General features: G+C 37.7%; 1 protein-coding gene across 2 annotated transcripts; it reads left to right on the top strand.

Moving 5' to 3' along the window:
* Positions 1–15,148: 15,148 nt before the first annotated feature.
* On the top strand, positions 15,149–71,862 carry SPPL2A (signal peptide peptidase like 2A). Of its 2 annotated transcripts, XM_068963517.1 has the most exons (16): positions 32,138–32,180; positions 34,589–34,708; positions 35,016–35,198; positions 36,121–36,210; positions 36,718–36,851; positions 41,057–41,208; positions 45,154–45,250; positions 45,685–45,786; positions 47,677–47,758; positions 48,294–48,368; positions 52,066–52,122; positions 52,316–52,369; positions 52,816–52,918; positions 56,865–56,939; positions 58,368–58,528; positions 68,091–71,862. In XM_068963517.1, exons 1-16 carry the CDS (start codon positions 32,163–32,165, stop codon positions 68,163–68,165), a joined length of 1,578 nt encoding a protein of 525 aa, XP_068819618.1. In that variant the 5' UTR covers positions 32,138–32,162; the 3' UTR covers positions 68,166–71,862. The 2 variants fall into 2 exon arrangements, with proteins under 2 accessions (XP_068819621.1, XP_068819618.1); XM_068963520.1 differs by lacking the exons at positions 32,138–32,180; positions 52,316–52,369 and adding an exon at positions 15,149–15,321.
* Positions 71,863–72,089: the final 227 nt, after the last annotated feature.

The following is a 72,089-nucleotide window of genomic DNA, read 5'->3' as shown; positions in this document are numbered from 1 at the left end:
AGGGAATGAAGATCTCACAAGTCATGCATCAAGGCCCCCAAAATTAATAATTAATTAAAAAACAAAAAATGGGGAGAGGACATTAATAAATGTTTTCCAAAGAAGACTTAGAGATGGCCAACAGACATAGGAAAAATGCTTGATACCACTAATCATTAGGGAAACACAAATCAAAACCACAATGTGATATCACCTCATACCTGTTAGAATGACTATCACCAAAAAGACAAGAAATAACAAGTGTTTGTGAGAATGTAGACAAAAGAGAACCTTCTGTTGGTAGGATTATAAATTGGTACAATTGGAAAACAGTTGGGAGGTTCCTCAAAAATTTTAAATAGAATCGCCATATGATTCAGAAACTTCATTTCTGAGTATTTACCCAGAAACACTAATTCAAAAGAGATACATGCGTTCTAGTGTTCACTGCAATATTATTTACAGTAGCCAGAATACAGAAGCAAACTGTCTATCAACAGATGAATAGACAAAGAAATTGTGGTATGTATGTATGTACATACATACACACACACACAGAAATACTACTCAGTCATAAGAAAGAAGAAATTTTGTTATTTACAACAACATGGATGGATCTAGAGGATAGCAAACAAATAAAATAAAATGAAAACAGATTTATAGATACAGAGAACAAATGGGTGATTTCCAGCAGAAGCAGGTGAGTACTGGTTAAAATAGGTGAGAGATTAAGAAGTGCAAACCTCCAGTTACATAACAAATGTAACATACAACATAAGGGATGTGGCCAATAATATTATAATAACTTTATATGGGGACAGATAGTTACTAGATTACATGGTAATCATTTCCTAATATATACAAATGTCAAATCATTATGTAATACACCTGAAACTAACATAACATTGTATGTCAACTATATTTCTAGTTTTAAAAAATGCACCATCCATGAAAAGGCTAAGAACCAAGACCCAGCCTACAGTTAACCCCACCTTGGTCACTGCCTAGAGCAGCTCCATCCAGCAGAAACTTCGGCAGTGATGGCCATCTTCTACATCTATGTCGTCCTACATGATAACTGTTAGCCATTTGTGCCTGTGGCACACTTGAAATTTGGCCACTGCAACTAAGGAAGTAAATTACTAGTTTATTTTATTTTAAATAATTTAAATTAATTTTATTTAACTTAATAGATTTAATGATTTATGTTTAAATTAATTTAAGTAGCCATCTATAACTAGAAGTGAAGTCGCTTAGTCGTGTCTGATTCTTTGCGACCCCATGGATCAGGCTCCTCCGTCCATGGGATTTTCCAGGCAAGAGTGCTGGAGTGGATTGCCATTTCCTTCTCCAGGGGATCTTCCTGACCCAGGAATCGAACCTGAGTCTCCCACATTGCAGGCAGACGCTTTACCATCTGAGCCATCAAGGAAGCATAACTAGCAGCTACCGAGTAAAGTCTAGTGGTTAAAGCAGCTGAATGAAAGCAATTTGGAAGTCACCTTTGAATTCAGCAGGGAATCTAACAAGTTAACATTTGATAAACCATATTTTAACCCTGTGAGAAACTGCAGTTCCTTCTATTAATTTCTCTCAAGTCTTGACATGGCCTTCTAGACCCTTCATGGTCTAGTCGTCTCCCCTCCCCTGCTTCTTCATCCATTCCTCTAGGATCTCAGCTCCTAGGACTCTACGCCTTCCTTACTTAGCTCCAGCCCTAGTGGCTCCTTGCAGCACTGCTGTTTCAGGGCCTTTCCACTGATACTTCTTTCTGTCTAGACCACTCTTTTCTTAGCTATCTGCGTGGCTTACTCCCTCCCATCCTTCAAATTAGTGCTAAAATATTATGTTCTCAGTGAGCACCTTCTTGATCACTTTATTCACAATTGCAATGCCCACCACCACCTGACTCCTTATCTCTTTCTGCAACTTTGTCTCTTTAGTGTTTATCTCCTAAAATATACTTGTAACATAATTCACTTACTTATTTTGTCTGTCTCCCCAATTAGAATATGAGTTCCATGAGGGCAAGGATTTTCATTTTTTTTTTCAATTCTGTAGTCCATGGTATGCTCATAAATATTTGCAACTGGCTCTTTGCGGGGGGAAAATGCCCTGATTTGTAGCATTTGCCAATTTCTGTACTATAAATACACCTACTATAACCAATTTCAATTTACCAAGAAGAGTTGGTTACCCAACATGAATCTAGGAAGAGATATGGTCAATCAGCCTACAATTCAAGCCAGCCCCAACATATCATTAAATTATACCCCTGTTTTAAAACACTTAGAATTTCTCAAACAGCATTTCCTACACTTTGCTCTTGATCACCTGGGGCTCTTAAAACCAGACTAAAACCTAGGCAATCCCCTCCCCTGGAGATTTTGATTAAGAGGCTCTGGATGGGAATTGGGAATTTAATTTTTTAAAACTGAAGCATAGTTATGTTAGTTTCAGATGTATAGCATAGTGATTCAGTATTTTTGCAGATTACACTCCACTATAGTTTACTATAAGACAATGGGTCTAATTCCCTGTGCTATAACAACATATCTTTGTTGTTTATTTTATATGTAATTGTTTGTCTCTGTTCATCCTATACTCCTAATTTGTCTCTTCCCCCTCTTCCCTCTCCCCTTTGATAATTACATGTTTTTTTCCCCTGTGTCCATGAACCTGTTTCTGGTTTGCATATGCATTCATTTGTTTTTATTTTCAGATTCCACATGTGAATGATATCATATAGTATTTGTCTTTCTCTGACTTATTTCACTAAGCATAATATTCTGTTATAGATAGATAAATAGTGTGTATGTTTTAATCCAGTCATCTGTTGATGAGCACTTGGGTTGCTTCCATATCTTAGCTATCATAAACAGTGTTGCCATGAACATTGGGGTACATGTATCTTTTCAAAATAGTGTTTTCTTTTTTTTCTGAATATATGCCCACGAGTGGATCACATAGGAGCTCTATTTTTAGTTTTTTAAGGAAACTTCATACTGTTCTCCATAGTGATTGCACCAACTTACATTGTGAATTTATATTTTTAACAAATACCCTGAGTGGTTCTTATCATCAAGGAAACCCAATTCACATCCACCTTCCACTTGGGTTATTCCCTCCAAAGTTGAAGACCAGCCCTATGCCAGAGGATTTGGAGAAACCAGCCTATCATCCAAAAAAAAGTACAGAGATTCAATGGGAAAACTGACAACCCTTCAACATACCTCTTTTACCACAGGACAATGGAGGCATGAGAGTACTGCAGACATGTTTTGAATCTAGACTAACAATAGTTCCAGTTCTCTAACCAGCAAGTATAAAATACCACTGTAACAGCAGGGCTTATAGAATTTTGTGTTTCAAGAGTGATATTTGAAAAGAAACATATTTTCCTTTTGAAAATGTGCATATTCAATTTCTGTATTCATTACAACTGAGGAGAAGTCACAAAATAACCAGATTATATCCTGTTTTTATGAAAGTTTACTAGGTCTTAAAATGGTTAGTGGCTATTACAGGATTAAATTACCTATTAGATTATAAAAAATAATATATTCAGTCAAACCTGTGCCCACTCTGCAGTAAGCACCAGAGATAGAATTCACAGAGAATAAGACAGCCTCTGTCTGGCAGTCTCCTGGGGACACATTTGAGTAAACTGGCAATGGAGAAGAATAAACTAAGTAGTTTAGAGGGAGGTGGTTGTTTTCTAGAGGAGGAATCTTCCAAAGTGAGACAGAGGAGTGGGTGTTTTCCAGGTTAAGGCATAGGTGGTTGGAAACAGGTATTCCTGGAAAAGAGAACAGAATGTTCAAAGGCCAAGAGATAAAGAAAAGAAAGTTCAGTATGATCAGGGATATGATAAGACCTAAGGCTAGAGGAGAAGGCAATGGCACCCCACTCCAGTACTCTTGCCTGGAAACTCCCAGGGACGGAGGAGCCTGGTAGGCTACAGTCCATGAGGTCGCGAAGACTCTGACACGGCTGAGTGACTTCACTTTCACTTTTCACTTTCATGCTTTGGAGAAGCAAATGGCAACCCACTCCAGTGTTCTTGCCTGGAGAATCCCAGGGACAGGGGAGCCTGGTGGGCTGCTGTCTATGGGGTTGCACAGAGTCAGATACGACTGAAGCGACTTAGCAGCAGCAGCAGCAAGGCTAGAACATTTCATGTGAAGATGGGCTCAATAAAGGACAGAAATGGTATGGACCTCACAGAAGCAGAAGATATTAAGAAGAGGTGGCAAGAATACACAGAAGAACTGTACTATACTTGAAAAAAAGTTAATTTATAGGTGTAGAGAACTCTTTGTCTTCAGAAGTTGTAAAACGTTTCTCTCACTCTTTCCTATTTCCTATGCTCCACCTTTTCATTACTGAATTTTAAACTTCCGGCCTTAAGTCTGTGTCTCATGACAATGGGTCACCACCCTAAATACACTTTCATTTAAATTGATGTTCTCATCTCAGCTGATCCAAGTGGCTGGAAATGACCGGCTGCAACTGCTGACGGGGTTGCACAGTAATGCCTATACTGGGCTGTGGATATCACACAGCCTTATCATCACAATCTCTGGCACGCACACCTGACACAGAATGCCAGGTATAGGTTAATGAAAAACAAGAAAAGATGGGGGAAAAGCTCAATACTGTCAAGGCTTGTTAATGAGAAAATATAATTATATACCTTGCATTTTAAGTGTATAATTTATGGAGGTCAGCCTACACATTGGGATGAATGTAATGTGTTTCCTGCTAGTTTTCGGCTAACTCAGACAAATGATAAAACATTGATTTAAGATGTTAATTTTTTTGTGTGTGAATTTGTATCATCTTTTATCTGGCAGTGGGGAGGACACTGGTTTATGACCAAAAGTATCCCTTATTCATCTTGCACATAATAGAGGCTCATTACAGTTTTGCTGTTGAATTGCACTATTAGCCAAGAAGTCCTGAGTCTGGTTTCTTTTGAGCAGGTAATAGTTCATAGAATCCCAGCAAAATGGAGCCGGAAAGGTCATGTGGAAAGTACTCTGTTGTATAATGTATGATACTTAGAGGCCTGATAGTATCCTTGTGCATCAAAGAGCATCTGAGGGTGATGGGTTCTTAATCTAGAGGCTCCTGTAAATAAAAATCTTCGGTTTTAAAAGCCCAGAGTAGTCTCAACATGTCAACAGATAATACTGTAGTTTCCAAGCAAGAATACCACATCAATTAATTCATGTGGAGCCAGAGAGGGATTTTAGCAACATGTGAGTCAATCTGCTCTGCCTGGGAAGCTTGGAAATGAGCTGGTCTTTACTTTTCCCAGAAACATCTAAAATCAATCACTACTCCTCTCAGTCACACTGATTTATACAGACAATAGCACCCCTTGTTACGCCTCAACACCAAGAACAATAAAACCCTAGTTTATAAAACAATTCTTTTATATGAATAAATTATATATAATAATAATATATACAATTTTATAATCTTAAAGATATGCTGCTGCTGCTAAGTCACTTCAGTCATGTCCGACTCTGTGCGACCCCATAGACGGCAGCCCACCGGGCTCCCCCATCCCTGGGATTCTCCAGGCAAGAATACTGGAGTGGGTTGCCATTTCCTTCTCCAATGCATGAAAGTGAAAAGTGAAAGTGAAGTCGCTCAGTCATGTCCGACTCTTAGCGACCCCATGGACTGCACCCCACCAGGCTTCTCCGTCCATTGGATTTTCCAGGCAAGAGTACTGGGGTGGGGTGTCATTGCCTTCCCCGTCTTAAAGATATAATATTAAGACAAATCATTTTGCTCATTAAGACTCATTAAATATCAAAAATATCTTTTCAATTGTACAACTTTCTGAACAGTTTAAATTTACAAGTGAGTCCCTGATAATAGCTTGATTTCTTTTTCCTTCCAGAACATATTTCTACACTAAAAAAATGAAAAGATAACCTGATACACATATAACATACCCTTAAAGGTATATATACATTAGATTAGATATATATACATACATTATATATATATACACACATTATATATATAAATTAGATCCAGCTATTTCTTAAAAGACTAGAGTTCTTTAAGATTTAGATGATGCTTAAGAAGTAATCTAGTTGAACCAAAAAATATTCATAAACCACAATACAGGCTGTTAATTATTCTCAAATTTTATATAAAGGTATATATACTTTTAAGGGTATGTTATGTGTGTATCAAGTTATCTTTTCATTTTTAATGTAGAAATATGTTCTGGAAGGAAAAAGAAATCAAGCTATTATCAGGGACTCACTTATAAATTTAAACTGTTCAGAAAGTTGTACAATTGAAAAGATATTTCTGAGATTTAATAAGTATTAATGAGCAAAATGATTTGTCTTAATATTGAATCTGTAATTTAAGTTTCTTCCTCCTTGGTCCCAGCAGTGAGGAGACTTTTAGATTTTCCCAGGCAATTCAGAATCCAAAGAACTGATTTTGTTTGAAAAATTAGATCCAGCTATTTCTTAAAAGACTAGATTTAAGATTTAGAAGATGCTTAAGAAGTAATTTAGTTGAACCAAAAAATATCCATAAACCACAATACAGGCTGTTAATTATTCTCAAATTTTATTAATTTAGGAAACATTTATTGAGAACCTATGATAATATACATGGGAATCCAACTGGCAGATTTCTGGTGCTTCCTATTCTGCCCTCTTTCCAGAATCCTATCTGATTGGGTTTAAATTCTTGCTCCATATCTTGCTGGAAGATCTCATATGCATAATTTGATGTCTAAATTTCCTCATCTGCAAAATGGGAACAATAATTTACCTCATAAAGTTGCTTCATATGAGTTAAATGAGCTAATATATACAAAGTACCTAACATGGAAGTAAATATGAGCTTTAAAAAGATAATTAAAATTAGTTTTTATAAGAGATTATTATTAAACTTTGCATATTACATTCAAGAAGTTCCCTTGCTGGGACTTCCTGAGCAGTGCAGTGGTTAAGACTCTGCACTTCAGTGCAGCGGTGCGGGTTCCATTCCCGGTCAGAGAACTAAGATCCCACATGCTATGCAGTGTAGCAGGGGGAAAAAAAAACAAAAAACAAAGTTCCCTTGCTGACAGCTTACAAAGGTTTCCTAAGAGAAGGTGATCAGAGCCTGACTTTTAGTTTCTCACCTTGTTCACATGCTCCCTCAAAATTGTGAGCTTCATGAATTCTTTCTTAGAATATTTCCATCTGTTAACTATTTCTCTTCTCATGCCCCAAGATTCAAATTAATATGTCAATTTACCTCACAGTAGGAAGTGTCTACCACGTTTCACTTACTGACAAAATTCCAACTGGGAGGCAGCTCTGTCAAGAAGACTAATAAGTACATGTTGAACAGGTAAACAGAAGATCTAGGGATGAAACCATAGCTGACAGCTAGCGTCTCTGCTCCTAGTCACCTCCTGTGACCCAGGAAGCATTCAAATCACATGTTCTGCTCAAGGATAAAGACCTTATAAACAGGTATTAGAAGAGCAAACTGTTTAACCAAAGCCATGTAGTAACTACAGAAAAACAACACCAGGAAACTGAGCAGTTTTAAAATCTATGGATGAGATAATTATTGAGCTGAAGTGGTAACTTGATTACTCCTACCAAAAGACTGATAAGCACAAAGATAAATTCAAAATGAGTTAAAGACAAGAATAAGAGCATACGGGGAAAGCTTCACAAGAGTGGGCCTGGTAATGATTTTATGTATATGACATCAAAAGTATAAGGAACAAAAACAAACAAGTGGGACTATATCAAACTAAAAAACGTCTGCACAGCAAAGGAAACAAACAACAAGGTGAAAAGAAACTTATGGGATGGGAGAAAATATTTGCAAACTATGTATCTGATAAAGCATTAATCTCCAAAATGTATAAAGGACTTTTAAAACTCTATATAGTTAAAATGGGCGAAGAACTTGAACCGACATTTCTCCAAAGAGGACATACAAGTGCCCAACCAGTGTCTGACAAGATGCTCAATATCATTGGCCATCAGGGAGATACAAATCAAAACCACAATGATGTACCATCTTTTATATCTGTTAGGATGGCCATTATCAAAAAACCCCAAAAGCTAACAAGTGTGGAGAAATTGGAAGAGTTGCACACTGTAAGTGGAAGAAGCACAAGCTGGAATCAAGATTGCTGGGAGAAATATCAATAACCTCAGATATGCAGATGACACCACCCTTATGGCAGAAAGTGAAGAGGAACTAAAGAGCCTCTTGATGAAAGTGAAAGAGGAGAGTGAAAAAGTTGGCTTAAAGCCCAACATTCAGAAAACGAAGATCATGGCATCCAGTCCCATCACTTCATGGCAAATAGATAGGGAAACAGTGGAAACAGTGTCAGACTTTCTTTTTCTGAGCTCCAAAATCACTGCGGATGGTGACTGCAGCCATGAAATTAAAAGACGCTTACTCCTTGGAAGGAAAGTTATGACCTACCTAGATAGCATATTGAAAAGTAGAGACATTACTTTGCCAACAAAGGTCCATCTGGTCAAGGCTATGGTTTTTCCTGTGGTCATGTATGGTTGTGAGAGTTGGACTGTGAAGAAAGCTGAGTGCTGAAGAATTGATGCGTTTGAACTGTGGTGTTGGAGAAGACTCTTGAGCGTCCCTTGGACTTCAAGGAGGTCCAACCAGTCCATCCTAAAGGAGATCAGTCCTGGGTGTTTGTTGGAAGGACTGATGGTAAAGCTGAAACTCCAATACTTTGGCCACTTCATGTGAAGAGTTCTCATTGGAAAAGACTCTGATGCTGGGAGGGATTGAGGGCAGGAGGAGAAGGGGACGACGGAGAATGAGATGGCTGGATGGCATCACTGACTCGATAGACATGAGTTTGAGTGAACTCTGAGAGTTGGTGATGGACAGGGAGGCCTGGCGTGCTGCAGTTCATGGGGTCACAAAGAGTCGGACACGACTGAGCAACTGAACTGAACTGAATGCTTTCTTGTGTAAACATCTAGGAATGAAATGGCTGGATTGTACAGTAGGTATATGTTTAACTTTGTAAGAAACTGTCAGTTTTCCAAAGTCACTGTACCATATTACATTCCCATCAGCAGTGTATGAGAGTTCTGTTTTCTCCATATCATTGCCAATACCTCGTGTGGTCAATTTAAAAATTTTTGCCATTCTAGTAGGTATTTACTTTTTAAAATATGTATTTCTCTAATAGCTAATGATGTTGAGCATCTTTTCATGTTCTTATTTGCTTATACAAGCGTATTTTTCTCTCTTTGGCAAACTGTTCAAATATTTTCTTCAGTTTTCAGTTGGGCTTTTTGAGTTCTAATTATTGAGATATGAGAGCTTCTTATATATCTTGGATATGTCCTTTGTTGGATATGTTTTACAAATATTTCCCCATAGTCTGTGGCTAGCCTTAACTTCTCTTAACATTATCTCTCAAAGAGAAGAAAATTTTCATTCTGATAAAGTCTAATTTATCAATTTTTTATCTTTTATAGTTTCTAGGTTTTTGTTTTATTTTAAAAATCTTTGCCTAACAGAAGGTACCAGAGAAAAAGATTTTCTCTTGGAAATTTTTTGGTTTTAGTCTTTTGCATTTAGGTCTATGATGTATTTCAAGTTAAAGAACATGTCATGAGTTAAAAACTAAGCTTCATTTTGGGGGGAGTTTTGTTTTAGGAGGCATGGATACTAAATTTTTCTAATACCAGTTGTTTGTTGAAAAGATTATCCTTACTCCCACAGAAGTGCCTTAGCACCTTTGTAAAAAATCAATTGGCCATATATGTGTAGGTCTAATTATGGACTCTATTCCCTCTCATTGATGTATGTGCTTGTGTTTGGGTATTAGGGTATGCTGGATTCAAAATATGAATTGGGAAGTATTACCCTCTCTTCAAGTTTTTTAAAGTGTTTGCACAGAATTGATATTATTTCTTCCTCAACTGTTTGGTAAAGTTCACTCTTGAAGCCACATGAGCCTGAAGTTTTCTTTGTGGGAGGGCTTTTGATGACAAATTCAAATTTTTAAAAAGATCTATTTCTTTTTGAGTAGTTTGTTTTTCAAAGTTTCCCCATTTCACTTAGGTGGTCAAACTTACTGGTATAAAGTTGTTCATAATATTTACATGTTATCCTTTTAATGTCTTTAGGATCATTAGTAATATTCCTTTTATCATTCCTGATAATTTGGATCTGCCATATTTTAGTTTTCTCAACTCATCAGTTTTCTCAAAGAGCCAGTCTTTTGGCTTCACTAATTATCCCATTTTTTGTTTGTCTGTTTCTTTGTTTATACTATTTTGTTGATTTCTGCTGAGATATTTTAATTTCTTCTCTTCTGCTCACCTTCGATTTAATTTGCTCTTCTTTTCTAGTTTATTAAAATAGAAGTTTAGGTTATTGATTTTAAATGTTTATACCATTCTATTACAAGTGCTACAAATTTCTTTTAAGCGACCCCAACTTTTGGCATGTCATGTTTACATTTTCCTTTAGTTCAAAATATTTTTTTAATTCCTTGTGATTTCTCTTTTGGCTCATGGATAATTTAGAAAAGTGTGGTTACTTTCTGATTATTTGAAAATCTTCATGGTATCTTTCTGTTATTAATTTCTAATCTAATTCTGTGTAGGCAAAGAACACACTTGGATTATTTGGAACTTTATTGAGATTTGTTTTATGACCAAATGGTCCCACGTAGACTTGAAAATCATATGTATTATGCATATGTTGGGTGGAGTGTTCTATAAATGCCAATTAGGTCAACTTGGTTGATATTGTTGACCAAGTCTTCTGTATTTACTGATTTTCTGCCTACTCTTTCTATTATTGAGAGAGAAGAGTTGAAATCTTTAACAATAATCGTGGATGTGTCTATTTATTTCTTTCAGTTTGATTAGTATTGGAGAACAGGGTTTGCTTTTTTATTTTACATCTGATTCTAATTTGCAGGCAGCTGTAAGGGGTGTTGCTCTATAACCAATAGTTCTCAAACTTCAACATACATCAGAATCGCTTAGGGTGCTTATTAAAATCCGGATTGCTAGGCCCTTCTCTGAGTTTCTGATTCTGCAGGTCTGGATGAATTTGCATTTCTCACAGTTCCCAGGTAGTGTTGATACTGTGTTCAAGTTGATACTGCCTCAAGTGTTCAAGAGGCCATGTTTTAAAATCATCGAATAAGCCAAAACTTCTCAACCTTATATTCATATTAGAACCACCTGAGGAGTTTTAAAAATTATGATACACAGGCTACATCCAGATCAATTAAATATAAGATCTGCATGGCGTAAGCGGAGTCGTGGACTCAGACATCAGTATCCTTTAAAGCTCTCCTGTGTGATTCTGATAAAAATAATCAAGATTGAGAATCACTGTGTGTGTGTTACTCGCTCAGTTGTGTCAGACTGTTTGCGGCCCCATGGAAATCTCCAGGCAAGAATACTGGAGTGACTTGCCATTTCCTTCTCCAGGGGATCTTCCTGACCCAGGGATCCAACCCGGGTCTCCTACATTGCAGGGAGATTCTTTACCATCTGAGCCACAGGGAAGCCCTGAGAATCATTGCTCTATACTATAGCAGTGATCTAGATTGCCCAAGAAGTCTTTGGGGCTCATGACCAAAATTTCATCAATGTCCTCTGAGTAAGAAAGTACCAGGAAATTACAGGCTGTATGAATGATCTCTAGTGAACTAGGGTAGGAGACAGAGTTAGCTTCTCCTCCTTTGCTTCACCTAGCACATTTGTAAAATGGGGCCTATGGTTCCTGTCCATTTCCTAGAACACAGAAAGATTCTGACGACCAATAGCATTCTGTCTTTTATCATTGGGAAATAAATTTCATTAATTCAATATATTTAGAAATTAAAACAATCTTTAATTAATGATATTTGTTTCCCATAATGAGTTTTTATACATAGTTAATCTAGAGAAGAAAAATATTGACTAAAAGTTATCCAACATAACTTTAATCCTACCTGACACTTCCAAGGTAGTTAACTGTGTAACAGAGGTATACTCCAAATCCTTTAACAGTCATTCCAATAGTAAAGTTATTAAACTGTTTTTAAATTTCCATTAACCCTTCTATTTTCCTTCACCATGCACAGGGGCTTTGACCAATGAGAAAAAATTCTGGCAGAAGAATTATGACAAACAGTGCTAACACTACAATAGCACAGCCTTCTATTTTTTTCTCCTCCTCTCCCTACTTTTTTGTTTTAAAAAAATGGAGTAATTACACTCAAATTGCAAATCCTATAATTTTTACAATACTCATATGAGACAGTCAGAACAGGTTTTACTGTCCATCTTTCAGCTGAAAAAAAACTAAAGCAGGTAAAGAGAGACTGCACAAACACTAGCCTATACCACAGGTTCTTTGAATGCAGGTACAAAATTTTCCCCAACTGAGAGGAAAGAAAAATGGCATAACTCCAGGACAGGAGTTTCCAGGCAGGAAAACCAGAGATTTTCAGATAGACTCAAGAGCCACCCTGGAGATTCACAGGCAAAGAGCCATTATGGGCAGAAGGGAATATTTAGAGATGAAGTCATCTATTCACAGTCATTTTGCTAAAGGGAAATCTGACTTGCCCTAGGCAGCTAGAAAATGTGAAGAGACTCAGATTGACAGACAGGAGACCTGAGTTCTGGCCTCATTGTGCCCCTACGTCTCAGACTTAGCCATTAACCTACAGATATTTGCAATAGAGTGTCCTACAAACATTTCAAACTCAAGTTTAAAATTATTTCTTCCTCCTCTCCCATCCTCAGTCTCTTCCTTCTCCTGTGATGATCATCTCAATAAAAGACCCAGGGCAGGGTCCTGAGAACCATCCCTCTCCTCATCTCCCATGTCCCCTCAGTTACACCAAATCCTGCCTCAAGTCTTTGGATCCACCACCTCCCTCTCCTTTCCATTTCTTCTGCCACTCTGTCTCAGTTCAGGCCCTCACTACCCCTGCCTGGATTAGGTTACTGGCGGTGGTGGTGGTGTTGGTTTAGTTGCTAAGTCGCGTCCGACTCTTGTGACCCCATGCACTGTAGCCTGCCAGGCTTCTCTGTTGTCTAACAGTTCTCCTGGCTTCTACTATTGCCCTGTTTCAATCCATCTGCCACTCTGTCTACCACCACAGTGAGCTTTTAAACAGAAATTGTCCATCACTGCACTTTTCACTACCAACTAGCTGAAGCCTAAAATTCCAAGCAGGATTCTCCCATCTATTTGTGATTTGGCCTCTGCCTTCTTCTCTCACTTCATCTATCATCACCCATAACTTCAGCCAAGCCTGAGTTTTGCAGTTCCTCCAATGTCACCTTTGGCTTTGACACTAATGGTTCACTCTTCCTGGAAGTCTCCCCCTTCCCCTACCCATTGCCTGGCTAAAATTAACTCAGTCTTCTAGACTCAGCTTAAGTTGAAATTTTTCCTGGCACCCCTTTAAGTGTTCCTTTGATACTCCCATAGCATCTTGTGCAAACAAAAGAGTCATTAGTCACTTTGAACTATTTGCTCACACATCTCTGTCCTTCCCTAAACCCTGAGCTGTGGGATGGCAGGGACAGCATTGTATACAGTATTTGGTATTGAATATTCATCCAACAAACATCTGAGGACCAACTTTATGCCAAATGTTGTGATGGATAGAGGAGTGAACAAATCAAAGATACTCCTTTCTATCAAATGGGAATCAATCATAAATAAATGAAGAGGTAAATAAAGAGAATGCAAGAGTGAAAAGTGCTATGCAGAGAATTTAAATAAATCATGTGATATGACAGTGACTGGGTGGTTGCTTTAGATTATGTCAAGAAGTTCCCTCTGAGAAAATGACATTTAAGCTGCTAAGTGAATGCCAGAGTGCTGCGTATTCATAGAGAAGAGCATTCCAGCTGGGAGAACTACCAGTACAAAAACCAGAAGAAATAAAGGGGGCCCACGCAGCTTAAACCAAGCATGGGAAAAATCATGAAGATGGGGTCACAGAAGAAGGCAGGGATGATGTTACATAAACGTTGCCCAGAGTAGAGTTTTTATTTTGTTCCAAGTGTGGTTAGGAGTGACATGATCTGATTTACATTTTCAAAAAGATCTCTCCAGGACAGCTGGGTGGATAATGGTCTGTGGGGAGTAGAAACTGAAACCAGTTTGGAGGAGAGAAACATCAGTGGCCCAGATCACAGTGATTTGGGAGAAGGTGACCTGATTTGATTGCAGCCATGAAATTAAAAGACACTCCTTGGAAGGAAAGTTATGACCAAGCTAGATAGCATGTTGAAAAGCAGAGATATTACTTTGCCAACAAAGGTCTGTCTAGTCAAGGTTATGCTTTTTCCAGTGGTCATGTATGGAAGTGAGAGTTGGACTGTGAAGAAAGCTGAGCGCTGAAGAATTGATGCTTTTGAACTGTGGTGCTGGAGAAGACTTGTGAGTCCCTTGGACTTCAAGGAGGTCCAACCAATCCATCCTAAAGGAGATCAGTCCTAGGTGTTCATTGGAAGGACTGATGCTAAAGTTGAAACTCCAATACTTTGGCCACCTCATGCAAAGAGTTGACTCATTGGAAAAGACCCTGATGCTGGGAGGGATTGGGAGCAGGAGAAGGGGACGACAGAGGATGAGATGGCTGGATGGCATCACCGACTCGAGGGCCATGAGTTTGAGTGAACTCGGGAGTTGGTGATGGACAGGGAGGCCTGGCGTGCTGTGATTCACAGGGTCGCAAAGAGTCGGACACGACTGAGCGACTGAACTGAACTGAACTGACCCGATTTGGGACATAGCATGAGAGTTCCTAGGACTGCTGAAGAGCAGATGAATTAAGACTCAAAGCATGTAGGATTCTGGCTCGAACACCTGGATAGTTACTGGGGAAGAGAACAGACGCCCCGCGGCTTCAAGGAAGAAGGCCTTGAAAAAGTCCCTTCGCCTCCCCGGTCTTGGGGACAGTTCAGGTCAGGCAGCTGGATAGAGACACGCCCAGCCACGCCGCCTGTGCCCGCCAGCGTCGGGAAGCTCCGAGAGCCCGGCGGGAGGCGCGCGCCGCCCCGGACTCCACATGCCCCGCGGGGGTTTCCGCGTCCTCCGGGCGGGGCCGGAAGAGGAAGTCGGCGCTGCAGCGGCGGCTCCAGCAGCCACGGCGGCCCCACTCAAGGTCCGCGGTCCGACCCTGTCCAGCCCGCCGCGACGGGATCCGGAGCCTGCCCCGCTGAGCCTCGACGCGCCGCCCGGCGCCTACCCGTCAGTTCGATGGGTCGGCAGTCGCCGCTGCCCCCTGCCGCGGCCGCCCTGCTCTGGGGTTTCCTGCTCCCTCTGGTAAGGGGGGCGGGAGGGTTCTCGGGCCTCCCCGGGGCGGGGCCGGGCCCCTTCCCTTCCCCCTCCCCCTCGCCCTCGCCCTCCTCTTCCTCCTCCTCCTCGAAACCTCCCCCTACCCCGTCCTGCTCCGGGTCGGCCTCCCTTCTCCGTCTCCTACGCGGCCTGCCGGGGTTTTTTTCTTTCTTCCCCTGACTTAATGGTATCCCACTCCAGTGTTCTTGCCTGGAGAATCCCAGGGACGGGGGAGCCTGGTGGGCTGCCGTCCATGGGGTCGCACAGAGTTGGACACGACTGACGCGACTTAGCAGCAGCCCCTGACTTAAACTCGCTACTCCCTCTCCTTCTGGCCCCCATTCGCGTCGTTTGAGATCTCCCAGTGCTTATCGCAGAGAAAGCTATCTGCCCAACCCCTAATACTGTTTTGACCTTGATGCTTCTCTGTAGGTTTTCACCGTTCCAGGCTATTTTTAATTGACCTCTGATTTTATTGTCCAGCCTTTCTTAGAGCTGTTTAACCTTCACACACACACACACCCCGCCCCGCCTCAAGCCCTAACTCTGAAAGAAGGAAAAACAGTATACTTGATCCCTGAGTAAGTTTAGTGGTTCAAAAACTGCGCTTTAGTTTGCTGCTGTTGCTGCTAAGTCACTTCAGTCGTGTCCGACTCTGTGCGACCCTATAGATGGCAGCCCACCAGGCTCCCCCGTCCCTGGGATTCTCCAGACAAGAACACTGGAGTGGGTTGCCATTTCCTTCTCCAGTGCATGAAAGTGAAAAGTAAAAGTGAAGTCGCTCAGTCGTGTCTGACTCTTGGCGACCCCATGGACTGCAGCCTACCAGGCTGCTCCGTCCATGGGATTTTCCAGGCAAGAGTACTGGAGTGGGCTGCCATTGCCTTCTCCGGGCTTTAGTTTAGTTGCTCTTAAACAGATTCTCCCGCCCCCGCCTCCAGTGTTTCTGCTTCTTCTTAGGGTTCATTTGATTTCATTCTGGGGTTTTTTGGTAATATAATGATTCAAAATAATTTTTTAAGGAACACACCGGAGTAATTTTTTTAGTGGTTTTCAGTTCTCTGCCTAGTTTAAAGGCAAGGAGAGCCAGTTAAGTAACAATAACAAATATGTGTCCTCAAGTTTGTTTTCATAATTAGAGAAACGTAGTGTCTTAAAATTAAACACCAAGTAGTTGGAGCTCCAATAAGTGGTTGGGCAGGGCACCGGTGTTGTCTGTTTCAGTTTTTGTTTCTAATAGATTTCCCGCAGGGAGTTTCAAGTTGGAAGCTTTTATGAGCTTTTTATAGAATTTCTGTGGTGTATGCCTGTCTAGTTCTTTCCATTAGAATGTGTAACTTTTCTGAAATAGTGTATTTTGCTTACTCTCCAGTTTAAAGAATTACTACTAGTGAATGTATTCAGTGTGAAAGTGTCTTTAACATTTATTGAAAAACCAGATTTAGAGCCCGAAGTGTCCTTGGTGTTTTCATAACTGCTAGACGGTATTAGGAACATGAATGAGGGAATATATCTAAAAATTGTTAGGGATGGCATGTGGGGAGTAGAATATAAAGAGAATAACAAAGTAGTAGTGTTGGTCTGAATCTTTGAGATGTTGTTTACTTTGTAATTAGACGTTTCCAAAAGTTAATTCAAATAGTGTGTATATACACATAAAACCATAACCTAGGTATGAAATTTTTTAGTGGTTTTGCACTCATTTTTATTTGAACTTCTTAAGCTAATTGTAAGAATATATACATGTGTATAAATTTCCACCTATCCTTTCTGAATGCAAATTAATAACTTAATAAGTACATCAGTTGCTCATAAACTCACACTTAAATTCTTTTTTAATTAATTTATTTTAGTAGAATAATTACAATATTGTGATGGTTTTTGCCATACATCAACATGAATCAGCCACAGGTATACAGGTGTTGCCCCCATCCTGAACCCCCCTCCCTAAAATTCTTAGTAAATTCACATTGAAATTCTTATTAAAAGCTCGAATGCCTCTCACAGGAAAAATGTAAACAAACTTCATTTAATTTCAAGTGCTTCACAAGTCTAAAAGTTTGTCCCAGTTCTAAATTGTAGCTAGTTTGTCTCTCCCATATTCTAGATGTTATTCTTTTTATATTACATGTATGTATTTTGTCATATTTCAGTATATTAACCTTTGAGTTCAGTACTCCCTGGTTGCAGGGTTGTTATGGGGACTTCATAACATTCCCCCACTCCACAAATAGTGTACACCTCATATATGCAAGGAGCTGTGCTGGTAACTGTAATAAACTTGACAATATGTTTTTAAGTTGAAAAGATCTGTTTTAGTGCCAACTAGTAGTATTGATTTTCTGTTTCTTATTGATTTCTCAGTGGATTTGTTTACTTCTTCACTCTTTCTTCCTTTAATTTCCTGAAATGATCTTTTGTTCCTTTCCTTTTCTGAGTAACTCAAATAAATCTCACATCCTTTTTCTCAGCAGAGAGCTCTCTCTTCTGTTTGCTGGATACCTAGTTCCTATTCTTCTCTACTTTAACTTTTACTGTTGCTGCTGTTATTTTAACCATTTTCTCCCTGACGCCTTTGTTTACTACTCTTCCCTACTTTTACAGCTCTGGTGGCCTTTCTTGAGTTCATTTGAATGAATGTTGCCAGCTTAATCATTTCATTTCTTCTTTCTGGGCTTTTAAGCTGGCCCAGTGGGACCTCTTTTCTCCTGGTCATGTTAGAACAGGGTCATCATCCTCTTCTAGAAGCAGCACTTAATCTCCAGAAAGTGTCATATCTTTGTAGAAGAGGCAGATGGTTTAGTATTGGAAAGGCCCTTTAACATCTGAATGACCTTACTGTGTGTCTTGCTCAAGCTACAGCATGTCTGGCTATTTTAATGACTTCTAAACCCGTTAAACATTTGAGTCTAGACATGAAAAGAGTGCCTGGCAGGTAGTTGCTTCTCTTGTCTTTGCCATAATTCCATATTTCATTTGTCTTTCCTCAGTCCAACTTCCACCTCTAACCCCGACTGTCTCAAAGTTCTATTTCAAAGAGAATGAGTGAAATGTACCCTGGATCTGTTTTCTAAAATTGTTTCAAAGTTCTCTGAAGAATCCCGAGTCTTTCTCATAGTGTTTTATAAAAGTTCTATTCATGTTTTCATTACTTCAAATAATTTGAAGTGTCGTGTTGATCTTGGGTGGTCTCAGCCTGCAGTGACTTGAGGCAGGCTCTCCATTCCTGACCAGAGATGGAGGTTGGCCAGCAGAGAGTGCTGCTGCTAGGCCAGCACTAGAGAGTCCCACCACAAAGCCACCAGAACCAGTGGCAAGACCCTGGCCTGTCAGCTGTGTACAAATGAATTTCCACATAGAAGTGGAAAGTGGTGAAACAAGTGAAGTGTTTACTAGGAGGAAAAGGGTACGTGGACATACGGGTGGGCTCAGAAAGTCATGCCCTCGTGGTGGGTTTGAGACACTTTTATGGGGCATTTCTTGTGGGTTTCCTTTGGCTAATTATCTTGCTTTTCCTGGTTCTGAGTCTGTATCTGGTATATCTCAGGGTCCTCCCATGTGTCCATGTGCATCTCTTAGCCAAGCTGGATTCTAGCAAAGAGGCCTATGGGTAGTTGACATCACTTAAAATGGGGTAGTGGCCCCTCCCTTTTTGACCTCCAAAGAGCCTTTCTGTACATGTGTAGTCACAGAAGTCTCCTTGACTTTGAGAAAGTGGAATATGGGATCTTTAACACTTATCTAGGTAGGTCCCAGCCTCCTCAGTCATCATAATTTTATGGAGTTTCTGTCCCCAGGGGAGAAACTATTCAGCCGGGGCCCATGTGTCTCCTTCCTGAAGTGATCATCAGGATCTCCAGCAGAAAACTCTCTTGCTGTAATCTTCCTTCCTTTGATATGCTGTACCAACTCAAAGAATCTTCTTTAATCCCTGCTCTGTCAGCTTCCTGAGGAAAGTAGTTGTGTTCTCCTACCCAACCTGTCAGAGACATGCTTAGCTGCTGTAGTGAACTGAATTGTGTCCTCCCAAAATTCATATGTTGAAGCACCAACACCCATTGTTGATAGTATTTGGAGATGGGGCCTTTGGGAGATAATTAGGTTTAGATGAGGTCAGAGAGTGGGTTTCTTGTGATGGAGTTGGTGCCCTTATGAGAAAAGACACCAGGAAGCTCGCAGTCCCTGCATTTCCAGAATATAGCACCTACGTATACATCTCCTTAGCATCTCAAAATAATCCTGAGAGGAGTTTCTGGAAGATTACAGTTTGTCCTAGACCATATAGAAAGTCACCAAAAAGGACTAGAACCTGGGCTTTCTAGACATCTTTTTATAGTTTTCCACTAAGTTGTTTTTTGTTTTGTTTGTTTATTTATCAAAAATAGATCACAGGACTGATTGGATAAATTTGTGAATTTATTTTCATAAAAAAGGTCTAAAGATAGGAGGAGTCATGTTTATTATGTGTGTAATCATTTTTTACGATTACATTTAAATTTTATTAAAAATTTACCTGCAGTTGAATCTGTTTATAGAAATCTAGACCATAAAGCCTTCAGGTATGGACACTTACCCCAAAATACTAAGTAAAAAAAAAAAAGTGATTACCTTTAGGCCAGAAATTGCCAAACATTACCATGTCCTGTGAACTTAAATCAATTTGATTTATGGCTGGCCTTTTAGGCATTTGAGTTTATGAATTCTAGTATAAATCACAAATTCTATAATAGTTAAGTAGTAAGATTACTTAAGGAAAACCAAGGAGAAGTCTGGATCTAGGTAACAAATAGGATATAAGCCCCATGAAGGAGAAATTTTACCTGACTGATCCTCTGCTGTCTCCCATAGCACCTCATAGACTGCAGAGTATTGAATGGATGAAATGGTTACCTTGTTACTTCCCTGCCCCCTAATAACATCTTAGCCTGTTACGTGTCCCCAGATTCTCCAAGTCTAAGGAATGACTCTGGGAATCTGCTTTCCCCATGGTGGCACACAGACTCTTCTGATTCTCTGTAAATCTCTGTTGGGTGCCCAAGCTTCCATTGAGCTGCTGATTAAGTAATTAAGATTTCACATCATCTCTGAGGATCTTGGTCTACTCAATTTCAGTGCATCATTTGGATAAACCTTGAATCCTGGAAGTAATAGAAAGAACATAAGATTGTCTTGATGATAGAATTTATTAGGGAGGAAAGAGGCATAATAGTGAGTTAGAAAATTACTTAGATCTGACTTTGGAACATCTATCATTTAGACACATAACCTCAATTCTTCCTTTCCTATAGAGGTCATTTCAACTCTTACTGTATTGCTATTGACCTGAAACTCATAATCTGTGTAAAGAGAAAGAAGTTTGTAAAGAAAATGATACCTTCTACATTGCTCTGATATAAGGGTAATGTGTGGATGACTATTACTCCTGAGCATTTAACATTCAGTGGTTACATTGTAACTTTTAATCTTTTGGTTTAGAAATAAAGCTTTTTTTTTAATTGCTAGTTCTCATTTTAAATAAATTCTGTTTGTTAGCAAAAGTTGCTCCAAACCTCCAGTGCTCCTATGCAGTATCTAAAATTAGAGAAATAATTTAATTTGTAGATTTTATGAAGAAAGGTTGCATGGGGAGTTAATGTGAGAGTTAGTCACATTCACACATTGTTCTTTCAAACCAGAGGATTAAGTATGTCTAATGGATAGCAGTACAAATAATGTGAAACAGGTTTAATTGACAGACTGTAGAGGTGGGTGGGGGAGTTGAGACCCAGTGATACACATGCATAAGAGTTTTGAGTGAACTTGTGGATGCAGTGGTGGAACTGCTGGCCAAAACCTGAGCATTGACTCTACCAGCGTACTGCCATTATAGTGAGACTTTGACCTCTTAAGACAATTCCTGGGAGGATCTCAGTAACATCTGGAAACCTGGTGAGTTTCACTGCTGTACATGATGAGATCTGTAACCACATACTCTGTAGACAACATCAGAGCATCACTTGGAAGCTTGTTAGAAATGCATAATCATGGCCTCCTCCTAAGACCTGCTGGATCAGAATTTGATTTTAATAGAACATTAAATTCAGGAAGCACTGATCTGTAATAAAGGATAAGAAATTGCTGCCCAGATTACAGCATAATCTCTAGGCAAAAAGAATCATGCTTAACTAATCTGTTAAGGCTTTTTGTTGTTATTGTTCAGTCCCTAAATCGTGTCCAACACTTTGTGACCCCATGAACTACAGCATGCCAGGCTTCCCTGTCCTTCATTATCTTCCAGAGTATGCTCAAATTCATGTCTACTGAGTTAGTGATGCCATCAACCCATCTCGTTCTTTGTTGTCCCCTTCTCCTCTTTCCTTTAATCTTTCCCAGCAAAAGGATCTTTTCTGAAGAGTGCTCTTCGCATCAGCTAGCCAAAGTATTGGAGCTTCAGCTTCAGCATCAGTCCTTCCAATGAATATTCAGGGTTTATTTCCTTTAGGATTGACCGTTTAGATCTCCTTACTGTCCAAGAGACTCTCAAGAATCTTCTCTAGCACCACAGTTCAAAAGCATCAGTTCTTTAGCACTTAGCCTTCCTTATGATCCAACTCTCAACATCTGTACATGACTACTGGAAAAACCATAGCTTTGACTATACGGAACTTTGCAAAGTGACATCTTTACTTTTTAATATGCTGTCTTTGTTTGTCATAGCTTTTCTTCCAAAGAACAAGTGTCTTTAATTTCTTGGCTGCAGTCTCTGTCCCCATTGATCCCCATTGATTTTGGAGCCCAAGAAAATAAAAGCTGTCATTGTTTCCAATTTTTCCCCATCTACTTGCTGTGAAGTGATGGGACTGGATGCCGTGATCTTCATTTTCTGAATGTTGAGTTTTAAGCCAGCTTTTTCACTCTGCTCTTTAACTCTCATCAAGAGGCTCTTTAGTTCCTCTTTGCTTTCTACCATTGGAGTGGTATCATCTGCATATCTGATGATATTTCTCCCAGCAATGATTCCAACTTGTGCTTCATCCAGCCTGGCATTTCACATGATGTATTTTACATATAAGTTAAATAAGCAGGGTGACAATCAGATTAGTCAAACATGATTCTTTTTGCCTAGACATTATGCTCTAATCTGGGCAGCAATTTCTTGTCCTTTATTATAGATCAGTGCTTCCTGAATTTAATGTTCTATTAAAATCAAATTCTGATCCAGCAGGTCTTAGGAGCAGGCCAAGACAAGGAGTACAGCCTTGACATACTCCTTTCCCAATTTAGAACCAGTCCGTTGTTCTGTACCTGGTCCTAAACTTTTGCTTCTCAACCTGCATACAGGTTTCTCAGGAGGCAGATAAAGCGGTTTGGTATTCCCATCTCTTGAAGGATTTTCCAGTTTTTTGTGATCCACAGAGTGAAAGGCTTTATCACAGTCATTGAAGCAAATGTTTTTCCGGAATTCCCTTGCTTTTTCTATGATCCAGTGGATGTTGGAAATTTGATCTCTGGTTCCTCTGCCTTTTCTAAATCCAACTTGTACAACTGGAAGTTCTCGGTTCACTTACCGTTGAAGCCTGCCTTGAAGGATTTTGAGCATTACCTTGCTAGCATGTGAAATGAGTGCACTTTTTGCAGTAGTTTGAATATTCTGTGACTTGCCCTTCTTTGGGATTGAAATGAAAACTGACCTTTTCCAGTCCTGTGGCCACTGCTGAGTTTTCCAAATTTGCTGGCATGTTGAGTGCAGCGCTTTTAACAGTATCATCTTTTAGGATTTGAAATAGCTCAGCTGGAATTCCATTACCTCCACTAGCTTTGTTCGTAGGCTTTTTAAGGGAATTAAATATATACAAGAGTAAAAGTTAACACTGTATTTTTCAGAGCTTGATCTTGATCAAGTGAAAATGGACCAATTGGCAAACCAAAAAGATGGCATGGATTCATGGTGGTGTGTATGTTAGATAAATTTTTAGCTAGAGAATTGTTATTTTGAAAGGAACGTGTAAAGACTTAAATTTGGAAAGTAGGTCCAATGCTGCTTAGATACCTTTTGAAGGAGAAAGATAGAAGGCAAACCAAATCTGTGAAATGCACTCAAAGAAGAATCCTTGAACTGTGCTGTTAGCTTGGACAGGAATAGAAGGGCCTGTTTCCTAGATTAATATTGGGCTGGTGAGTCAGCATCAGGAGACCTGTGAACAGAGGCCAGGAATACAAATGCCTGTGCTTAGGACTACCAAGAGATTGGAGTATAAAGCATGGATGTAGCCTCAAGAGACAGGGACATGAAGGTCAGTGCAAGACCAACTCAGTGTAAATACACAGATGAAGTACAGCTCTTTTCATATGTCCTTTTGTTTAAGGTCTGATTGGTCTGGGAAAATGGGGAGATAGTGTACCTGCAAGATGTGAGTATAGTGTACTCCATTACAGTTGGGTTATTTTTTTAGACTTTCGGTAATCATTTGATACTGGTCATACCAAAAGTTATTTAGGAGAAAAATGCTCAAAATAGGCAACTATAACATTAAGGTAGACTTGGTCTTCCCTGGTGGTCTAGTGGTTAAGAATCTACCTGCCAATGCAGGAGACATGGGTTCGATCCCTGGTCCAGAAAGATCCCACATGCCATGGAGCAGCTGAGCCTGGGCACCACAACTACTGAGCCAGTGCTGTAAACACTGCAAGCCATAACTACTGAGCCCACGCCCCCTAGAGCCTATGCTCCACAACAGGTGAAGCCACTGCAGTGAGAAGCCCGAGCACTGCAATGAAGAGGAGCCCCCACTCACTGGAGGGAGCCCCCACTCACTGGAGAAAACCCACGAGCAGCAACAAAGACCCAGTGCAACCAACTAAAAATAAAGAGTTAAACATTGTTTTGAAAAGAAGGTGATATGGAATATGATTGAAGTCAAGTGATCTGGATAAAGTAAATTTGGCAATGTTCATGAACAATAGACATCCCATGAAGTTTTATGTGAGATAAATTTGAATCAGAAAAACAGGAAGTACTACTTTACTGGTTCACACTGTGGTCTAATAAACTTGGTTCCCTTGCACATGAGCTCAAGCAAAATGTGGAATGTAAAGACATGGATGTGGGATTGATGATTCAATGGCCATGAAGAACACTTGACTCCACTACTAAAGGTTGTAGGAACTGTCATTAAAACGGAAGGTTTGGGGTTAGGAGCACTTGTCATAGGGAAAGGAATTCCATGAAACTCTAGAGTCCTAGAAGTGGGGTTACTTGGAAGAGTGTAAGGAGAGCTGGACTGTAAAAAAAGCAGAGCACCAAAGAATTGATACCTTGAAACTATGATGCTGGAGAAGACTCCTGAAAGTTCCCTGGACAGCAAGGAGATGAAACCAGTCAATCCTAAGGGATCAACCCTGAATAGTCATTGGAAGGACTGATGCTGAGGCTGAAGCTTCAATACTTTGGCTACCTGATGCAAAGAACTGACTCATTGGAAAAGACTCTAACGCTGGGAAAGATTGAGGGCAGAAAGAGAAGAGGGCATCAGAGGATGAGATGGCTGTATAGTATTATTGATGCAGTGGACATAAACTTGGGCAAGCTTTGGGAGATGGCAAGGGACAGGGAGACCTGACGTACTGCAGTCCGTGGGGTCACAAAGAGTCATGCATGACTGGGCAACTGAACAACAGCATCAAGGAAAAGATAAGTTTGAGTTTGGGATATTTAGGGTGTGGGAGAAACTACTTGGGTATTAGAGAAATTTGAGTAGTGGTAGGAGACCCATTCCCAGTATCATGGCAGAAAGGGAGTTAAGAGCTAATGCAGAGATACGTGTGGCCAGTATTAATACTGAAGGGGGATCTAGCTGCATAAAGGAACTTGAAGGACAGCAGAGTTGAAAGATGGCTGGTCTGGGTTTTAGAGAGCTCTGTTCTAATTTGGCCCCCAAGACCACTTGATTTTGATCATTTTGGACCTGTTTGAGCTATGGAATAAAGGGACTAGATTTTGTTACCCTAAATCCCTTCAAGCTCTTGACTCTAAACTTTTTACTAAGAGGATATTTTCATTACTGGTTGAAAATGTAAACATTTTTTAAAGAGTTGCATAAAGTTACAGAAGACCAGCCCACAGTTGATTACAAAGGAAAATTCAGATGTTTTGAAGCATGTCTCTAACTGGCAAGATGTAAAGGAAGGTATCCTTCTACCATAGGGTCTTTCTCAGGTGACCTAGTACTAGCATGAGTGGACCACAGATCTCGCCTGATTTGATACTTGTAATGTTTGAAGGGACACTGCGTTTCAGGCCTCTATGCTTCCCAACGTATTTGGCCCACAGTGATGTGGTTTCTGCCAGTTGGCCCTTGAACTACGTGGTTTTGAAATGTGTGCATCTGCTTATACTTGGATTTTTTTCAATACGTATACTATACTTGTGATCTACAGTTGGCTGAATTTGTGTGGGAAGCAAATCTGTGAGATATGAACATACCTGGATTTCGTTATCTGTCCTGGAACCAATCTCCCTCAGTTACTGAGGGATGACTGCACTCTTATTCCCTTATTGCTTTTGCTGCTCAAGGTTGAGTCCATAGAGCAGCAGCAGGATCACCTGGGTGCTTGTTAGAAATGCAGAATCTCAGATTCCACCCAGACCCACTGAATCAGAATCTGCATTTTAATATGATAATTAAATAATTTGTACATTAAATCTTGAGAAGCACCATCCACATAGCTTTGGTTTTGTGATTGTTGTTTAGTCGCTAAGTCATATCTTTGACTCTTTTTGCAACCCTCTGGACTGTGTAACCCACCAGGCTCCTCTGTCCAGGCGAGAATAGTGGAGTGGGTTGCCATTTCCTTCTCCATACAGCTGTGGTACTCAGACTTTAACAAGGGTCAACATTTCCATAAGGGCTTATTAAAAATAAACTTCTCAGTGTTTCTGATTGAGTAGATCTGGAATAGGGTCCAAGATTTTGCATTTCCAGCACCCTGAAGTGAAAAGTGAAAGTGTTAGTTGCTCCGTTGTGTCCGACTCTGCAACACCATGGGCTACAGCCCACCAGGTTCCTCTCATGGAAATTCTCCAGGCAAGAATACTAGAGTGGGTAACCATTCCCTTCTCCAGGAGATCTTCCTGCCCCAGGAACTGAACCTAAGTCTCCTGCATTGCAGGTGGATTCTTTACCATTTGAGCCACCAGTGAAGCCCTTCCAACAGCCCAAGAACTACTAAAGCTTTTACTAGAGACTCTGTCTTTAATCATATTCTGTTTGTGATTATCTGTTTCAGGTTTGTTTTTAATCTTCCCAACAAGACTATAATTGCTTATTTAGTGTTTCTTTGGGGGAGGGGACAGCTTTATGAGATATAATTTATATACCATAAAATTCACCCACTTAAGGTGAACAATTCAGTGGCTTTTAATATATTTACAGATAGGTGCAGCCATTACTACAGTCAATGTTAAAGCATTGACATCACCTCAAAAAGAAACCAAAGAGGTACAGCACAGAGGATTTTTAAGATAGTGAAACTATTTTTTTTTCCATATGATACTGTAATGGTGGATGCATGTCATTATACATTTGTCAAAACTTGTAGAATATAAGGGCTTCCCTGGTGGCTCAGAGGTTAAAGCATCTGCCTGCAATGCGGGAGACCTGAGTTCGATCCCTGGGTCGGGACGATTCCCCTGGAGAAGGAAGTGGCAACCCACTCCAGTATTCTTGCCTGGAGAATCCCATGGATGGAGGAGCCTGGTGGGCTACAGTCCACGGGGTCACAAAGAGTCGGACATGACTGAGTGACTTCACTTCACTTCACTTTACTTCATAGAATATAAAACACCAGTTCAGTTCAGTTCAGTTGCCCAGTCGTGTCCAACTCTGTGACTCCATGGCAGCACACCAGGCTTCCCTGTCCATCACCAACTCCCGGAGCTTACTCAGACGCATGTCCATCATGTTGGTGATGCCATCCAACCGTCTCATCCTCTGTCGTCTCCTTCTCCTCCCACCTTCAGTCTTTCCCAGCATCAGGGTCTTTTCCAATGAGTCAGTTCTTTGCATCAGGTGGCCAAAGTATTGGAGTTTCAGCTTCAGCATCAGTCCTTCCAATGAATATTCAGGATTGATTTCCTTTAGGATGGACTGGTTGGATTTCCTTGCAGTCCCAGGGGCTCTCAAGAGTCTTCTCCAACACCACAGTTCAAAAGCATTAATTCTTCAGCGCAAAGCTTTTTATAGTTCAACTCTCACATCCATACATGACTACTTAGAAAAACCATAGCTTTATTATGAAAAACCATTACTACAGTCAATATTAAAACATTGACATCACCTCAAAAAGAAACCAGAAAGGTAGAGGACAGAGCATTTTTAGGGCAGTGGAGCTATTTCTTTTCCCATGTGATACTGTAATGCTGGATACATGTCATTATATATTTATCAAAACCAATAGGACTGTAAATGTAAACCTTGGACTTTGGGTGGTAACAGATTTTCAGTGTAGATTCATAGATGGTAACAAATGTTAATAACAGAGGTTGGAGGGAGGCTATGAGTTTGTGTGGTAAGGAAAGATGTAGGAATACCATACTTTCTGCTCAGTTTTGCTGTGACCCTAAAGGTGATCTGAAAAATAAAGTCCATTTTAAAAAAAGGAAGAAAGAAAGAAACTTCATATTCTGTAGCTATCCCATTCTCACCTTCTACCAAGCCCTAAGTAACTGCTAATCATCTTGTATTTCTCCTGCGTGGTACAAGTACATGGCAAGGTGCTAGATATATTATTAATAATAATAGTTACCATTTATTATGAGCTTAATATGTGTTAGCAGTTGCGCGATCTAACTTAATTATTGTGACAGCTCTGTGAGATATGGACATTTTTGTCATATCAAAGCTGAAGAGGGAATTCCCTGGCCGTCCAATGGTCAGGACTTGGTGCTTTCACTGCCAGGGCCCATGTTCAGTCCCTGGTTGGGGAACTAAGATCCCTCAAGCCATGCACCACCACCGCCCCCCACCCCCAAAAACCTAATGATAACACCCAGAACAGGTTTAATGACTTGTAGTATAGCCAGTAAATGGTGAACTGCCATTCTATCCCAGACCTATACTTCCAAAAACACATGGACTCTATTGCTGAGAAACTGAATTTTCAAAATTTTACTGAGCTGTTAAAATGTAGTAGAAATGCTTCAATTATTTGGGTATATTAGCTTGTTTAAGAAATTTACTGCATGTTCCATAACCAGTACTAACTATTCTACAATTATGTCTGGGTATCCTTTCCTGTCTTATACTAATCTTCCACTAAAATTTGTGTTTGCCTTAGTAATTCCCATATCAGTGAGTTTTGCTTATGTCAGTAGTAGTTTTCTACCATCAGAGGAAGATTGTAGTCCCTCTGTAGCAATAAATGTTACTCATAGTTGGACATCTTTGTATTTTCTTATACTTTTAAGCTTTTTAAAAAATCCCTTAGCTTTTGTAATTATAAAAGTAATGCTGAATATCATACATATTTTTACATACATACATACAATACCATATTTTTTGTAAAAGGAAATAGTGTATATGTATCAATATGGAAACTCTGACATATAAAATTTAAATTTTATGGCTTAAAGAATTAAATATAAGACATGACACTTTAATACTCCTATGAAGAGCACATAAGACAAAATATTCTCTGACATAAACTATACCAATGTTTTCTTTGGTCAGTCTTCCAGGGCAATAGAAATGAAAGCAAAAATACAAACTTTTGTACAGCAAAGGAAACCATAAACAAAATGAAAAAATGAACCTATGGACTGGGAAAAAGTATTGGCAACTGAAGTGACCTGCAGAGGTTTAATTTCCAAAATATACAAATAGCTCATGCAGCTCAGAAACATTAAAACAAACAACCCAATTGAAAAATGGCCAGAAGAGCTAAATAAACATTTCTCCAAAGAATACATGTGGGCTAACATACAATCACATGAAAAGACGCTCAACGTTGCTAATTATTAGAGAACCGCCAGTCAAAACTACAGTGAGGTACCTCTTTACCTCAGTCAGAATGACCATCATTAAAAAGTCTACAAATAACAAATACTGGAGGGGGTGTGGAGAAAGGGGAACCCTCCTATGCTGTAGTTAGGAATGTAAGTTGGTGCAACCACAATGGAAAACAGCATGGAGGTTCCTCAAAAAAACTAAAAATAGAGTTGCTATATGATCCTGCAATCCCACTCCTGGGCATATATCCAGAGAAAACTATGATTCAAAAAGATACATACAACCCAGTATTCATAGTAGCACTATTTACAGTAAGTAGCCAAGACATGGAAGCAGCCTAAATGTTCATTCACAGATGAATGAAAGAAGATGTACATTTAAACAACAGAATACTACTCAGCCATGATAGAGTGAAACAATGCCATTTGTATCAACATGGGTGGACCTAGAGAGTATACTAAGTAAGTCAAGAAAGACAGATACGATATGATACCACTTACATGTGGAATCTAAAATATAACAAAAATGAATTTATCTATGACACAGAAACAGACTCAGACATAGAGAATAGACTTGTTTAGCAGAAGGGGTGTTGAGGAAAGGATTGGGAGTTTGTAATTAGCAGATGCAAACTACTATGTATAGAATAGACACCAAAGTCTTCTTCTGTAGCACAGGGAACTATATACAATATCCTCTAATAAATCATAATGAAAAAAAATGTGTATGTGTAGAACTGAATCACTTTACAGTAGAAATTAACTCTGTTGTAAATCAATTATACTTCAGTAAGATAAATTTTAGAAAAGCTACACAGTAGTATATATAGTATGATCCCATATGTGTAAAACAAACAATGTATATATTTGAGATCTGTCTATCTATCTATCTTAAATATTCATAGATAGTATCTGGAAAGACATAAAAGCCCTTAAGGGGTGACTGTGGGCAGGATGGCAAGAGAGGGATTTCATACCTTTTTGTTTTCTTTGATTGTGTTTTCCTTTTTTAATTTTCTCTTTCCAGTCTTTTTACATCTTCATCTTTGCTTTTGTTTTCCTCTTCTTTTGTCTTTTAAACAGGCTGGTGTGTTTCTCTCTCTGTCATTCTTTAAGTTAACGTAAATGTACAGGCACGTATAAGGACCTTTATTTTTATGAAAATAGGAAACATTGTAAAATCTTTCTGAAATTTGCTTTTCTCACTATGGATATGTATTTCTACAAGTAGATCAAGTTCTTTCTATTTGAAGCTGTGTACAATATATACCATAATGTAATGGATCCTTATCTGTAGAAGATGTTGTTCTTTTGTTTTTGCTATAACAGATAATATTGCAGTGAATATCCCTGTACATTTATCTTTCTACAGTCTTCTGCATTGTGTAATAATAATACAACTGTAGGATATGAATCAGAGAATTATATATATTAAAAACATTTGATTGGGGGGTGGGAGGAAGGCTCGAGAGAGAGGGAATATATATGCACATGTAGCTGATTCACTTTGTTGTAATGCAGAAACTAAACAACATTGTAAAGGAACTATACTCCAGTAAAAAAAGTTTGATTGATATTGACAGTTGTCTGTTGTAAAGGTATACCACTTCAGCAGCCTTAGACGCAGTTAAAACCAAGTCAGTCGATTCATTCCCTTAGTCATGTCCAACTCATTGCCACCCCATGGACTGCAGCACGCCAGGCTTCCCTGTCCATCACCAACTCTTGGAGCTTGCTCAGACTCACGGCCATTGAGTTGGTGATGCCATCCAACCATTTTATCCTCTGTCGTCCCCTTCTGCTTTCAGTCTTTCCCAGCATCAGGGTCTTCTCCATTGAGTCAGTTCTTCACATCAGGTGGCCAAAGTATTGGAGTTTCAGTTTCAGCATCAGTCCTTCCAGTGAATATTCAGGACTGATTTTGGATCTCCTTGCAGTCCCAGGGACTCTCAAGAGTCTTCTCCAACACCACAGTTCAAAAACATCAATTCTTCAGCCCTCAGCTTTCTTTATGGTCCAACTCTCACATCCATACATGACTACTGAGAAAAATATAGCTTTGACTAGTCGGCAAAGTAATGCCTCTGCTTTTTAATAAGCTGTCTAGGTTGGTTATAACTTTTCTTCCAAGGAGCAAGCGTCTTTTAATTTCATTGCTGATTTTGGAGCCCAAGAAAATAGTCTGTCATGGTTTCCATTGTTTCCCCATCTATTTGCCATGAAATGATGGGACCGGATGCCATGATCTTAGTTTTTGAGTGTTGAGTTTTAAGCCAACTTTTTCACTGTCCTCTTTCACTTTCATCAAGAGTCTCTTCAGTTCCTCTTTGCTTTCTGCCATTAGGGTGGTGTCATCTGCATATCTCAAGTTATTGATGTTTCTCCCTGCAATCTTGATTCCTGCTTGTGCTTCATCCAGCCTGGCATTTCATATGATATACTCTGCGTATAAATTAAATGAGCAGGGTGACAGTATACAGCCTTGACATACTCCTTTCCTTATTTGGAACCAGTCCATTGTTCCATATCTGGTTCTGTTGCTTCTTGACCTTCATACAAATTTCTCAGGAGGCAGGTCAGGTGGTCTGGCATTCACATCTCTTTAAGAATTTTCCACAGTTTGTTGTCATCCACACAGTCATAGGCTTTGATGTAGTCAATAAAGCAGAAGTAGATATTTTTTTGGAATTCTCTTGCTTTTTTGATGATACAGCAGATGTTGGCAATTTGATCTCTCGTTCCTCTGCCTTTTCTAAATCTAGCTTGAACATCTGGAAGTTCTCAGTTCCTGTACTGTTGAAGCCTGCCTTGGAGAATTTTAAGCATTACTTTGATATCTTGTGAGATGAGTGCAATTATGCAGGTATTTTGAACATTCTTTGGGATTGGAATGAAAACTGACCTTTTCTAGTCCTGTGGCCACTGCTGAGTTTTTCCAAATTTGCTGGCATATTGAGTGCAGCACTTTCACAGCATCATCTTTCAGGATTTGAAATAGCTCAACTGGAATTCCATCACCTCCACTAGCTGTGATCATAGTGATGCTTTCTAAGGCCCACTTGACTTCACATTCCAGGATATCTGGCTCTAGGTAGGTGATCACACCATCGTGTTTATCTGGGTCATGAAGGTCTTTTTGTACAGTTCTTTGGTGTATTCTTGCCACCTCCTCTTAATATCTTCTGCTTCTGTTAGGTCTATACCGTTTCTGTCCTTTATTGACCCTGATGCTGGGAAAGATTGAAGCAGGAGAAGGGGATGACAGAGGATAAGATGGTTGGATGGCATCACCGACTCGATGGACATGAGTTTGAGTAAGCTCCAGGAGTTGGTGATGGACAGGGAAGCAAAGAGTCAGAAACGACTGAGCAGCTGAACTGAACTGAACTTGCATGAAATGTTCCCTTGGTATCTCTGATTTTCTTGAAGAGATCTCTAGTCTTTGCCATTCAGTTGTTTTCCTCTATTTCTTCACATTGTTCACTGAGGAAGGCTTTCTTATCTCTCCTTGGTATTCTTTGGAACTCTGCATTCAGATGGGTGTATCTTTCCTTTTCTCCTTTGCCTTTAGCTTCTTTTATTTTTCCTTTTTCATTTGCTTTTGGTTAAAACCAAATCCTGTTTTAAATACAGTCCTTTCCAAAAGGAGCTTAGGAGAATTACTGGTTCTGATCTGTGACAGGTAAAGGATAAATTCAGCCTAGAAACAAGGAAGTCCTCAAAGACTAATGGGGTCTTGCTGAAAGGATACAAAGAACAAGGTGGAAGAGGCTATATTTGCAAACTGACCAAATTGGGCATAACTTGAACGTCAAACAATCCCAAACAATAGATTCAGTAATAATTTAACAGCTCTGTCCACCTCTGCTGTCAGAATCCATTCATAGACACCAAGTATGTAGCTGAACGAAAACTGCATTTCTTTTTTCCAGAAATAATTTCATTATGTAACATTTTATGTAATCTGATGGCATGTTTGAAGAATTCCCTACACTTTCTTAGATCCATAAGCTAATGAAGTCCCAAGTATGCCAGAAAGCCCTCAAATCCCAAATGTTCACAGGAGATTTTAGGTAGGAGAACATGGATTAGAGCATTTCTGTACTTATATATTTAGATTGACTTCTATGTAATTACCAAAATTACAAATTTACAAAATTAATAGATCAAAAATGGTTGAATGTTGGTGCGTGCTTTAGCGGCAGAGGCTTGGTAGTACACCGTCTTTAACTGCCAGACAGTCTTTTTTCTCGCTTTGGTTGTAGTGTAAGACTTTCTCAAAGGAGAGAGGAAGGATCTGGATTGATCCAAGTTTAAAGGGAATTGTGATGCGGAGTAGCATTCTAGTTATCTTGGGCTGTTTCTTCACATCATAGGCTCCACTCCCACCCCCTGCCCCCGTGTACTATGGGTTTTCTTTTTAGTCGCTTATTACCTCTTGTCTCTCTTCTTCCTTGGTAGTGGGAAATGAGGCATAAGGAAAGAACATTCTTCTAGACTTTCTTTTTGCACTCTAAACTCTAGATTGGTCTTTTTGAATAGATTTTTTGCAGGGTCTTGAAAGCTTGAGATATCTAGTTTCTCTAGTTCATTTCCAAAGATAGCACTTAGAAGTTTACCCTGCAATGCAGGAGACATGTGGAAGTTCCCACATGCCACAGAGTAACTAAGCCTCTGTGCTGCAACTACTGAGCCCACGTGTGGCAACTACTAAAGCCTGCGTCCCTCAAGCCCATGCTCTGTCACAAGAGGAGCCACTGAATGAGAAGCCTGCACACTGCAACTAGAGAGTAGCTCCAGCTTGCCACAACTACAGAAGAGCCTGCCCAGTGACAAAGACCTAGCACAGCCAAAAATAAAAGGAAAAAAAATTTTTTCCCTAGTAACTCATAGAATATGGAAGGTAAAATAGGTTAAGGGATTTCAGGTGCATTGTCTTTTATAGAATAGGAATAATGAGATAATAACTCATAAGAGATTGGGAAGTAAAGTTTCAGGGTGTGAAGGGAGTATCGAAGTTATATAACATCATAACAAGATTCCTCCCTGGGATTTGGCCCTTATAACATGGGCCATTAAAAAAGTGACTTCCTTCAAGAACGTTTTCTGAGCAACCATGTACAGTTTTACTATTTCCTCAAAGAAGTTCATTGGAGGACCTTACACCTTAAGGAAATGTGTTCAAACCTGTATATAAATAGCTTTATTAAAATCCTTAGTTCTTGGCAAGCTGAATCATTGCCACTGTGAAAATTACTGTTTGTGTCCTAGACAGCTGCTCAAGAAGCAATCCTCCACGCCTCTGGAAATGGCACGCCTTCACCGTCTAAGGACTACTGCATGCTATATAACCCTCACTGGACATCTCTTCCAAGTACCCTAGAAAATGCAGTAAGTAAATCACAGTTCCTATTTATTTATAACAAAATATTGAATGGTGAGAATGAGTGGTTATAATGTTTCAGTGTGTAACCTAATTATAACAGTATGATTAATATTTATTGCTTTTGCTTTAGTATTTTTCTCTTTATGAGAAAAACAAGTTAGAAAATTAAAAAATACCTACCTCAAAGCCTGATTGTCATCAAATGTTTCTAATTTAAAAGAACTTTTTGTTAAACCAATGTTGATACTCTCTTTGAATGCCTTTAGGGTGAAATATTATATATATATTATTAAAGACATTTCTTCTTTCCAGACTTCCACTAGTTTAATGAATCTGACTACCACACCACTCTGCAACATTTCTGATATTCCTCCTGAGGGAATAAAGAACAAAGCAGTTGTGGTACAGTGGGGAACCTGCCATTTTCTTGAAAAAGCCAAAATTGCACAAACAGGAGGTGCTGAAGCTTTGTTGGTTGCCAATAACAGTGTCCTAGTAAGTTATTAAACTATAATAACTTCTTTTGAGTTCTTGATATCAAATATTACAGGAAGTGAATTATATTCTTTGTATGTGGTTTGGGGCTGAGTGTTTTGGGGTTTTTTGGGGTTTTGTTTTAAACTTTTTTTTTTTATTGGGATGTAGCCGATTAACAAACAATGTTGTGGTAGATTCTGAACAGTGAAGGGTCTCAGTTCAGTTAAGTCTCTCAGTTGTATCAGACTCTTTGTGACCCCATGGATGGCAGTTCGCCAGGCTTCCCTGTCCATCACCAACTCCCAGAGCCTACTCAAACCCATGTCCATCGAGTCGGTGATGCCATCCAACCATCTCATCCTCTGTCGTCCCCTTCTCCTCCTGCCCTCAATCTTTCCCAGCATCAGGGTCTTTTCCAGAGTCGGTTCTTCACATCAGGTGGCCAAAGTATTGGAGTTTCAGCTTCAGCATCAGTCCTTCCAATGAATATTCAGGACTGATTCCTTTAGGATTGACTGATTGGGGTCTCAGCCATACATATACATGTATCCATTCTCTCCCAAATTCCCCTCTCATTCAAGCTGCCACATAACATTAAGTTGGGTTCCCTATACTATAGGGGCTGAGTTTTGAATAATCTGATGGTAGTATTCCTAAACATTCTGGTTATAATAGGTGTTTAATTGGAAAATTTTGTTTCTTTTCCACTCCTAAAATAGACACGATATGTTAGGTACGTGTGTGTGTATAAAATATCAATTTAAACTTATGCTAAAAAGATTCCAGTTTGAATCCTTTTTAATATTATAATATTAAGAAAGAACACATGAAACATTGTTTTATAACTTAAAAAAGATATTGTAGTTAATGAATAATTTGTACTTTATTCTGTAAATACACTAGTAGTTCGTAAGTTTTCATAATGTTTTTTTTCTTTTAGTTTCCTCCCTCAGGGAACAAATCTGAATTTCTTGATGTGAAAATATTGATTGCTTTTATAAACCACAAAGACTTTAAAGATATGAAGCAGGTAAATTAATAATGATCTGTTAGATTAAGTTTATAAATAGTACAATTTTGTACTTTAAACCACTGATATTTAAATTATTATATATGTTCCATTTGCTAGTAAGATGAAACTTGCTAGTCTTACTCAAATGTTATTCAGCCCCTCCCCATTTAGCACAAGGTGTTTCAGAGTCTTGATGTTTGAGAAACATTTTGAAACATTCAGAGTCTTAATGTTTGAAACATTTCTTTGTTTTGACCTTTTTAAAATCTTTGTATTATAGCATTTATCTTAATCTTAAATCCTTGAACAAAATGTCAATGTATGAAATACCACACTTTTGCTTTTAATAAAGCAACGCCTCATAATTTTGACGAGACTATATTATGTTTTCAAAATAATTCTGTTATTCTTGACTGTCTTATATATCCTGTCTTATATACCAGAATGAAATTGGAATATTGCTGCCATACTCTATAGTAAAAAGAAAATGAATTCCAGTGTATTAACTGTTATTTTGCATTTCAGACTCTCGGAGATAACATTATTGTGAAAATGTATTCTCCATCGTGGCCTAACTTTGACTATACTATGATGGTTATTTTTGTAATTGCTGTATTCACTGTGGCATTAGGAGGATACTGGAGCGGGCTAATTGAATTGTAAGCTTAATTAAACTTCATTGTTTTTAAGATAAATGGCTAAAAAATTATTGTCTTTAATCATTTTCTCATGTAACAACGCTTAAAGTTCTACTTGTTCACAGAATACAGTACTAACAACGTTAGATTGTAGGTTTGTCCTCACAGAGATCTTCAACTTTTCACTGAGAAGAAGGGAGTTGTAGGTTCCTCTTGTTCTTCTGCTGGCAAGGAAACATTGAAATTTCACCAAAGGCTCTTAAATGAAAATGTTTTATTACCTCACCCAGAAAAGGTGGCGATAGTTGGCATCCTAATGTACCTTTTCGCTTAGATTGGAAGAAAATAAACAGGGTGGGAAGTTTTTCAGCTCCTCCTGAGTTGAATCATTACAATGTGACCTCACCATTCTATTCAGTGCTTTAGGAATTGGATATTAATTAAGCATGTCCATATTTTAATTTAAATATAGAAATTTCAGAGGTACATGAAATTTGGATTTGTCTATTTAATAAAAACCTAAACCCAGTGTTCTTACAGTTATGTACCTTTTGCTGTAGATTAAAGCAGGCAGTGTAGTTTAGAAGAATCGATTCATTTTCATAACTCTGAGTAAAAAATTGTGCTCAGAGCACATTATTTTGTACATAAAGGACAATATGTTCACCTTGTGAATTGATCTATAGATTCCACTAAAAAGGGCTTATTTGATGCCAGCTAATGGCAACCCACCTCAGTGTTCTTGCCTGGAGAATCCCAGGGACGGGGGACCCTGGTGGGCTGCCGTTATGGGGTCACACAGAGTTGGACACGACTGAAGCAACTTAGCAGCAGCAGCAGCAGCAAAGCTAATAAGCTTATTTATAATTTCTCAAAATACTAAAATTTGATTGACTTACAGTAAGAGAAATCTAACAAGCGTAGATTCCTAGAGTATTGAGCTTAAAATATTTTACATATTTGGAAAACACATTTCAGCATGTGTTAGTCACATGTCTTCACATAAGTAACCATTATATTTTTCACTATTAATCTTTATAAAGCCTAGTATGGAAGATCTCCAAAATCATTTTCTAGATCGTATGGTAAAATGTTATAATTTCTGAAAAGCTACTGATTCATTGAAAATGTTTTTCCATTTAATATAGATTCTCACTGTACTTACATTATTATGTAAATTGTTTCTTTTCTAGAGTAGTGCTGCTCAAGATGTAATGTGAATACAAACTGTTTTGGGATCTCATTCAGTTTAGTTCAGTCGCTCAGTCATGTCCAACTCTTTGTGATCCCATGAACCGTAGCACACCAGTCCTCCCTGTCTATCACCAACTCCCGGAGTCCACCCAAACCCGTGTCCATTAGAATTTTTAAAAGTTCAGATTTCATAGGCTTGGGGTGAATGCTGAGATTCTGCATTTTTTAACAAACTGGTCCATGGACTTTGAGTTAGCAAGGCAAGTCTAATGTACCTGTCAGGACAGGCTCCTCCTCAAGAAAATTGAAGGTGGGAGAGCAGTACATACAAGTTGACTTAATCATAAAACATGATGATGGACAAAAACAAACAATGTTTTGCCTTCAGTAACTAGGTTGGGAGAAGAGATATCTTTTACCTGCAGAGTTAAGGATTTTGAAATTGAAGTGACCAGTTCTAAAAGTAAGATGTGGTGGTGGTGGTTTAGTCGCTAAGTCATGTCCGACTCTTGCGACCCCATGGACTATAGCCTGCCAGGCTCCTCTGTCCATGGGATTCTTCAGGCAAGAATACTGGAGTGGGTTGCCATTTCCTTCTCCAGGGGATCTTCCCGACCAAGGAATTGAACCCAGGTCTCCTGTATGGTAGGCAGATTCTTTACCAACTGATCTAGCTACAAGGGAAGCCCCAAAAGTAGGATAAAGATAGAGAAAACGAAGTGTGTATGTTGTGGGTGGGAGTGACAGTATAGAGCCAAGAGTATTTATCAATGGTAAAATGGAATAAGTTTCATAAAAAGTAGAATTATTGACATAAGGACCGTTTACAACAGCATGGCTGGATTTTGAGGATATTACTTATGCTAAGTGAAATAAGTCAGACAAAGATAAATACCGGAACATCTCATTTATGTGTGGAATCTTTTAAAAAATGAATTCATAGATGCAGAGAACAGATTGGTGGTTACCAGAGCTGGGGAGGTGGAGGGTAGGAAGAATGGGTGAAGGTGCTCAAAAGGTGCGGACTTCCAGTCATAAGATAACTAAGTCCTGGTGACGCACAGCACAGTGGCCGTAGCGAATGACTCTCTCCTGCATATTTGAACGTTGCGAATAAAGTAGCTCTTAAAAGTTCTCATCACAAGAAAAACAAATCTTTTTAACTATCTGCTGATGGGTGTGAACTAAACTTATTGTGGTAATCATTTTGCAGTATATACAATTATCAAATCATTGTGTAGTACACCTGAAATTAATGTTATATGTCTTCTATACCTTCATTTTAAAAAAGAACACAGGAGCAATTATTTAGCAAGTAAAGAGAGTTAGACTGAAAGAGAGGGGAAAAGAGAATATGGCTTAGGAAAGGAAAAGTTTACCAGAACAGGACCTCATAACCCAGAATTAACCTGCCAAATGAAAGATGTACTGTATGCAAAAAAGGAAAAATGCTTAGATTCCATATAAAGACTTTTCAGTAGAGAGTTAAACTCCTGTTATAATGAGCCCTCATATAACTGGTGAAGAAGAAAATGGCAGCCTACTCCAGTATTCTTACCTGGAAAATCCCAGGGATAGAGGAGCCTGGCAGACTACAGCCCATGGGGTCTCAAAGAAGTCAGACACAACTGAGCAACTGAGCATGCATGCATATAACTGGTCCTCATCATAAACTCAAGATGACAGGAAAGAAAGCTTAGCTTCCTATTGCCTGTGGCTCTCAACCTGATTTGAATACAGTTTTTTAAAAAAAGATGAGTTGTATTATTTTAACATGATATAAACCTAAAATATATTTTCCTTCAATAAATTACCTGGTATAAATTGAATATGAATATATAACCTTTTGGTAATTATGCCTTATATGGATTCTGTGATAGAAATGTCCTTAAATAAATGTTTGCAATGAATTTATCCAAAGGTGGGCATGTTTTCCCACTCAAGTACCACTTTTGTTGAAACTCTGTCAATACCCTGTCATCTGGCTCTACAGTTTCAGGGAAGTCCTGTGTGTTCCTCCTCAAACCTTCTCCCTGCTCCTTTCCCAGGCAGCCTCCCTAGAGTCACAGATGCGTGGAATAGTAACCATCCTGATACGCAGTTTTCTGATAAGAAAGTGGCATGTTGATAAATAAGCAGTTTAGCAAATGTACCGGTTGATAAAAATAAATCTTTTTTTTTTAACCTAAAGTTTATATTTAGCCCAGACCTGGTGAAAAGGATCAGGATATATGAAAAAGAAATGGAACACCATTTTACACTTGATCTTAGCCAAAAGGCCAAGAAGCAATCGGGAATACCATTTTAGTAAACCAGAGTTGAAGGGACTGGTGCCAGAAAAGTACGTTAGTGGCTTCTGTATAACTGGGAAGAGACAAGGTGACGGAACAGAAACTGACTGTTCAATGAAAGAAGTTTGTGACCCTTTCCTCTTCAGCTCCTGTGTCTGCCTTTCACTAGTTGTGTGACCCCAGAAGGGGTATTGGGAGAATTAGAAACTATATTTTGCTACCTTGAATCAAGGTAGGACAAAGCTATGTCTTGAACTTCTTTTGAATCCTTCATAATATGTTGATGAGCACCAAACAGACTTACAGTAAATACTGAGCTGACTGATAGAATAAGTTAGTGTTTTACATTGAAGAGAAGCTAATTTTAAAAGTAGTTTACTATCTGCAAGTTGGTAATATTAAGTGTATAAAAAGAATTGGTTTTTATTTTAAACATTACATCAGTGTAGTTTCCAAATTAGATAATATAAACATCACCAAAAACATTAATTTTTTATGTAATAAATATCTTCTGTTTCAACAGTTTTGTCTCCAGAAAAAAATAGTTTCATAAGTTAATAACACTGACTCTGAATTATAGAGAGTTTTTACTTCTAGATTTAAGTATTTCTTCATGGTGTATAACTTTTTAAGTATATTAACTTTGTAATCAGAAAGAACTTTAAGTTAGTATTACAGATAGATTTTAAAAATGACTGTACTTGGCAGAGATTGCTGAAGTTTCTCTGTGTGTTTATGCAGGGAAAACATGAAGGCAATGACAAACACTGAAGATAGAGAAATGAGGAAAAAGAAAGAAGAATACTTTACTTTTAGCCCTCTAACAGTTATAATATTTGTGGTCATCTGCTGTATTATGATGGTCTTACTTTATTTCTTCTACAAATGGTTGGGTAAGAAATCATTGTATATTTGCTACTGTTTAGCATACAATCTTTTCATTTTCTTAGCCATATTTATCTTTTCCTTTAAGGCATTCAACTGGAAAACTTAAGTGAATAATTAAAAAGTGATATTAACTTTTTAAACTGTCAAAAATGTTAGGTCCCTGTTCCTCTGAGGTTAAAAAAAAATTCTGATTTAAAATATACTGTGACTCAAAATAAGAACACTTCTTCATGGACAACCTGAAAGAATTGCTATGGTCCCTAAGTTTTCCTCTCTGCAGATAAAGCATAATAGACTGGTATCTAAGCAGCAGACTAAGGATTTCTTGGTAGCTATAGACAGTTACATGAAATCTAATAGAAGATTATTCAAATTATGAATTAATTGCTTCTACTTACTCCTAAAGTGTGATTGGTCCTTTTTTTCAGTTTGCAAATCAAACTATAGTATTGCTTAAATTTTGTTTTACTTGTGTGAACATTTAAGATCATACTACATCTAAAAATACACAGGTGCTTGCTTGTAGTCTAGAGAGTAAATGATACTTTTTCCTTTAGGAAGGAAAGGGTCATGGCTTGCCCATCCCCTGAACACTCTACTTAGTGTTCTGATAAGATGGAAATTTGCCATTTGTGGCCAACACGTACCAGAAAGAGAAGGGAGCACAGGGAAAAAGAGAGTGTGCCTAATGAGAATTAGCAAAAACCCTTTGTGAAAACCACCACCGGCTACAAAATGTTTATTTAGAGAATAATAGTATAAGTTTCTGGAGTAGAAAACTGAGGCCTCAGGTTAGTTTCACCTTAGTTTTCAATTTCTCCTCTCCTATGGTAGCAGTTTTAAAACTATACTTATATATATTTCCAATTAGAAAAATTATTCTTGGAATATCACTCATTTCAATATGTTGTTGGGAGAGTGGATACCAGTGTGGTATTTATATTATGTCGTCATTGCACAGCTAATTTTTCTGTTTTAAATTCTCAGCCTTCAATTGTGTGTCTGACCCTCAGTTGATATATTTAGTGGTCTTTGATAGAACAAAGAGATTTCTCTACTTTACCCTAAAAGCATGTTTTAGTTTTTGGTAAGGGATTTCCTTAAACTCATCACTGTTTAAAAATTGACCCTGTTTGTAACTGTAATTTTCAGTGTAGGAGGAAGAAGATCATTAAACCTCATGGTTATCCCATAGCATGGGATCTAATTATGACTCTGACAATTTTGTGTGATATTGTGAAATTTAATACACTTTAAAACGGTTCCTTATGGCTAAAATTGATGCCATTTCTTAATATGTTCAATGTATTAAATTGCTAAGATTCTTCATACCATCTATGTTAAGTCATGTTCAAGAAAATAACTAAAGATAGTTATATTTGCCAAATTCTCTCTCATGCCAAATCATTTTCTTAGGTATAGTAGGACACTAAAACTCTGGTATGGCTTCCACAGCATGACTTCCACTAGAGTTTAAAATCTTGGTTTGGAGACCTTTGGTGGATGACTAAACAAACTCAACTTGGCAATCTTTGATTGTCAATCTTACTACTTAGATTGTCATATATATGCAATAATAACAAATAATAAGCAAATGAAAAAATAATTTGTCCAAGATCACCAATTAGAAAGTGGTTAATTTACTGCCCCTTATTTACTGTCTCTAGTTTGCTGTCTTTTCTCACATATAAAACAAAGTTATAGTTTTCTGAAATCTAGTGGAATTTTCAAAATTCAGTTAAAATGTGTATTTCCATTGTAAAATTTCGAGAAATCTCACAAAGTAATACTTTTAGAGCATGATAATTTCTTCCTGTTTTTAACAACAGCAAGATCAAATGTTTTTAAGTAATTTTCAACCCAGTATAGCTAATAGAGAAAAACATTTGTGTATTTTAATACCTTAATATCATATCCAGACAGTGAGGTCTGTTTAAGTGGATTTGGTTTTACCACATGTAAAGTTATTAGAGATGAATTTCCCATAGGAAAATATAGACATCATGATTAATGTCTAAAGTAGGTGGAAGTTCTCATCTTTAAGCTTTTTAAACATATTTTAGGGACACATGTATACCTATGGCCGATTCATGTTGATGTATGGCAAAAGCCACCACAATATTGTAAAATAATTGTCCTTCAATTAAAATAAATTAATTTTTTTAAAGTAAAACATTTCCACTAAAAAAATAAATAAAAAGTATTTTAAGCAGTTTATTAATTCTTCCATTTAAATACAAATGTCTACAACTCACTTCATAGACATCTTTAACAAACATGTGACTTTGAATCATTGAATGATAAAATGCATAGCTACTAACATAAATCCTAGCAATGTTGTTTTAGGTCAGTCTCTGAAGGCAAAAGAAATAAAAGCAAAAGTAAACAAATGGGACCTTATAAAACTTAAAGCTTTTACATAGCAAAGGAAACCATAAACAAAACTGAAAGACAGCGTATGAACTGGGAGAAAGTATTTGCAAAAGATGCAACCAGCAGGGGTTAATATCTAAAATACACAAACGGCTCATATAATTCAACATCAAAAAAACAAACAACCCAATCAGAAAAAGGGCAGAAGACCTAAATAGACATTTCTCCAAAGATGACATACAAATGGCCTATAGGCACATGAGAAGATGCTCAGCATCACTGATTATTAGAGAAATGCAGATCAAAACTACATGAGATTTCACCTCACACCTGTCAGAATGGCCAACTTCAAAAAGTCTACAAATAATATTTTTGAGAGGGTGTGGAGAAAAGGGAACCCTCCTGTCACTGTTGATGGGAATATAAATTGGTGTGGCCACTATGGAAAACAGTATGGAGGTTCCTTAAAAACTAAAAATGGAGCTAACATATGATCTAGCAATTCCACTTCTGTGTATTTATTTTCAGAAAACAAAAAACTAAATAGAACATATATATGCATCCTTATGTTCATTAGGAGCTTCCCTGGCAGCTCAGACAGTAAAGAATCTAACTGTGTTGCAGGAGACCCAGGTTCAATCCCTGAGTTGGGAAAATTCCCTGGAGTAGGAATTGGCAACCCACTCCAGTATTCTTGCCTGGAGAATTCCATGGACAGAGTAGGCTGCTGGGTTACAGTCCACGGGGTCACAAAGAGTCAGACACAACTGAGCAGCTAATACTTTCTTTCTACTTCTGTGTTCATTGTGGTGTTATTTACAATAGCCAATTTATGGAAGTAACCTAAATGCTCATCAATAGCTGAATGGGTAAAGAAGGTATGAGATATATATAATATGGAATATTACTCAGTCGTTAAAGAACAATGAAATAACGCTATTTGTAGTAACGTGGGTGAACCTAAAGATTATTATGCTAAGTTAACTCAGACAGAAAGACAAATATAATATGATATCATGTATGTGGTATCTAAAAAATAATACAGATCAGTTTATTTACAAATTAGAAAGACAGACATATAAAAGAAATTTACAATTAAAGGGGAAAGGGAAGGGATAAAGGGATAAAGTAGCAGTATAGGATTAACATATATCCCACTATCTATTATAAACAGTGAGTATTATATAGCACAGGGAACTATATTTAGTATCTTGTAATAGCCTATAATGGAAAAGAATCTGAAGCTGTACACCTGAAACTAATACAGTATTGTAAATCAACTGTAATAGTAAAATTTTTTAAAAAAAGAAAAAAAATTGCAGAGCCAGCCTCAGCCCGTAAAGAAATCCTAGTAGTATGTAGTGGAACTGAAACAACACATGAAATACCACCCTTAAAGCTCAAGATCTAAGTGTGTTCAGTTTAGTAACCAATTCAGATTATGATATGGTCACTGAATTGAAAGTATTATGATCCAATAAGAAAGCTAAAGAATATTAATTGTATAAAAGTTTTCTTACCATGTTTCCTTATCATGTTTCCTCTATTCTCATATAATTTGGTATCTTTTTTTCTAGTGTATGTTATGATAGCAATTTTCTGCATAGCATCAGCGATGAGTCTGTACAACTGTCTTGCTGCACTAGTTCGTAAGATACAATGTGGACAATGCACGTATGTATCTCTTGTGAGGAAGCCCATAATACTGGTTTTTGTAATTTAAAACAATACGAGGAAAAATAGGACCTTTTTTATAAACCTGTGAAGTCCAATATACATGTTGCTATTTTAATTAAAAATAATTAAAATTAAATAAAATTAAAAATTCACTTGCCCAGTCCCATTAGCCACATTTTAAGTGCTAAATAACCATATGTGGCTAATGGTTGTGGTATTGGACAGCACAGATATAGAGCATTTTCATCAACACAGTTCTGTTGAACTGGTGAATATTTTATTATGTATCATTCATAGTAATTAAAGTCAAGGCTTTAAAATTGAGGTTTCAAAAACTTTCTTCTCACTGTGGCAAACATTCATTTGTTACATTAAGTGAACATTGTATTTCATTTTTAGGATAAATTAATGTATTTCAAACTGTCTTTTAGGATTACCTGTCGTGGCAAGAGCATTGAAGTGAGACTTATTTTTCTCTCTGGACTGTGCATAGCAGTAGCTGTTGTTTGGGCTGTATTTCGAAATGAAGATAGGTATGAATACTCATTATATTTCCTTTCAGGTTAGACTAAGGATAGGTTGTTTCATATCTAGCCTTGATAATTGTTCGTTATGGATTTTTTTCCCCCAGAACATCCTAGTCTTGAAACATATTAAATACTTAAATAAAGAAATCTTGTGCTAATGGATTTGAGGTTGTCTAGAGAAGGAAATATAAACTAGGCTTTAAACATCTAAACTGAAATAGGCTCCAAAAATATACTTATTTATGGTATAGCCACACAGTGAAGTGCAATGCAGCTGTCAAAAATGAAGATTTCTGTGAATTGATATGCAGTGATTTCCAGGATTTATTTTTAACTGAAAAAAGCCAAATATGCAAAAATATCTAGCATATGCTACCTTTCATGTGAGAAAGAAAGAAATAATAATAAAATATATAGGTTTCTATCTATTTGCAGGAAGAAAACCAGAAAATAATTTTAACAGTTTATTAATAAAATTATTAAAACCCCAAAGGATTTAATGGCCCAAAATTTGGGAGGAGAGTTCATACAATTGTAGGCAGCTCCAAGTATGATAATCAGTTGATAATTATTCATGCTAGTTGTCAGTTTCTGGTAGAGTTTGATGTATAGCTCTCCTTTCCTTTATGCTTTAGCTATCTGGAAGTATATTAACATTGTATTCTTTGTTATGAGCTATCTTTCTAAAAAGAGACATGTAAAATTCAAACATTAAGGATAAATATCCACTTTTGTCTGATATACTTTCTTCTGAAGCAGGCTTTCAGCTTTTTCTTAGTGCAGTAGTATTCATTATTCTCAGTTCAGTCGCTCAGTTGTGTCCGACTCTTTGCGACCCCATGAACAGCAGCACACCAGGCCTCCCTGTCCATCACCAACTCCCAGAGTCTACCCAAACCCATGTCCACCGAGTCGATGATGCCGTCCAACCATCTCATCCTCTGTCGTCCCCTTCTCCTCCTGCCCTCAATCTTTCCCAGCATCAGGGTCTTTTCCAATGAGTCAGCTCTTCACAATCAGGTGGCCAAAGTATTGGAGTTTCAGCTTCAACATCAGTCCTTCCAATGAATACCCAGAACTGATCTCCTTTAGGATGGACTGGTTGGACTTGCAGTCCAACCTTGCAATCCAAGGGACTCTCAAGAGTCTTCTCCAACACCACAGTTCAAAAACATCAATTCTTCAGCCCTCAGCTTTCTTTATGGTCCAACTCTCACATCCATACTTGACTACTGAGAAAAATAATAGCTTTGACTAGTCGGCAAAGTAATGTCTCTGCTTTTTAGTATGCTGTCTAGGCTGGTCATAACTTTCCTTCCAAGGAGCAAGCATCTTTTAATTTCATTGCTGCAGTCACCATCTGCAGTGATTTTGGAACCCAGAAAAATATAGTCAGCCACTGTGTCCACTGTTTCCCCATCTATCTGCCAGGAAGTGATGGGACCGGATGCCATGATCTTAGTTTTCTGAATGTTGAGCTTTAAGCCAACTTTTTTACTCTCCTCTTTCACTTTCATCAAGAGGCTCTTTATTTCTTCTTCACTTTCTGCCATAAGGGTGGTGTCATCTGCATATCTGAGATTATTGATATTTTTCCCAGCAGTCTTAATTCCCTCTTGTGCTGGAGGATTCCAGCTTGTGCTTCCTCCAGCCCAGCGTTTCTCATGATGTACTCTGCATATAAGTTAAAAAAGCAGGGTGACAATATACAGCCTTGACTATTCTACTAGAACAATAAAATATGGAGACTGTAAGAGGTTTTTCTGTTGTTATAACAGCTACTTCATAGTCAAATCATAGCAATTGAACAGTATTGCTTTAATGATATTTTTCTTTTGAAACACTCCGCTTAAAAATAACTGAGTAAAACAATAGAGGAATTTCTTTTGATTTTAGGTGGGCTTGGATTTTACAGGATATCTTGGGGATTGCTTTCTGTCTGAATTTAATTAAAACACTGAAGTTACCCAACTTCAAGGTAAAGTAGACTACTTTGCTAGCTAAAGTATTGTTTTCTTTTTAAAACAACTTTATTAAGGTATAATTTACATTTAATTAAATGCACCTATTTTAAGTGTACATATTATCAAAACTTTACAAATATGTAACTTTGTAACCACTATCCCAATCGATTATAAAATATTTCTTACCTCATCAAAAGCTCTATCATGCCCTTTATCAATTAGTCCTAATCCCCAACCCAAGAAACCACTGATTTTCTACATAAAATATTTTTAATCATTCACATAGTATGCCAAATTCATATAATCTGTACAAGACTAAAATAAGGAAGAACATTTCTTTGCTTCGGTGATTCTTTTTTAAAAGAGTGGGTTGAAGCAGATAAAATTTTAATGTGATTTATAGAATAAAACTACAAATAGTAATAAACATTAAATCCCTTCAAAATAGTGTTTAAATGTATGTTACATGTTTATTTGTATTTGTAAAATAATATCTCTTAATTTAAATTTGAGAAGTTTGACCTTTAAATTTGTTTCTTTCTTCAACAGTCATGTGTGATACTTCTAGGCCTTCTCCTCCTCTATGATGTATTTTTTGTTTTCATAACACCATTCATCACAAAGGTATGATATTTTTTAAATGCATAGGAGACATACTAAATGATTAGAATCTTAAATATGCTCTTAGAGTATTGATTTTCCAGATGTTTACCATTGATTGGGTTCTAATTCTCTTAAGAGAATTGTCATTGAAATTGGCCTTTTAATAGAGGATATTTTTAAGGCTTTACACCATTTTGCTAGAAAAAAAAAAAAAGCCTCCTGATGGATGTAAACATGAGAATGTCTATAAATTTTCTTCCTACACATTTTAAAGTAACTTTTCTTCCTATTAGAAAACAATAAATATTTGCTGTAGATAATACAGACAGCAAAAAAGAATGAAAAGATGTCATTGCTTCTTTCATTTCTGTAACCCTAGCGTGAGACTAAGAAAGAGCCCAACGCTGGAAGTCTAGAGACCTAAAGTGTAGATCTGTAACTTTATAACCCTGAGCTGCTAGTCACTTAGCCCTCAGTTTCCTAATCATTTGAGTGAGGGAGTATTGCTAGCATTCTATCCTCTGTTTCCATCAGCAGAATTCTTTCGGTTGCTTCTGCAAAAATCCAACCTAACTTTTCTATATGAAAGAGGTCCCATCTATTCAGAATATGTGCAAAGGCCAGGGAGGGCCTGTCGTCAGGAGAAACTAGACCCAGGGGCACATACTCTTCCTTCCTGCTTCTGTCCACCTTTTCATTGTCTCAGACCGGCTTTTTCCATGAGGTTAGAATTGTAGCAACTTGAAACTCCTAGGCCATCTATTCCCAGCTGTACCACTAGCTCCTCAATAAAATCATGGTGCTGTCCTTAGAATAAGGGAGAGGTGTTGGGTAAGTGTGGTCGTCCTTCATTACTGGCCCAGTTTTTCTACCTTGTCCCTATTCCTGTCTCATGAATGTGTTATTAATTATTGCTTAATTCTTCTACCTTGTTCCTATTCTTATCTCATGAATATATTACTAATTATTGCTTAATTCTTCTACTTTTCCCATTTTGAGTCTCACTTTCTAACTTTATATCATTTTTTTATCCTTTGTCGCTTTCATATATTTAGTATTTTATAATGACTGTTTTTCCCCCAGTAGTTCTTTATTCTTTAACCTCTGCTATCTGTGAAATATCTGCATTTCTGGTACTGGCTATGATGGCATAAGACAAACATATGCCCCACTGGGAAGCTAAAATTGCAACTAGGTAACAAGTGTAGTTAACTGTCCCCAAATACTAGTACCTTTCCATGCTTTAATGGTGAGCCATCTGGCTCATTGACTTAATTTGCAATGGTAACCAAAAAAGCATAGAACTAGTATTAGGAATTATAGCAAAAGCTGTTAATTTACTAAAGCATATTTTGAAGTTCGGTCCAAACTTGTTCTAGCTTGTGTCAATTTATTTGGTTTAAAAATGTTTCTATAAGTCACTCCATCACAGAACTCATAACGAAAGTAAAGCACTCTCTTTACAAAACCATTCCCATAGGTTAATGGGTAGTCATATGGGAAGTCATTTAGGCTTCCCTGGTGGCTCACACGGTAAAGAATCTGCCTGCAGTTGCAGGAGCCCAAGGTTTGATTCCTGGATCAGAAAGATCCCCTGGAGAAGGAAATGGCAACCCACTCCAGTATTCTTGCCTGGAGAATTCCATGGGCAAGAGGAGCCTGACGGGTTACAGTTCATTGCGTTGCAAAGAGTTGGACACAACTAAGTGATTAACACTTTCATACCATATAACACTAACATTGCACAGTGAACATAAAAGCTATAACTAAACTCTTTTCTAAAAGTAAATTTTCCATTATGTTTTAACAGTAGTGTCACTTTATAAATGCCAAACTTGTCTGCCAGCAAACTATGTCCATTCTGTACACATAAAAATGTCAGGATTTTAAAAGTATATATGATAATAGTAAAGATGTCTTTGAGTCTTCTTTCTTGTGTGGTTAGAGAATTTTTCTTCTTCTTTTTTTCCATCTTTGATCCCACTGAGTGGAAACGTGACTTCTAGTCATCTGATCCAATGGAAAAGATTGACGTGCTCTTTGGAGTTCACTCTTGTAGATTTACCTTAACACTGTCTTCTCAGTCTGGTTTGTCAGGCAAATCGATAGGAAAACCAGATACATGATTTCTGATTTTTGTGGTTTTCACTGAAAATTTCGAGAATTAAATTTTAGGCATTCTAAACAACTTCTTGACCCTGGTGTTAGTGGATTTTTAATGAGTTGGCAGGGCAGGTAGCCATAGGAGTACAGGTAGTAAGAGCCTGTCTTTTTTTTTTCTTCATCTGTCACCATACTTCGTATAGTGTCTTGCAAATAGTAGTTTCCTGGGTAGATATCTTTGAATGTATGAGAGAATGTCAGTAATGGTCTTCAATTAAATGTTTTAAATAACAATTTGAAAATGAACCAAAATAAACTCTTTATCTGGAAATTGAATCACATCATGGGAGTTTCCTGTAAGCAGCTGTATTTAATATTAGTTTATTTTCATAAACTCCTGTGATTTAACCCTTCTGTAACCCAAAGCTTAACATGAGAAAAAGATTTCTGTAGCCAAGGAATTTATTCTTTTTTCTACTCAACTCAGGTATCAGTGAAATCCTCTTAAAAATAAACTCAAGTAATTTATTCTATGCTCCCCACCCACATGGAAAATAGTATAGCTAATCAATCAAATTCTCCTAAAAATTCAGCATTTATTTATCTTCCCATGACCTGTTTGGGGCATTATTTTAAATGTAAGGTGGGTGCTCATGCAGTCTTAGCTTGCTACATCTAAATGTTTCCCCTCTCCCCAGTAGACTTTACTGTCCAGGAAAGAACTTTTTAATGATTTCTCACACAGCCCACATAAAGAGACCTTAGACATGCACAAGGAAACAATTCTGCTAAGGTTAATGTTTTGATTGGTGCATTAAGAGCAGGCAAAGCTGAAACTGGACAAGAGTCAGGATAGAGAAATGTTCTCAAGTTCTTTAGGGCTTGATCTTTTCAAGTTTGGCTTCATTGTTATTGTGGTGAGTAGACAGAAGGTTAAATGTATATTTAAATAAAGTCATTGATTTATTACAAATCTGTATATTAAAAATGTCAATATTTCTTCTGTCTCTGTTCATTGTTATTGCTAAAAATGACACATAGTATATGGCATAATATAAGTAAAAGCACTTAAAATGTATAGCCCATAGAAGAAATGCTAGATATTAGTTGTCAGTATAAATCAGTGCTCAAACCTTCAGTTGAATAATTTTTGTGTGGTTTATCTGTAAGTTTCTATTATTTGTTGAGCTCTAATAAAGTGGATAGTGTGCTAGGTGAAATTTGTTTTAGGTAACTCCAATTTTTGCCATCTACAGAGACCATTTTAGGAAAAAATCAGTCTTCAGATGACTTTCCATCAGCTTACGGTAGGCCATATCAGTGGCAGTAGATCATGAACTTGTGTGTGTCCGACTCTTTGCGACCCCAAGGACTGGGGCCCACCAGGCGCCTCTGTCCATGGGATTTCCCAGGCAAGAATACTGGAGCGGGTTGCCATTTCCTTCTCCAGGGGATCTTCCCTGACCCAGGGATCAAACCCACGTCTCTCGAGTCGGCTGCATTGGCAGTCAGGCTCTTTACCACTAGCGCCACCTGGGAAGCCCTAGGTCGTGAATACTAGGAGGTTGTTCACTTTAAGTGATTGAACAGTTTCTTTTACCTTTCTTACTTTTAGAATGGTGAGAGTATCATGGTTGAACTTGCAGCTGGACCTTTCGGAAATAATGAAAAGGTAGGGGTGGCAGTTAAGTACAGATGGCTGCCAGTGTATTTGTGTGTCCAGTTAATAATTTTGCCTTCCTGTGTAATTCATTGGTCACGTAGTGCATGTTAAGGTATTGTAAAGCTTTGTTTCTCACAAAATATAGCCCTTTTGTTAGTTATTCTAAATTATTAAATACCTATTGACTTGGGTTTCATCCTAGAATGATGGAAACTTGGTGGAAGCCACTGCTCAACCATCAGCTCCCCATGAGAAAGTAAGGATTGTATTTCAGATATGTTCATTGGACTTTAAATCATACCCTCTCAGACAAGACTCTTCTTTGGGGGAAAAAATCCAGATTGTAAAAAAAAAAAAAAAAAATATCTTTCAAGGCCTGAGTCCTCTAATTTTGGTAAAAAGGAAAGAAAAAAACGTTAGATATGGGGATACTGGATTAATACTCTTAACCCTACATGTGTGTTGGGTTTTGTTTTTCCATAACTACATATCTATGTCTTTCAAGCTTTCTATACATTCAGAGTATATATATGATTAATTTATGTTCTCTGATTTCAAGCTTTTTTCCCCTCATATTTCAAAAATGTTAATTTTAAACATTAAGTTATTCTAACATCAATCCTTTCCTTTCTGAAGATGTGGGTAAAGATTCCTAAGAGGTTTATTGGTGGTCTCTCTCTCTCTTTTTTTTTGTAATTACAGTTACCAGTAGTCATCAGGGTACCAAAACTGGCCTATTTCTCAGTAATGAGTGTCTGTCTCATGCCAGTTTCAATATTGGGTTTTGGAGACATCATTGTACCAGGTAAGCAATTGTTTGTAACAATTTGAGTGAAAATAGACTGATGATTTAAAATTGTCAGATGTGCAGTATCATATATCAGATGTTAAAAGTTACCTGATCTTTAAGTATTTCTGGCTAATGCTAGAGCTAGGATCAGTGACAGGAATGGAGAAAAAGTGTTCTGATGGGTAGAAGATAAAGCCCAAATAGTAACAACCAAAGTATATCTCCCATGGCTCAAAAAATGCCTTAGAAGAGGTAACTAGGATCAATTTGACCTCTTCCCCAAGAAAGTATATAATAAATCCCCTTTAAAAGTTGAATTTAATAATGCTAAATATATTATAATTTCTGTTACTTATGTTTTAAAACAATAGTTATTTGTTCAAACTAAGTTATTTGAACTAAGCAAGGTCGTGTAGGGCACTATAATACCAAAAAAAATACAGTGTGTGCTGGACTTGATTGCCTTCTACTAGAATGTCTGCTATGACAGTTACTGCAGTTTGGCCTATAGAATAAACTTAATCCCAGCCCAGGAATAACACAGTATTCAGTTCAATTCATCACTCAGTCATGATCCGACTCTTTGCGGCCCCATGAACCACAGCACGCCAAGGCCTCCTTGTCCATCATCAATTCCTGGAGTCCACCCAAACCTATGTTCATCGAGTCGGTGATGCCATCCAACCATCTCATTCTCTGTCATCCCCTTCTCCTCCTGCCCTCAATCCTTCCCAGCATCAGGGTCTCTTCAAATGAGTCAACTCTTCTCATCAGGTGGCCAAAGTATTGGAGTTTCAGCTTCAGCATCAGTCCCTCCAACGAACACCCAGGACTGATTTCCTTTAGAATGGACTGGTTGGATCTCCTTGCAGTCCAAGGGACTCTCAAGAGTCTTCTCCAACACCACAGTTCAAAAGCATCAATTCTTCAGAGCTCAGCCTTCTTAAATAGTCCAATTCTCACATCCATACATGACCATTGGAAAAACCATATCCTTGACTAGACAGACCTTTGTTGGCAAAGTAATGTCTCTACTTTTTAATATGCTGTCTAGGTTGGTCATAACTTCCTTCCAAGGAGCAAGTGTCTTTTAATTTCATGGCTGCAGTCACCATCTGCAGTGATTATGGAGCCCAGAAAAATAAAGTCAGCCACTGTGTCCACTGTTTCCCCATCTATTTGCCATGAAGCGATGGGACTAGATGCCATGATCTTCGTTTTCTGAATGTTGAGCTTTAAGCCAACTTTTTCACTTTCCTATTTCACTTTCATCAAGAGGCTCTTTAGTTCTTCTTCACTTTCTGCCATAAGGGTGGTGTCATCTGCATATCTGAGGTTATTGATATTTCTCCCGGCAATCTTGATTCCAGCTTGTGCTTCCTCCAGCCCAGCGTTTCTCATGATGTACTCTGCATATAAGTTAAAGAAGCAGGGTGACAATATACAGCCTTGACGTACTGCTTTTCCTATTTGGAACCAGTCTGTTGTTCCATGTCCAGTTCTAACTGTTGCTTCCTGACCTGCATACTGGTTTCTCAGGAGACAGGTCAGGTGGTCTGGTATGCCTATCTCTTTCAGAATTTTCCACAGTTTATTGTGATCCACATAGTAAAAGGCTTTGGCATAGTCAGTAAAGCAGAAATAGATGTTTTTCTGGAACTCCCTTGCGTTTTCGATGATCCAGCAGATGTTGGCAATTTGATCTCTGGTTCCCCTGCCTTTTCTAAAACCGGCTTGAACATCTGGAAGTTCATGGTTTATGTACTGCTGAAGCCTGGTTTGGAGAATTTTGAGCATTACTTTACTAGTGTGTGAGATGAGTGCAATTGTTCGGTAGCTTGAGCATTCTTTGGCATTGCCTTTCTTTGGGATTGGAATGAAAACTGACCTTTTCCAGTCCTGTGGCCACTGCTGAGTTTTCGTAAATTGCTGGCATATTGAGTACAGTACTTTCACAGCATCGTCTTTCAGAATTTGAAATAGCTCAACTGGAATTCCATCACCTCCACTAGCTTTGTTCGTAGTGATGCTTCCTAAGGCCCACTTGACTTCACATTTCAGGATGTCTGGCTCTAGGTGAATGATCACACCATCGTGATTATCTGGGTCGTGAAGATCTTTTTTGTACAGTTCTTCTGTGTATTCTTGCCACCTCTTCTTAATATCTTCTGCTTCTGTTAGGTCCCTACCATTTCTGTCCTTTATTGTGCCCCTCTTTGCATGAAATGTTCTCCTGGTAGCTCTGATTTTCTTGAAGAGATCTCTAGTCTTTCCCATTCTGTTGTTTTCTTCTATTTCTTTGCATTGATCGCTGAGGAAGGCTTTCTTCTCTCTCCTTGCTGTTCTTTAGAACTCTGCATTCAAATGGGTATATCTTTCCTTTACTCCTTTGCTTTTCGCATCCCTTCTTTTTACAGCTATTTGTAAGGTCTCTTCAGAGAACCATTTTGCTTATTTGCATTTCTTTTCCATGGGGATAGTCTTGATCCCTGTCTCCTGAACAATGTCACGAACCTCCGTCCATAGTTCATGAGGCACTCTGTCTATCATATCTAGTGCCTTAAATCTATTTCTCACTTCCACTGTATAGTCATAAGAGATTTGATTTAGGTCATACCTGAATGGTCTAGTGGTTTTCTCCACTTTCTTCAATTTCAGTCTGAATTTGGCAATGAGGAGTTCATCATCTGAGCCACAGTCAGCTCCCACTCTTGTTTTTGCTGACTGTATAGATCTTCTCCATCTTTGGCTGCAAAGAATATAATCAGTCTGATTTCAGTGTTGACCATCTAGTGATGTCCGTGTGTAGAGTCTTCTCTTGTGTTGTTGGAAGAGGGTGTTTGCTATGACCAGTGTGTTCTCTTGGCAGAACTCTATTAATAGTCTTTGCCCTGCTTCATTCTGTACTCCAAGGCCAAATTTGCCTGTTACTCCAAGTGTTTCTTGACTTCCTACTTATGCATTCCGGCAATGGCACCCCACTCCAGTACTCTTGCCTGGAAAATCCCATGGATGGAAGAGCCTGGTGGTCTGCAGTCCATGGGGTCGCTAAGAGTTGAACACGACTGAGCGACTTCACTTTCACTTTTCACTTTCATGCATTGGAGAAGGAAATGGCAACCCACTCCAGTGTTCTTGCCTGGAGGATCTCAGGGACGGGTGAGCCTGGTGGGCTGCCGTCTCTGGGGTCTCACAGAGTTGGACACAACTGAAGCGACTTAGCAGCAGCAGCAGCATAGTATAGAAGTAATTAATAATGTTTCTCAGTCAGCTGGTAGTGTGTCCTTTCTCACTTTTCTTACTGTCTCCTTGTGTTCTAATGGGCTGTGCCTAGGTAAAGAGTACTGGCTCTTCTGTAAAAGCTCTGCCATTGACATAGTAAAGCTAGATAGAGAAACAAATATTGTTGCTATGTGAACTGGATGGCAAAGTCCAGTGTAGCAGCTCTCTTAGGCCAGTGAGTCTCCTTTCATGTAATTGATAAAGTAGGGAATGCTTTCTATTAAGTAACCTTAAAGTTCTTGAATATCTTTAAACTTACCCTTCTTTTTACCAGTCCCACACCATGTGCTATTAAAAGCACATAGCATAGAACTGGTGAAAACAGTGTGCTAGCTAATAAAAATTATGCATCATGGACTCGATGGACGTGAGTCTGAGTGAACTCCGGGAGATGGTGATGGACGGGGAGGCCTGGCGTGCTGCGATTCATGGGGTCACAAAGAGTCGGACACGACTGAGCGACTGAACTGAACTGAATGGCTTAGGAAAATGTTTAATATATGGTATTAAGTTTAAGAAATCAGCATATAAAAGTTTGTCTGGAATTTGAGGTACTTTAATGTTCTAATGACACAAAAATGAATGTTAAATACAATGCAACATGTACTTTTACTATAGTTAACAACTGAATTTGTATTGCTATTGTTATTTTAAGAATGTAATGTGAAATTTTTTTTAGGCCTGTTGATTGCATACTGTAGAAGATTTGATGTTGAGATTGGCTCTTCTATATACTATGTTTCCTCCACAATTGGTAAATTTTTGTTTTTTCTTTTGTTATATTGAGTTGTATCATCTGTAGGAAAAGGTCCAAAAGTAAGGAGTCCTGGATTCTAATTCTTCACTATTAATTAATAAGATGCTTTTTCCATCAAAAAGAGATAATTACAGTTTACTACCTATATCACAAGGTTTTTGAGGATCAAAAAGGAAAGTGTATATGAAAGAAGATTCTACACATAAAAAGCTTACTAGAGCATATGGCACATAGGTAGTTGATACTAGTATAATACTAAGTTTTTAAAAAGTACTGTATAATATTTGCATATTAATATAAATAAACTTATGGGCACAATAATACCTGGGACAGCAGAGGTAGTTGTTACTTGTCTTACTTCTTTTCTTGAAAACAGACAAGAACAGCAATAAGCCAAAAAGTACTTTTCTACTTCTGAACATATCAAATATATATCTCAAAATCCATATACCAAAATTCTTTATTCTTAGGTAAATGGCCTGCACCAGAGCAGTTTAGATACTGTTCTAAAAAGGTTTTTAATTCCACAATGGAATTAAATCTTATAAATTAAAAGTGTACATCAGCAGTTAGAAAAGGGTTTTTCTAGAAGTAGTTACTCTGACACCAAGAAAGAACATCTAAATGAGTGAAAAGATGAAGAAAGGGGGTAAATTATAAAGAAATAATAAAAACAGTCTGAGGCCATTAAGTATGATACTCCCTAAAGGCATTAACATGTTAACGTGCAGCACTAGTCAGTGTGAAAGAATAAAGAAACATTCAGTGAAAAGACAGAAAAGACTGTAAATTAGGACAACTCACTTAACTTCACTAGTTCTCCATTGCCTCAGTTTACTTCACTATTTCTCTGTTGTAACTTTGGGCAACTCACTTCATTGGTCCTCCATTGCATCATCTATAAAACGAGAAGGTGGACTGCATTGTCCATAAAAGCCCTACTAGTTCCAGTTTTCTGAGATCCAGTGTTCATAATGAGACCCAGAGTCATTAATAAAAGATAAAATGAAGTTTGATATGCAATTGTTGACGATGACCAGGAAGTATATAATCAATATCAGAAAGATTTTTTAAAACGACCTTTGGTACCTATAGGCACAGATTTTAGTTATCTGAAATGTGGAACAATTTAACATCCTTAATAGTGGCAGATAACTGAGACTTTCTTGAATCATTATCTTTATCAATGATTAAGGATTAATTATGTTATTAATTATTAATTATAGTGGAAATACTAAACAGTTTCCACATTTTTCAAAAGCTCTGTAGAATGTCTCTTCTGACTACTCTCTAGGAAAATAATGAAATTATGAAAAGAAGTCATAGGGCAAACACATTCTGAGAAATATTTGAAAACCAGTACTTCAGTGAGGGAATTAAAATCCACCTTTGATAGCATAAAAATGACTGATACTTGTCTTGCAGCCTATGCCATTGGCATGATTCTTACATTTGTTGTTCTGGTGCTGATGAAAAAGGGGCAACCTGCTCTCCTCTATTTAGTACCTTGCACACTTATTACTGCCTCACTTGTTGCCTGGAGACGTAAGGAAATGAAAAAGTTCTGGAAAGGTAGCAGCTATCAGGTATGTGCTTATATCTTGGTTACCAAGTTATAACATTGCCTAACTTCGGTTGGGAACTGCTTGTATATATCAAAGCTTTAAGTATTTATTCTCAAAGCTTTTACATGCCTAAAAGTTGCCTTGAATTTACCAGAGTGTCCGAAGTTTCTTTCCACCACTGCCCCCTTGTCACGTGCTGCATCATCACTTCTCATCCTCACTGCAATCTGATGCCAAAATGCTGGTGACTCAAGACAAAAGTACCAAGAAGCATGGGAGGGCATCAGGGAAAATCAAAACAGCATTTCAGCATGAGTTTTCAGAAGCCACATAAAAATTGACTTCATGGAAGATAAGAGCCATGTTTAAGTACTAAATTTTGATGCTGACACCACTAGCTATTTATAGTAAGAGTCCTCAGGTTTTGCAGATAAAAAGTATACTCTCTCCAGCATCTAAATGAGCCTAACCAAATGGAAGTGGGCACTCATTTCAGGTTTAAATGGATCAAGACTGCCTTTTCTGTAAAATTCCTACAACAGAGAATATCCACATAGCAGAATCTATCATGTTTGAGTTGTTTCTTCATTGAAGTTAAAGCCCTTTGTTCTTTTCCTAAATGTTATCGGTATTCCTGTAAAGTTTGTTTGTTTGCATTGAAATTAAAGAGAGTTGGGAAACTCTAGCCTGTTGAGGTCAGGGTCATGGCATTGATTCCTTCATGAGGCAGTTAACTCTGCTTTGCCCTATTACAGCAAACTGTGTTCCACTATCCACTCTCATGCTTTTGTTTCAGTGATCGCATGAACAAAACTAAAGGTATTTTGGGTAGATAGCTGTAATTCCGTTAGTAGATAAACAGTTCAAAGTTCATATCCATCTTGTGGTTGGTTCTAGTGTCATCTTTATTGAACAAGAGGTGATTCGCACATTAAGTTAGACTACTATTAACATAATTGAAAAAAGCACCAGCCTAGAATTCTTTGGGGTAAGTCTTGTAATCTCTTTGAGATTAGGATAGAATACCTGCCCTTCCTACCTCCCAATTCCAGTTTCTCAACTTGTATTTATACACATAGAATTAGTTTATGGTCACAAGGTCCTTGACTCATCTACTAAGGTAGCTTGTAACTTTCATGAAGATGACACTCACATGGAATGTTTTATAGAATTTTTTCAAAGTAAAAGTACGTCCTACAGCACAAACTCTAATACTGGTTTTGAAAGTCATATCCTAAGAGGTGCTCTTTGTCATCATTTTTTTAAAAATAGTTATCTGTTCCTTCATTTAGCAAATGTTTATTGAGCAGTTCTATGAGCCAGATACTATTTTAGGTGCTGATGATAAAAGATGAACAAGTTAGAGACAAGCCTACTCTCATGGCCTCTTGAAAGTTAGAGTCTCTTGGAGGATACAGATAGAGTCACTAACAATAAAGTGTGATGAATGAATTAGTTATGGCAGGGTGCCTTGAAGACTAGAAGGGGGACACCAGTGCTTATGGTTTTGAGACAGTCAAAGGTGATGTGGCAAGGACGACTTCTTAAAAGAATGTTACGTTTATGTTGAAGCTTTAAGACTGAGCCTTGTGTTCCATGTTGAAAGAACCATGACTTCAAAGGCTCAGAGGGAAGAGCTTTGACAGATTTAGGAACCTCATGACAGAGTGGCCATTCCTATTGAATAAGAATAGGGGAGTGCAGGAAATGAAAACTGGAGAAGCAAGCAAGGGAAAGAGGCTGTATGGACTTATAAGCCACATTAAAGAACTTGGACTCTCTCCTAAGAACTTTGGAGACCATTTAAGAGTTTTAATAAATCTAGAAAATGGATTGAAAGAAGGCAAAACTTGAGGCAGCTATTACAGTGTAGTAGTCAGAATTAGCATGGTACTGAGACTGAGGGAAGTGAACAAAGTCAAGAGAAATTTAGAAGCACAATAAATGCGACCTAGTGATAGATTCAGTTAGGGAGAAGAGAAGAAAGTAGAATCCAAGGTTTTTGGCTTGTGTAACTGAGTGGGTGGATAGTGATACCATTCACTGAGATTAAGAAGGGCAACAGATTTGAGATAAGATGATGAATTCAGTGTTGGAAATTTCAAAATACCTAGGGGACTACCAGGAAAAGAGAAATCAGCAGTTGAATAAACATCTCCTGATGTGCAGGAGATAGGCCTAACTAGAGACAGAAATTTGGGAGTGTTACTAGCAAACTCTGTGAGTGAGTGAGAATGTAGAGGGAGAAGAAAAGACTCAGGACGGAACTGTGACCAAGATTTCTACTTTTAGGAGCACTTATCTTATTAACTGATCATGAGGTAAATCAGGAGAAGGAGGATGAGCAACACAGGGAAACTTTGTTTAGGGTTGGCATTAAGTCTTTTTTAAGTTAGAAGTGAAATTTGGGACAGCTAGTGAGAACACATGGTGCTGCTTATGGAATTAAGTATGTTTGCTGTTATTTTCATGACCAGTATTTCATTTTTACTTGTAAATTTTTCTTTCTCCTTTAGTACAGCTTTAAGGGTACGGTGCTTTATTATAAGCACCTTTCCTCCTTTCTCTTTCTATGCTGTTTACTGAGGAGAAAGGAGATGCTAGGTAAGAACAGACTTCAACCAAAGGATGCGTTTATATTCCCTATGAATAAGTGCTCTGCCCTGGACCATCTGAATTTTACTCTTAAAAATCGTGACTTTGAAATCATGATTCTTCTTCATAGCAGCTACTATAAAGTTTAAGATCACTGGAGCTAGACCCAAAGCCGTAGTAAACACCCCAGAAGGGTGGACTCCAGGGCCTTCACTCTAAGATGTAGAAGCTAACTAAGATAATTGATGGTAGGAAAATCCATTTTAAAGAGTCTGAAAAGTTAGGACAGTTTCGGTTATACACTTCTCACTTGTAGGGTGGTATCATAATTTCATTGGAGAAGGAAATACCATCCCACTCTAGTATTCTTGCCTGGAGAATCCCATGGACAGAGGAGCCTGGTGGGCTACAGTCCACAAGGTCCCAAAGAGTTGGACACAACTGAGTGGACTAACACACACACACGCACACACATAATTTCATTAGGTAAGACATTCAGAATACAAATACCACATAGTAACAGCATGGAATCTGGTCCCAGACCACTTGTTTGAAGTTTTGTTAATTATTAGTAATGTGACATTAGGCAAGTTACTTAACTTCTCAGTGCCTCAGTTTCCTCCAATGGGATGGGAATCAGCCTACCTCACAGGGTTGTTGTAACAAATGCAAACTGCTTAGCACAGTATCTGGCACATCATTAGCACTATAAATGTATTTGCTAGTATTATTTGTATGAATTGAGTTTTTTTGTTTTGGTTTAACTTGTTGCTTTGGTGATCATCTTTCACTTCATTAACTGATTTCCATTTTCCTGTTTTGAATATTAAAACTTTGGATCTTTGTTAAATCTGCTTTCTTAACTTATCATAAGCCTCAGAGAAAAGATTTTGTTAAAATGGTCATTTTCCCACAGTGCACTAAATTTTAAAATATTAAGAATGGACATTTGCTGAACTTTTAGGTGAGCTAGTTGCAGAATATTATAAACTGCTGCCAGGAGGCAGTCTATTTTTCCCTACAACTAGGGCTTCCCTCATGGCTCAGGTGGTAAAGAATCTGCCTGCAATGCAGGAGACCTGGGTTCGATCCCCGAGTCGGGAAGATCATGTGAAGAAGGGAATGGCAGTATTCTTGCCTGGAGAATTCCATGGACAGAGGAACCTGGTGGGCCACTGTCTATAAAGTTACAAAGAGTCAGATACCACACACACACAGCATTTATAAAAGTTAAAGAATGTAATGCCTTCTGTTAATGTAAAAAGAAAATCTCTCATTCCTTTTGTCTAACTTTTAAGGTCCAAGTTAATTTAGCTTGAATGTTGTTATTTGTGCGAGACAGTATTATTTTAGACTTTGGCATCAGTTCTGGCAAGTTAGTCTCTAAAGACTCCTCATTCATCAAGTGAGCTTGGATCTACAGGCTGGTAGGAGAATCTAATCTAAAGAGATAAATTAGCCCAAGGCTTTGAAAGGCAAGTGGATGTTGAAATCAGATAAGGCTGGCAGAGGCTTTGGAAGTAGAACAGGGAACCTCAACAAGTCTGGTAAAATAAAGGGAGGCTATGTCTGAACTTAGTGTAGGAGAGACCCGAGGCTCAGACCTGAAGACAACTCTCAGGAAGTTACTGGTTCATCTCTTGGGCTAACAGTTTACCCTTCTCTCCTACCTCCATTGTCTGTTTCCAGAATATCTCTTACATAACTCCCAGCTCAAAATCTGCCATCTCTAAGCAGATACCCAAGAGTTCTCCATTTGAAATTAGGTTCACCTTTCCCCATACTTTCTTTAGACTTTGACGTTAAATACTTATTAACATCTGCCTTGTAGTGTAGATACTTACGAAGGAATGCCTCCCCAGGTAGTACTAGTGGTAAAGAAACCGCCTGCTAACGACAACATGAGACGTGAATTCAATCCCTGGGTCGGGAAGATTTCCTGGAGTAGGAAATGGCAACCCATTCCAGTATTCTTGCCTGGAAAATCCCATGGACAGAGGAGCCTAGTGGGCTACAGTCCATAGGGTCACAAGAGTCAGACATGACTGAGCACACACACCCTCACTATTTAGCTCCTAGGTGTTAGGAACCCACACTGCTCATAACACTGTTTTATACACTGTAAGTTCTTAGTCTATGTTTATTGATATTATTCATGCAAAGCAGTTAGACTGTTCAGTCCTTAATCCACTGACCTTGTGTGTGTGTATAAATTTCTGGATTGTGTTTTAGCAGCCTTCAAAAAATTACCAGAATTGTTATAAGGTATTATAAAAGTATGACACTTTTTAAATACTAAACTAGACAGTACCCTTATGGCAGAAAGTGAAGAGGAATTAAAAAGCCTCTTGATGAAAGTGAAAGAGGAGTGTGAAAAAGTTGGCTTAAAGCTCAACATTCAGAAAATGAAGATCATGGCATCTGGTCCCATCACTTCATGGGAAATAGATGGGGAAACTGTGGAAACAGTGTCAGACTTTATTTTTTTGGGCTCCAAAATCACTATGGATGGTGATTGCAGCCATGAAATTAAAAGACGCTTACTCCTTGGAAGGAAAGTTATAACCACCTAGATAGCATATTGAAAAGCAGAGACATTACTTTGCCAACAAAGGTCCATCTAGTCAAGGCTATGGTTTTTCCAGTGGTCATGTATGGATGTGAGAGTTGGACTGTGAAGAAAGCTGAGCACCGAAGAATTGATGCTTTTGAACTGTGGTGTTGGAGAAGACTCTGGAGGGTCCCTTGGACTGCAAGGAGGTCCAACCAGTCCATTCTAAAGGAAATCAGTCCTGGGTGTTCTTTGGAAGGAGTGATGCTAAAGCTGAAACTCCAGTATTTTGGCCACCTCATGCAAAGGGTTGACTCATTGGAAAAGACTCTGATGCTGGGAGGGATTGGGGACAGGAGGAGAAGGGGACGACAGAGGATGAGATGACTGGATGGCATCACCGACTCGATGGACATGAGTTTGAGTGAACTCCGGGAGTTGGTGATGGACAGGGAGGCCTGGTGTGCTGCAATTCATGGGGTCACAAAGAGTCGGACACTACTGAGCGACTGAACTGAACTGCGACTTGTATATCTCTACAGTCTTTATATATAACCATTTTGCAAGTGCCAAAAGTTTTGGCTGCTGTTTGAAAGAATCAAATGTAAAGCAAGTAATATAAATTAAAATCAGAATCTCAGGTGATGGCACATTTGTTTACGCTGCTATCATTTGGTACATTCTAATCCCTGATATTAGAGTTGAGTGTGAGAGTAGCAGAAAGCAGGACTTCCACTGGAAATTTTTAATTCATGGGTAGCCCTGATGACCTTTTTATGTTGTTTTCAAAGGACAAATTATACATCTTTCATTGCTGAAACTTAGAGACTTCATAGATATACTTTAGTATTTTACTTAAAGTCTTTTAACCCTTCCATGAATTCATCTGATTAAGAGAAGTAATGTTTTTCTATAGGATTTCACTAATATACTACTACTTTGGGTATCTTAATTTTATATTCTTTCCTATAGCTAAAAGCTACTTACCCTGTATTTTTTATGAACATTTTTTTCTGGATTGCTTCAAGAGCTACAGTATTCAGTTTCATTTATTTTCTAGTGAGTGTAGAGAAAGTTAAGGTGTTTTTTCTCTAGAGCGAAACTTGAAGCCATGGTATAATTATTCTGGCACATGGAACAATTAATAGAAGATTGTTAGGGGAGAATTTTTTTTTGCTTCTAATCCTAAATCAGTGGAGTTAGATTTATGCAGCAACCTCCAATGGGTGGGAAGTAAGTTTTCAGTTTGTTAATATTCAGTAAACAGTGGGTTTGTGTCTGCTAAATGTCACTAGTGCTTCTAATTATTTTTAGAAGTCACAAGCTGCAACTGACAAATCAAAATACAGAGATACTTAAAACAGCTCTGCTGTAATATCAGCCGCTCTCCAGTTACTGCAGCAACATGAGCGCTTTTATTAGACTGTTTCAGGAGATTGGGTCAGAGCTATCAGTAAATGCTGGGTTAGCTGACCCAATTTCAGAGGACATCTTTCTAACTTGAGCTTGATTATTTACTATGAAAAAATAATTATTTATTATGACAAAACAATTTACATGAATTTTGCCAGTTAATTGTATTACCTATGTTAATTTTTGTTGTGTTTTTAAAAACCTGTTTCAAGTTTGCACTTCTCTGTTTCTGTACTGTTTTTATTGAAAAGTCAATGATGAAAAATATATGCAGAGTAGAGATATTACCTCTCAATAAGTTGGTTTTACAAGTTTTTTTAAAATATATCTCTTTATTTAGGAATTAGATTACAGTGCCAATGAGGTATCAAAGGATTAGGAAAGAAGAAGCATATAACTTATGTATAGACTATTATTTCATTAGGTGACAGTTATCAGGATCAGCAGGTCTTGGAAAAGAAAGTGTTTCCCCACCATCCATTCTTCAGTTCTCTGTCCCCACAGCTCCAGCCTCTTATACCCAGAGTGTCTAAATTGCTAGAAAAAAAGGGGCCTAAATATATCTTATATGCTTCTCCTTTCCCTCTCTCATTTAAATTGTAACTAAAATCAGCTCTTCAACAACTTCATCTTTTCTATTACCTATCTTGGTTTGGGATTTGATCCATTACTCCAGAAGTGCTATGAATATGCAACTACTGTAATCTTAGGGATATCTTTGGCAAATAGAGGACCACAAAACTGATTGTTTAGGGGCTTGAAATGACTCATGGAATATAAACAGGCTTGGGTTGTATAAGCTGACTCCATCTCTTGAGACAGTTGTCAACTGAATGCTTCAGCTCATGTTTGTAGTCTTCTTTGTCTGGCAAGTTCCAGAGACCCCATTTGGAATTATTCTTTTCTCTGCTTCCTCTTCCAAAAAACAGTAAAGATTTTAGACTTGGTTTTTAAAATTAGGAATAGTTATCTTGCTTGTCTTCTACTTCTTGATGAAGGAGAAGGGAAAAAGTGCATCAGTTCAGTTCAGTTGCTCAGTTGTGTCCAACTCTTTGCAACCCCATAGACTGCAGCACACCAGGCTTCCCTGTCCGTCACCAACTCCCAGAGCTTACTCAAACTCATGTCCATTGAGTCGGTGATGCCATCCAGCCATCTCATCCATTGTTGTCCCCTTCTCCTCCCGCCTTCAATCTTTCCCAGCATTAGGGTCTTTTCCAATGAGTGAGTTGTTTGTATCAGGTGGCCAGAGTATTGGAGTTTCAGTTTCAGCATCAATCCTTTCGATGATTATTCAGGGCTGATTTCCCTTAGGATTGACTGGTTGGATCTCCTTGCAGTCCAAGGGACTCTCAAGCGTCTTCTCCACCACCACAGTTCAAAACCATCAATTCTTCGGCGTTCAGCTTTCTTTATAGTCCAACTCTCACATCCATACATGACTACTGGAAAAACCATAGCTTTGACCAGACGGACCTTTGTCGGCAAAGTAATGTCTCTGGTTTTTAATATGCTGTCTAGGTTGGTCATAGCCTTTCTTACAAGGAGCAAGTGTCTTTTAATTTTATGACTGCAGTCACCATCTGCAGTGATTTTGGAGCCCAAGAAAATAAAATCTGTCACTGTTTTCATTGTTTCCCCATCTATTTGCTATGAAGTGATGGGATTGGATGTCATGATCTTAGTTTTCTGAATGTTGAGTTTTAAGCCAACTTTTTCACTCTCCTCTTTACTTTCATCAAGTGACTCTTTAGTTCTTCTTCGCTTTCTGCCATAAGGGGTGGTATCATCTACATATCTGAGGTTATTGATATTTCTCCCAGCAATCTTGATTCCAGCTTGTGCTTCATCCAGCCTGGCATTTCTCATGATACTCTGCTTATAGGTTAAGTAAGCAGGGTGACAATATACAGCCTTGACATACTCCTTTCCCAATTTGGAACCAGTCTTTTATTCCATGTCCAGTTTTAACTGTTGCTTCTTGACCTGCATACAGATTTCTCAAGAGGCAGGTCAGGTGGTCTGGTATTCCATCTCTTAAAGAATTTCCCAGTTTAGTATGATCCACACAATCAAAGGCTTTGGCATAGTCAATAAAACAGAAGTAGATGTTTTTCTGGAACTCGCTTGCTTTTTTGATGATCCAGCAAATGTTGGCAATTTGATCTCTGGTTTCTCTGCCTTTTCTAAATCCAGTATTTAAATTTAATCACTAATCTAAAAATCTTTGACAGTCTTCAGAAAGACATGAAGTTTTTTTTTTTTTCTATTTTTAGGTAGTTTTATATGAAGAACAGGGTAAAAACACTGAAAATATTTAAGCAGTTTCTTTCTTTATTCCCAAATATGATAAGACTTTAATGAGAATATGAGAAGAATTGAAGTGATCGTTTGAGAAAAGTTTTAACTGGTAATTCTGCTAAAATAGTCTATAGCAAATGTGTTGATTTTGTTTTTAGATATCATTTGACCTTTAAGTACTTTTAATTTCTTTATTCTTAGTAGAAATTTTTTTCATACAGTCTTTTAAAAATTTCACGTGTTATTTTTAAATTATCCTAAGGTCAATATTCAAGGCATCAACCAGGGTACACTGTCCTTGATCCAGCATAGTGATTTGTGGAACCAGTTTTAGTTTTCCACCTCCAGGAGTGGATACTGCTTGGAATAGTTTCCTAAGTGGAAACTCCTTGTGGTGGAGTCTCCACTGCCACAACAGGACGATATTCATATTGGGAGATGGAAGTAGTGGAAGATCCAGATCCAAGCACTTGGAAGATCCAAGCACCTATCAGATTGGCCCTGAGTCCAATGCTTAGGCTTCCTGAAGGAGTTGTCACCCTGAGCATGTCCTGAGGAATGTGGCTGTGGAAACAGTACATTGCTCCAAAAGGAGTGCTTGGTTCAGTGGAACACTCTGTGTCTTTTTAAAAAAAAAAAAACAACTCATAATCCTTTTGCCAAATTAGTGACTGGGGGCAAGTTGAAAATTTACGTTTCCTAACATCTTTTATTTATGTCTAGATGATGGACCATCTGGACTATGCAACAAATGAAGAAAACCCTGGGACTGCTGGTGAACAGATCATCCAACAATAATATCATGGACATGCAATAATGTGTCGATTGATTTTCTACAAATAGAGTTTGGCTTTTTAAATTGACTTTTGAATTTGACAATCTGAAAGAAACTTCAATGATATGCTTGCAAATATGTATCTGTAAGAGCTGGTACTGACAATTACATGATAAATGATTAAAATACAATTGCTTTTAACTATGTTAAAGTTGTGCCTTCACATTAAATAAAAGCATATGGTCTGTGTAATTTTCAGGATCTATTATATATAGTATATTTTTATAAAAAAAAAAACTCTTCACCTACCCCTGTACCTGTCTTACTGAAGTCTGTTTCTTTCAACTCTAATGATAGATAAAAGTATTTGTCAAAGTGAGAAAGTGAGTTTCTGAGCAGACTTTACTGTAAAGAATTATGCAGACTTTATGCTCTATAGAACTAACTGTTTAATATCATTCAAGAAGGCAGTTCAGCAGTGGAATTTTGAACCTTTTATCATTGCAGATGTTAGAAATATATGATTTAGGAATATAGATAAAAGTGTATTTTTGTAGCATGAGTTTTAAAAAGTCCCAATCCTTTTTTAAACTTGAGAACCTAAATTACTTCAGATTGCATATGTGTTATATTAGAATATTTTTCCATTTATAGAGAGACATATAAAACTAGTCATTTGAAAGGAAACAAAAATTGAAATCCACATTTTTCAGTGGTCTTCTGTTTCCTTGAAGATGTAGCTTAAATTTCTAAACTAACCTGTAATTCCACTATGGTATTTCTGATCTCTGAGTTTGGATCTGCTAATGTTCAGATTAAGACTTAATAGTTTATAAAAACTATTTTTCTTAGCAAATTATATATTAATACATATGACTCATTGTTTGAGTATTAACATCTCTAATAATCCCTTCCTCTACCTTTCCTCCCCTAATTCCTACTCCTTTCCCCATAGGAGACCACTGTTAGCTTTTTAAAATTTGGGTGAAGCATGGTTTACTAATATACAAACTGTGCTTCAGAGGAAAGAATTGGAGACAGAAGACAGGATACCGGGTGTTAGTCTCAATTTAATTACAAAGTTTGAGTAAATTTTATTAGCTCAATGCAATTGTATCTCAGTTTTCTCATCTGCAAAATGAGTATGTTAGACCAAGTAATCACTCTGGTACCTTCCAACTTGAAAAAATTTTCTCATTCTTTGTTCAATCTCTTATGTGAACTTAAACATTATCCTATGAGTCATAGGTCAAATTGTCTATTTTCTATTCTTTTCTCTTAAGAAATCTCCGAAAAGTGATTGCAAAGACAGCAAGATTTTGTATTTCTCTGTAAATAATGTATAAGATATGTGAACACATCTATGATTTTTCATTCTAAGGCCAGTTCAACTGATTAAAAGATAAAGCTAACACCTTTCAAAAATAGATCAAACCTTTGATGTTTGATCTAAATTTAGCATTTGAGGGAATTAGATGCTTTTGATTCATTGATATCTTCCCAGATTGTTAAGTTACTGAGTAATTTACAGATATAGAAGCTCCCTTGACAGCCCTTCTTTCTACCTAGTAGACTTATGGGTCACTTGGTTTATGGCAAATGACAAATAAGTATCTGACAAGTAAGAGTTCATGTTGATTTTGCCTGCATAATATCAAGTTTGAATTTTTTCCAAAGAATCTAATTTATTTGGCAGACTCAGATAGAGAGAAGAACAGATTAAGTGCCAGGTGAAAGCTCCCAACTATATTTTCATTTATAATATCAATAAAAAGTTTGCCAAAATACAGCTTTTTTAAGTAAAGTTATCTGCACTCTTATTCCAGCGTTAGGATATTCAACAACTTCGACCGAAGAATGTTACAGAAAATTTTATACCTAGAAATCTGAAATTTTAGTTCTTTGATACAAATTCTCCTTTATCCAACCACTAGTAAGAAGGTAAAATCTTGTTCTAGTTTGCTATTTAAATCTTACTGATTAAATAGAAAAAACTAGAAGTGAAATTCCTTGAGTTTCTCTGTCTTCAGTATCAACTTTATATTACTTAACCTTTCAAGCAACTGAACTGAAAATATTTATAAAAATTACAGTGAAGTGCAGATTTTATTTGGGGAATCAAAATATGAACAGAGGATAGGAAAGATGAAAACTTGCCTTTAGAAGACTGTATCATTTCTTTCTCAAACTATAAAAGTAGATGATTTTTACTTCAGTTCAACAAAGGTAAATATGAGTTTTGTGGGAAAGGACTTTGATAATCTGCTACATTGTTTTCTTCTAGCTTGTAGATTTTTTTAGATTAGCAATATCTTATTAGTAGACTCAGCAATTTATTTTTCTTTTGAAGGAAGAGTTTTAGCCCTTCCTTTGGCATTCACTGATTTTAGTTACATGTTCATAGAGATTTTGATGAAATGGTACATTTGTAGTAAATACAAATGAGCTTTGCAGTTTTCTTTTGCTTTTTTAATTTCTGCCTTGTGTGCATATGTGCTAAGTCACTTCAATCTATCCAACTCTTTGTGACCCTATGGGCATTAGCCCACCAGGCTATATCCATGGGATTCTCCAGGCAAGAATACTGGAGTGGGTTGCAATGCCCTCCTCCAGGGGATCTTCCCGACCCAGGGATCAAACCTGCATTTCTTGTGTATCCTGCATCAGCAGGCAGGTTCTTTACCACTAGCATCACCTGGAAAGCCCAATTTCTGCCTTAGGTATAAGCAAAATTTATTTTAATATTTGAACTAATTTATTTAATATTTGTCTCTAAAATTTCAACCTAATCTCAGTTAATGAGACTTCAAAAATAGAAATTGCTTTTCAAACTAGTGGATTATACTAGTTTGAAGGCTTTGTATTTTCCCATTAACAAGGGAATATGCTGAATTTATTCAAAATGATGCCAGATAACCAGTTTTGTGGTTTAAAAATTTGTTGATGTTTTCAGTGCTCTATTTACCTCAGAGGTAACTCTAAAGGGGATAGGGAGGGTAATGAAAATAAAATCAAAGTCTTGAACAAAAATCATTTTTTGCTTCCTGCAAGAAAGATACTCTGTAAATTCAGGAGGTCTGAATCAAATCACTGAACATTTTAGAATTTGAGAGAAATTATGTAGTACTTGTGATTTGATCATAAGAGTATTATAGTGGCCATATTACAGTAAAGATTATGAATTTCCTTGTTTAATGTTTCCGTAATTAAGGACAGCTTTTGTATCTAATAAAATGTTCGTGGGGGAAAATATTTTAAACTAGGTTTTTTAGAAAAGTCCTACATTGTTGGCAATTAATGGACAACTAAAAGAAAAAATGTAGAATATTTAATGTCATCATGTATTTCTTTGATTAGGCATAAAATGTATCATAAACAACTGCTTTTCCTTCAGAACATGGATTTTTTTTTTTCAATATCTAAAATTTACCTGGTCAGCCTATAGGATTTCCCAGGGAGACAGGTCAGTATAAATTAGGTAGGTTTTGCCCCTTTTATACTTTCTGTTGTCTTTTTATCACATGAGAACCTATTTTAAATACATGATTGAATTTTTACTTCTTAAATGAAGTTTTGAGTGTGGAATTCTTTTCTTTTAACCCTTTGATATGTTAGTATAAATTAGTACTTTTATAACACTACTAGGCTTTATTTTTTTATGGAACATGATTTAAAAAATTTCGAAGTGTTAATTTGGCTGTGCTTTGAATCTCTTCATTATGTGCCAATACTGACAAGAAAAAGTTTTTTTAATGTATTGAATTCACTATGTATTCAATAAATTCTATTTTAAAATAAAATTTGATTTTGTTTTCATTTGAAAAATAATTGAAAATGAACTGAAAGCTACTAGATCATGTTCACATAAGATAAAAATAATAATCACAAAAATGTGTAGTTATTTTAACTCTGACAAATTATCCATAACCTAGATTCCACAAATATCA

Source organism: Capricornis sumatraensis, chromosome 2 (assembly GCF_032405125.1).
Source record: "Capricornis sumatraensis isolate serow.1 chromosome 2, serow.2, whole genome shotgun sequence".
Lineage (NCBI taxonomy): Eukaryota > Metazoa > Chordata > Mammalia > Artiodactyla > Bovidae > Capricornis > Capricornis sumatraensis.
The sequence above is the reverse complement of the archived record's forward strand: the minus strand, read 5'-3'. Positions and strand labels throughout refer to the sequence as shown.

Coding starts and splice junctions, on each gene's coding strand:
- SPPL2A (XM_068963517.1), top strand. Junction 34,709..35,015: donor CAAGTACCCTAGAAAATGCA/GTAAGTAAATCA, acceptor TCTTCTTTCCAG/ACTTCCACTAGTTTAATGAA. Junction 36,852..41,056: donor TGGAGCGGGCTAATTGAATT/GTAAGCTTAATT, acceptor GTGTTTATGCAG/GGAAAACATGAAGGCAATGA.